Raw genomic sequence first — 72089 nt, 5'->3', positions numbered from 1 at the left:
AGAGTATTTCCCTCTTTTCCTGTGTTGATGAAATCATGTGCCTCTAGTGTATTTGCTTGTTGAGTACCAAAAATGTCTTTTCCTTGTTTGTTAATTTTGTAATGTTTGGAAATCCGACCATCTTATAACATTGTTCCTTCTCATGTCCTGTTTTCTTGTAGTACCTGCAATACATATCACTTTTCTTTGCTTGATATTGGCATGTTTGCCTATTCTTCATAGGTTTCCTCTAAGAGTTGTGAGAGTGCTAGGATATCCATTTGTGTTCAGTCATAAAAGCAAAAAAATCAGTAGTTATCTCATGGTTAGAATGTATCTCTCGCTGTGTTTCTTGGTGTAGTATGATAGAGTATGTTTGTGTTGTATTTAGTAAGGGCCTCACATCAAAATGTTTCCCCACACTGCAGTGTATGATTCATTGAGTCTCATCAAAAACTGTATCAACTTCTGATTTTTAAGAATTTTATGGTTATGCTCCTTAGCTCCACAAGTGCAGTCACAGGAATAGGTCATCAAAGTGTTTATCTCCTTATCTGATCCCAAATCCTCTGTAATTTAGTGAAGTAGGATACTACATCAATGGATCCTTGAGTGATCATGTTTAGCTTTCTTTGAAGCTGAAATAGCTTAGCTCCATCTGCCTGTCCATATCGCTCTCCATCTCATTCGATAGATCTACAATAGTTAATGAATAGATAACACTCTCAGCTATTTTTCAGCTTAAAGAGTTCAATAGCCAAGAGAAGATCATGCCATTACAACGAGTTCATTGAGCAAACATTGTTGAATCCTTTCTTGGTGGTTTGCAGGTTTCATTAATGAAAACTACTTTGTTTTTGGCTGACAAGGAGATCAAGACACCTCTCTTCCAGTTGCCATAATTGGTACCATCAAAGATGTTGTTTATGAGGCTCATTTCTATCGACTCACATGAAAATAGAAAGTAGGGATGAGAGATATCGATCTTGTTTGCATTATCCTTTATAGTCGTTGTTTCAGCCATAGCTTTTGTGTTTTAGGAAAAAAATATGGAAGAGTAGTGAGCTTAAAGCTCTGATACCATGAAAGAATTTAAGAGAAATAACATTCCATTAAAAATTATTTCTGTACAGTGCAAACTGATCCTATTTATACACCAGAAAAATTGCCAGCTCTATGTTATCCTAACAAACTCCAAACAAACTCAAACTATAGAAAACACAAAATAAAATGTATATACATGATATTATACTAAAATACCCCTTCCATACTTATTCTAGATTATATACACCTGGCAAGGCTATAAACGTGTTCAACATAAAGGAAAGGAATCAACTTCTATGTCTTCTTTGTATCACCTCTTCTTTAGACTTTAAGTCACATCTTTAGCTTTTTCTTCCTTTCTCTGCACATGGTGAACCACCGGAGACTCTGTCGGAGATAATTTAACAGCAACAAGTCTCGAATTTCGTGTTCTAGGTTTCAAATGAGGCCAAAGGTTGGGAGTCAAACCGGAAGACTCGAGCCTGATGAATTGAATGAGAGGATCATTATTCGGTCAAGTTGGGTTGGTCATGACCCAACCCATTTTTAGCGCATTTCAATCTAAGTAATTTTTGCGTTGGTTTCATTCGAACACATTTATTAACTCGCCCTATTTTAATTTGCTCAATTTCAGTTTAAATCCATTCATTTGACACCCCTAAGTCTTGGGTATTAAATCGTCTTTGTGAAAGGATGTTCTATTCAGCACAAATTCAAATTTAGTCTCGATATGAATATAGAACATCCGATGAAAAAAACAAAAACTCAATAGTGTGCATTCACTAATAACGATATATATCTTATATTTTTATTATAAAAATAGTTTAAAATATTTAAATATAATTATGCACTTCCTTATTATAATTTAAATAATTTTAATATAATAAAGTAAAATTAAATCACTCGTCACTTCAATTTAGGGTTTGTCCGGTAAGAAAGGAAAATGTTTTTCCCAAAAATAATTTTTCTTGAAAAATAATTGCATTTCTTATTTATTTTCTTATATTATATGCACATAAACAAAAAAATATTACTTCAAAATTATTTACACATAATTTAGACAAAAAACATGAAAGGTGAGTGGAGATAGGCCAGGATGAGTGAAGATGGATGTGTTGAAAGTGGAGAAGAGGCTATCGATACAAAATATAATTTTTAAAAATTATTTTTTCTTACTTCGACTAAAAAAAGTAATTTTTTCAGTTTTAAGAGACTTTATTTTTAAAAACTTTTAATAAATCAATTACTGGAAATAAGAAAATTATTTCAAATAATGTCAAAAGAAGCAAAGAGGGCACTTCACTTCACATCTCTCACTCTACTTTTTAGCAGCCAATGATAAAGTAGACTTGACCATAAATTTAAAGAAATTGGCCTCTCACTCATAGTTATGTCCCACTTTATAAATACATAGCCAATTATGTCCCTACAAACTAACATGCCTTAAATTTGGGTTATCTTATTGGTCATTGCTTGGAATAGCAACTTTGACAAGATAAAGACAACTTCATAATTCTCAACTACTTTTGATAATTTCTGAAATAAAGTTAGGGGAAAAGTTCTAATTCCTTCCAAAATAATAATTGTAGTAATTATTTTGTGCGGCTGCCTTTCTTATTAAATAAATTCTCATCTTAAATTGGGTGCAAGGACAATTTTTCCTCAGATAACTGCATTCTGTCTTGTCGAGTTGATCAAAAATAAAAAAGAAAATTTCGTAAGGACTTTTTTGTTATAATATTAATATAGTAAGTAATTATCAATATTATTTCTAATTAAAGATTGAGTTTGAATTCTGACAGAAAAAAACTAGGGATGCCTTCATTATTCTAGCCATTATTGTCACTAGAACGTCCCTGCAGCTGTTTTGAATTAGTCTTTTCCTTTTAGTTTTTTCAATCCCCGGGTGTTTGATATACGCATTTTAATTTTTATTAATTGTAATTTGTGTTACGTAAAGTTGATTAAAATGAGAACATTCTCTATCAAAACATTTTTTTATTCTCAGAATTATTTAAACCATATAAGGTATTAAAACTGCAATCTTCAATAGAAAGGATAATTTTTTTGTGAGATTTTAACACCTCTTGATATGGAGAAAATTTTGTTAGGAGCGTTATCTCCTTAATGGACCCTATAATGCACGATTCGAATTAGTCAGGGCTCCAATAAGGGCACCGGATAGTGAGTGGAAAACTAAGAAAAAAAAAAATAGTTTTTTTTTTTTTTGAAGACTTTTCCTTTTTTTTGTATATTAAAAAAAGAAAAAACTTAGGCAAAGCCGCAATCTTGGAGTGAAAGGAAGGAAAACAAAAGGGCCAATAGATCAGTGTATCTGGCGGCGGCTGCAAATTCATTTTTTAAAAATATTTATATTTATTTAGCTTAATAAATAGTACTTATAGAGTATTTTAAATTAGTTAATAAATTTTATTTATACACTTAACGTATAATTTTGTTTAATAGTACACTTAACTGTGTAATAAATATTCATATTACACTTTTTAATTTATAATTTAGAAAAAAATTGTGTATATTTTCAAGTTCCATTAGGTAAACAAGTTAAAACTTAACATATATTCATATTACACTTTTTAATTTATAATTTAGAAAAAAATTGTGTATATTTTCAAGTTCCATTAGGTAAACAAGTTAAAACTTAACATATAATACTTTTTTTTAATTATGTACGTTAGTCTCAGTAAGCAGCAAAACCTTAGAAATGATCTAATTGAATCTGATTTGTATAATTAGAGAAGATGAGATATATTTTATATTATTAAATTAACTACATAAAAATATTTGAGAACATGCACAAAAATATTTTTAAAATTTCAAATACAATGTCTAATAAAAGTATTTTATCGTGTGTTCATGAGAATTATTAAAATAACTTATATTTTAAATATTTAAATAAAATTTATTAATAAATTTAAGAGATTTTCTATTCTATTAATTAACCATACTCACTTTTTCCTATACGTCTCCTAAATGTTTTATTTATCGAGTGAAGGGTCAAGCAAATAAAACATAAGTTTAAGGCAACAAAACTCTTGAGACTTCCAAAGTTAAAAATAGTAATTACAAATAAGTATTGCAGTCAAACTAATATACACATTTGAATATAATTTTTTTCCTTTAAATTAAATCTTCGTACTTGAATTTACTATATGTATGACAGTAATGATGATTACCGTAAATATTTTGTATATAATATACTATTTCTTATAAAATATTATTACATCATATTTGATTATATTGTTATATAGAGGTAATTTTACAAAGAGTGTACCACTATAACAAACGACATTATTATTGTAAATAGAATATCGTTATAAAATAATAAAATATAATATAAAAAATTTATGCTAAAAATTAGATTGTTATAATAAAGTGTCTGAAAGTAACGTTATAGAAACTCTCACGGTATAACTTGTTTCTTTATAAACATAACGAGGTTTGGAAGAAAACAAATACTCGCTGAATAGATATCTGGAAAGTTCTAATATGTTCTAGAAATCAGATAAGAGGGGAATTTTTTTTTTTAAAAAAAAAAAAGACCTAAAGGAGTACAATCAAGTGAGCGACGTAGAGACTTGAAGAAATAATATCACTGGAATTGACCAAATCGTCCAAAGGAATAAAGATCGTAAAAACTTTCACCAACTTAAAAAAAAAATAAAAAAAAAAATGAAATGATTAATTTATTTAAAACCTTTTGATCATTTTTTATTCATCAATTGTACTTTGAATTTTTCTTCTATTTTCTAAAATAATCATGAAGTAGATAACTTTTAATTTAAAATTCGAAACACAGATTAAAATTGCAATAATCTCAAAGTTAAAGTTACATTTAATAAAATTTACAGCTCATATATTAAAGCTTTGATGTTTTCTTAAATCCGTGTTCAAACACCTGACTATTAGATTAAATTTGGATTGTTTGTTTGAAACATACGAGTTTAATTATTTGAATATTAAAGTTTAAAATACAAACTTGAAAATTTCAAATTTATATAATTTCTAAGTTGTTAGAAAAATCTTTCCTCTGCCCATCCCAACCCCACTTAACTTATCTAATGGGCCATTGACTGTGTAAAATTATCATTTTAGAAAAAATCATCTTGCCCAATTAAAAAGCTAAAAATTACACAAATACATTACTTATGTTTTCAATATTACAAAAAATCTTAACTCCCAAATTTCAATTATAGAGCTCTTAATTGTAACTTTTATAACAACAGTTTCATAATTACGAAAAAATAATTATATTTTGTATTTAAGTAAACTGTTGCTATACAGATACATATACAACAAGATTTATTGTCCTTGTTTTACTCAAATTAGTTGAGTTAAATAGGGAATAATTATTTCATCTAATTAAATTTTCATAAATTACTCTTATTTAAATTAGTAGATTTCTTTTCCAAATCAAACTCAAATATGAAAAATTATTATTTTCATGATCTTTAAAATTTTGAAATATCATTCTCTTATATTTTTAACTATTTTTTCTTGTTGGTTTTTTCATTTTTTTAAGCTTTTTTTTTATTTTAATTTCTTTCTCATTTTTTTCTTTTCACTTTATTTTCTTTCTTCTACTTCTCTCTTTTTTTCCTTTTTCGTTTTTTATTTATTTTTTTCTTTTTTCGTTTTCTTTTTTTCCTTTCTCATATTTTTTTTGTTTTATTCTTCTTCTTCTTTTTTTAAATTTTTTTCGCTTTTACTTTTACACTTCTATTCCTGATTTTTATTTCTCTTTCTTCTTCTTTTTTTCTTTTTCACTTTTGTTTTTGTTTCTTGTTTTTTCTTATTTTTTTTATTTTTTTTACTCTTCTATCTCTATATTTTATTTTTAAAAGACAAATATCTATATCATATATATATATATATATATATATATATATATATATAAAAAAAAAAAATATACAAAATAAATAGACATACAGATCTATTTATGTATTTACGATTAAAAACATACATATATAGCTACATGTGTATTTACGAAAATACATATCTGACTCACGTGTCTATATAAATATATAGGACACAAAATCTCTATAATAAAAATGATAATTATATACATATACATATAGATAATTAAAAAATACATGATACATATCTTAAACAGTAAAAAAAAAACAAATAAGTACATATGTTACGCTCTAAAATAACATAGTATGTACAGTTCAAAGACAAATTCAACACTGTATAAAATACATATAGCTCTGCATATGTATTTACAGAATACATACTTGATCCATATATATATTATTATTTTATATGAGTCACCTTTGTATTTTGCAAATACGTATGAAGATATATAATATAGTTATGTTTGTTACTGTTTAATATAAATATGATATGTATTTCGTAAATACATATCAGGGTCATATTTGTATTTTTTGTATAGTAATATACATATGGATCAGGCATGTATTCTGTAAATACATATGCAGAGTTATATATATTTTTTTGTAATGTAATATATATTATGTAAAAAAAAAACATATTCATACTATGATTTTGTATTATATTTTTGTGAAAAGTACATGTAATGTAAATTTATGTCATTATTTTGTTCTATAGATGTTGCGTGATCAGATATTCATGACAAGAGTATTTCCAAAGTTTGCACCACACATAGAATGTCACACAGTCAGTGATATTGAAGAACGTATTAAGGCGATGTTATCAAAGGAGCCGTACATGATTTTTTGTCATAAGAATATATGTGGTGACTACATGAACAAGAAGAAATATGTAGTTCAACCGCAATTAGACAGAAGTATTATGTCACAAATGTATTATAAATCTTTTGGGGTATGTGCATTTTTTGTATTTTATATATATAAATGCATATCTACATGTATTTTGTACGGTGTTGGATTTGTCTTTGAACTGTTCTATGTCATTCTAGATGGTAACATATGTAGTTATTTATATTTTTTTATTGTTTAAAATATGTATCATGTATTTTCTGATTACCTTTATGTATATGTATATAGTTGTCCTTTGTGTTGTAGAGATTTTGTGTCCTATAGGTTTATAGATACATATGAGTGAGATATGTATTTCTGTAAATGCATATGAAGATACATATGTATGTTTTGTACTGTAAATACATATCCAGCTTTGTATGATTATGTATTTTGTATGTTTTTTGAATATGTGTATGTGATATACATACTTGTCTTTTCAAAACAAAAGTTACAGATAGAAGAGTAAAAAAATGAAAAAAAAAATATAAAAAGAAAAAAAGGAAAAAAGAGAAGTTAAAAAGAAAAAAAGGAAGAAATAGAAATAGAAATGTAAAAAAAAAATAGAAAAAAAAAGAAGAAAACAAAAATAGAAAAAGAAAAAGAATATATGAGAAAGGAAAAAAACAAAAAACGAAAAAGGAAAAAAAGAGAAATAGAAGAGAGAAAATAAAGTGGAAAGAAAAAAGAAAAAGAAAAAAAATCAAAATAAAAAAATCAAATGATAAAAAAATAAGATGAAAAAGATTAATAAGAAAAAAAATGTAGAGATATAAGAGAGTGAAAGACATAATGATGTTTTATTTTAAAATTTTGAAGATCATGGAGATAATTATCTTCAAATATAAAAAAGAAAAAAACAAAATAAAATAATAAAATGTTAAAAAAAAAAAAGATGAAACAAAAAGGTAAAATATATAACTATATTTGGAGGAGGTGAAATAGTGAAGTGAAAATAGAAAAATGTAAAGTAACGAGAGTAAAACATGTACTTGTCTAGTTAATGAATAAAATAATATTATTCTTGCTATAAATTGTAATTTTACAAAAGTATCGTTATTTATTGTAATTATAATCTTAAATATGTTACTTTCTGTAATTTTTCCTTAAAAGAACCTCGATTAAACTAGATTTCTGAATTAGTGGGCTTTACTTGGATGTGTACCACCACACATTGTTTCTAGCTTAGCTATATTATTAGTGTAAATAATATAAATATCAACCCTTTTGGAAGTAATTACACTCTCTTCTATTTTTTGAATTACTTTACTCTCTCTTCTTATTAATATACATAACATAATCGACATATACATAACATTTTGTGTATATGTTGAGATTTTTCTAATATGTTTAGGGAGTTGAAATTTTTTGTAATATTGAAAACATAAATTGTGTGTTTATGTAATTTTTAGATATTATTACTGACGCATAGGTTTAATAATTTGTTGGAGATATTTAAAAGACATATTTTAACTAAGCTAGGTGTTTGGATACAATATCATGAATAAAGGATTGAAAATACAAATTGATGCAAGTACAATTATCTATTTGTCTATTCAACTTATTAACAATTATAGTATTGATTTTAGTTACAATTTTTTAATTAGTCTTCATTTTTAGAAGGGTAATACGACAAGGATCGGAGATAACAAGTGATGTATTGTGAAAATACGATACATTTGATAATAATTACACGAGCTTATGCTATTTCTTAAATACCTTGTGTGTCGTTTCTCATGTGTTTTAATTTATAGTTTTGTAGGATTTAAAAATTAAAATACTAAAAAGGCAAACAGATAAAGTACCTAAAGAAAGACGATGAGGAATGCATAATCAAAATATGTATGATGTTTAAATAGCTAGAGTTGTGGGATTAAGATGTTTACTATGTATTTGATGATTTTGATAGTATGCTTTGTTTTTAACTTTGGAGGCTGTAAACATTAAAAGAATGTTACTATATTCCTTCTTTGCTTGAGAAGAGAAGTTTGAGTTTGGTGAGGCCTAATTGAAATAAATTAATTATATTTTATAAACATTTGAAGATTTCAAAGAGCTTAAGAGCAAATTTTGACAAGCAAGATGAGAGACTTATGAAATTTAAGAAATTTGATACTTACGTTTTTTGGTTTTCCAAACAGGTCCTTTAACTGTTCTTAGTTTTACCTTATTTTAGAATGATGTGCATAGTTTAATGATAATATATATTTCTTTTAAATAAAAGTTACTTTAACGAGATACTTGCACAAGTTCAATAACAAATTAAGGAATTAACTCCATCATCTAGCTCAATCTTATCATTAGAACATAAATCTGATCAGCAACTAAAAGTATTTAATTAATATATTATAATCAAATAAGATTATTTGACTAAATTACACGATAAAAGATTAGAAGCACAAATCGATATGGTGATAACTATTTATTTGACTATTCTATTAATTTTAAAAATTAAAATCATGATCAACATAAAATTAGTCTTCATTTTAAAACAGATAATACGATAATAATCGGGATGACAAAAAATCATTTTAGTAGTAATATCAATTCCGGCAATAACCACCCCCCCCCCCCCCACAAAAAAAAAAAGAAAGAAAAATTATCCAAACAATAAATGAAAATAACAATAAAGAATACAATAAAAATAAATCAAAGTTAACCAATATGAATTGTGGTGTACTGATATAATTGTTCCACCTAGGGGTGGGCATTCGGTACTTCGGTTAGAGTTCGATTTTTTATTTCGATTTTTTTGATTTTTGGTTATGAAATTAAGTGTACCAAAAAACGAACCGCATTAGTTCGTTCGATTCGATTTATGTAAATTTCAATTTGATTCTATTTCGATTTAATAATTTTGATTTTTCGGTTTTGGGCCTATTTAATGAGCTAAATTATATTTGTAAATCGAACTAGTTTAACTTTCTTACATTAAGAAAAAAAAATAATATAAACTTATAAAGTCTTCTAGGTGACAAACGAGAATAATCATCTCCAATGCAAAAATCAGATGGAGGACTATATATTAACTTTCGGTTGCAAAAATCAATGCAAAAAGTAACTTTCGACTTCGGTTGTTGGATGTATTTGTATTTTGAGGCTTTGAGTTGTAGGCAATAGTGAGCTGTAGCTAAAGTGTAAATAGCTAATGAGCGTAGATATTATAAATATTATATGATAAATATATATTATATATATTAATATATATTATAATTTAAAAAGTATATTAAAAACATTGTTTTATTTCGATTTAAACTGAAAATCGAATTACGTCAACATAAAAGTCAAATCAAAATATTGAATTTATAGAAAAATAAATCAAAAGAACTCTTTGATCATAATTCTCCATATGAATGCTGCTTCGAACATGAAACTTGTGGTTAGTAGTAAAACACCGATTCACTCGTTGAGACCTAACCCCCTCGAGATTTTTTCTTACAAAGTTTTGCTATAGCATCTATGACCGCTTCTGGTTTAGGTAGGCAACCTTACAAATATACATCTACAGAAATTAGCTTGTCGACTCCCCGAATAGTACTATAAGAATCGTACTGAACATCCCACCTATAATTGCACAGGTTTCCATAACAATAACATATTTTGGTTCAGGCATTTGGGGGGTCATTTTCATTGTTACTGTTCCAGCCGTTAAAATTAGATCCATTTGTCATTTTGATACTAGTTCATAACGATCAAAGTCGAAGCGTGAATTTATTAGTGAAGCAAATTCAATGAAGCAACAGTTGGTACCATAGAGAATTCGAATTGAAAACCCAAAAAAATGAAATTAAAAAATCAAAATAATTCTATTTAGTTCAATATTTTGATTTTCATGCGCACCCCAAGTTTCACCTTTAATCAGATATTTCAGATTCGAATCATAAAAATAAAAAAAATTTTGTGAATAGAGTTACTCCCAAAATAAGTCTTGCAATACGTGTTTGTATTAATTGAGACACCAATATCAATGCCAAACACCTTGCAAAGGAAAAAAAGGACGAGGCTAAAATATAAAAAAGAAAATCTTACAATAAAGACAAAAACAGTTATTTTGCTGTTAGAGATTTTTTATTGGTAGCTGAAACTGAGTAGCCTATCCTGTAAATAAGTACCCATTAGGGGACAATATGGGAATTTCAAACTTTTCAACTCCACAAATGGACAAAAATAGTGGCTCATCCAGCAAATACTCACAACATCAAGGACAAAAACGTAAAATGGCAAGGAGCAACAAGACTCCGAAAATGTTATAATATTGGATGAGTGAAATAATTAAATACAGCATAAAATCGATAATGGAGATCTCTTTGTAAATGGCGGTGTCGACTAGTTCCCGAGTCCAACTCCTCCACTTGCTATTTCAATACGCGTTAACCAGCTAACTTGCGCAGTTTCGTCGGAGTGATTTTACGGTCACCGGACAGTGAAATAGACGCCCGCCGTTAATATTGACGACGATGATGAATGCTAATGGATTTAGCGGTGTGGAGAAAGAGTATATAAGGAAACATCATCTTCATCAGCCTAAGGAGAATCAATGCAGTTCGTTTTTAGTCAAGCACATTCGAGCACCTGTTCATCTTGTTCGTCTTCCTATTTCTCTTTTTTTGTTATATAATATATACTTTGTGTGGAGTTGTGAATGTATTTGCATTTTTGTTTTTGTGTAGATCGATTGATTTTATTTTCAGCTGTGTGTTAATCTTCTCGAGATTGATTATTTTTTTAGAAAATATCTTTAAGCTAAAACGTTAGATTCGTTATATTTTCCATTTTTGTGGATATAGTGACCAGTTTCCTGATTTGTATTGATCCGTGTTCTGTTTTCCCCTTTTTATGTAAAAAGAAAATACTCTATCCATAGCTATGTATGTGACACCGTTGGAATTTCGAGAGTGAATCAAGTTTTTCTTTTGACTGAAATTTTCTTATATATTTTTAGTATATTTTTAGTTGTCAATGATTGTGATTTTGACATAGTTTTCAAATGTATTATTTCAAATAAAAAAATTTTAAAGCTTCTTGTTCGAATTCACCGGCAAAACTTAGAAGTTTGATACTCGAAATATCAAAGGAGTACGACGTCACTAGGTTTTGATTTTGGGCCAGAACGGTGAGGTTCCTTCTTAGTTTTGTGTTTTGGTTGAATTTGTATAGAAGATGAAACCGAGGAAAGTTGAATTTGTTTCCTATTTTAGGTCAAGCAAAAATTGCTATCTTCTTTGAGTGCCAGTCTATTAGCTTTTTATCCAGTCTTGAAAGTGACTCTTACTACTCGTTTAGTTAGTTGTATCAGAAATAATCCTAACATAAAACTCTTCATCGCTAATGCAATGCTGTATAAGGTATAAAGTACGAACTCTCTCTCCATATATTGTACTTATCATGGAATGAGAATACATAAATTAGAATTATCAAGGATTAGTTCTATAGTATTTTGACATGACTTCTTTACTCCTGTTAATTCTTTTTTTCTTGAGCCAAGTGTCTATTGGAAACAACCTCTTACCTCCCAAGGTAGGGGTAAGGTATGCATATGCATATGTTGTTGTTGTTGTAGAATTAACAGGATTAGCTAAGTCTTGATTTGGCATCGCATGCTGCTTAATTAATTGTGTAATAAACTATGATCATCCACGGCAAAACATCTCATGTATTATCATCTTTCCATGGCAAACCTAATTTTGCATAACTAGGTCGTGAACCAAAAGATTCCTTGAAGAACTACCTAATGCAAGTGCTTATAGTGAATAGAGACAACAGGCTAAATGCATGGGCAATTGATATGGTCATTGATTATCCAAAAGGGGCAAATGACTCGTCTGCAGTTATAATTCTCCTAGTTAATTGCCTTGTGCTTTTTACTTTGACTGAATTTCTGGATCAAATCATATTACTGCAAGCAGAACAAAATTCATCTCTGGTAACATGAAGGAGACTTGCATTTTTTATATTTTGTGTTCAGCCAGTCCTAATGGCTGTTGGGTCTTCCTCTTCTTATCAGGTTTGGTCATTGGTTAGGCGGTTTGATCAGCCACAAAAGTACAAGCCCTTTGTTAGCAGGTGCATCGCGCAAGGAGATCTTGAGATTGGTAGTCTTAGGGAAGTTGATGTCAAGTCTGGCCTCCCTGCAACAACGAGTACCGAGAGATTGGAGCTTCTTGATGATGAAGAGCACATTTTGAGTGTCAGAATTATTGGCGGGGATCACAGACTTAGGGTATTAAACAATTCTCTCTTCTTTGGTTGTTTCTTTCTTTTTTCAATTATTCTTTCTGATTTTTAACAACTAGTTTCTCAATGGATGACCATTTCTATGGTAGAAGATTGCCTCCAAACTATAGTTAAATACCAAATTAAACTTCTAACTTGATTTATAATATACTTCTGATTTCTAATTTACAGTTTTTTTTTACACAAGGGTGTAGCCTAGTGGTCAACGAAGTGGGTTGAGAGCATGAGTTCTCAGGTTCAACCCCCCCCAAGCACAGACAAAAAATACTAGGTGATTCTTCCCATTTGTCCTAGCCTTGGTGGACAGAGTTACCTAATATCACTTGCTGGTGGGAGGTGGCAGGTATCCCGTGGATCTAGTCGAGGTGCGCTAAAGCTGGCTCGGACACCACGGTTATAAAAAAAATTACAGTTATTTTCAAATGCTTAGTCATATATAGGTACAGAGAAGCTCGAATCATCTGATATTGATATTTTTGCGCTACTGATTTTGCAAACTACTACTCCTCTTCCTTCTAAATAGCCTACTACTTGTCAGGGAAAAAGGGTATTGCAGGTTGGTATTCTAGGCAGGCATTTAAGCATGTTTCTCAACTATTAGATTAATTTGTTCTCTTTTAGATTGATGCTTTTTTGAATTAAGCTCTGGTGCTGGGAATTATCGTGAAGGGACTTTCTCTGATTGTACCATGTCATGTTTATACCATTTAATGACCCCTTTGACTTGTGTGTTGAGAACTGACGAGAATAGATCAGTTGTTAGGCACTTGAAGGGTAGATAAGTGTGTATCTTCTTGATGTAAGTCCTTTCATAGAGCCAACTGTATTTGTTCTTTGATTTAGCAAAAACGATTATGGTTTTCCATATATGCACCAAAAAGAACAAACACACTCTCTCTCTCTCTCTATATATGTACACACACAAAAAAAAAAAAACATTGTTGATATATTCAGGTTGTTTCTTGTGAAAATCTTGTACTTAGAGAAACGCTTTTTTTATTGGAATACGGATTATTGTAATTGAATGCTCTATGATTGTGATGTCATATCCTGCGAAGGCAAGCGTAATTATGTAATTGAATTTTTTTTGAAGAAATCACTAGGAATGATCTTCTTCTGACTAAGCAGGCTAAACATGATAGGTTAGTTTGCTCTTGCTGAGAGAGAGGAAGAGGGAGTGAGGGAGGGGGGGAAAGATACTTGTGGTTGCTTCCGACCTATGTATTGTTTTCACTGCATTCATTTAAATATTCTGCACTGTATTTTGCCCTTATCTCATTTTTTCTATTTAATCTTTTCCAGAACTACTCCTCAATCATATCTCTCCACCCCGAGGTGATCGATGGAAGACCTGGGACCTTAGTAATTGAATCATTTGTGGTGGACGTGCCCGAAGGAAACACCAAAGACGAGACGTGTTATTTTGTTGAAGCATTGATCAATTGCAACCTAAAATCACTTGCTGATGTTTCAGAGAGGCTTGCTGTGCAGGACAGGACAGAACCCATTGATCAGGTCTAAATGTTCTGAAGGTTATTTCACTAAGGATGAAGCTTCCTCAAGGCTGTTAATTCTCCTGAGGCTTTGGAGGCGGACTGTATGTGGCTGCTCTTTTATAATCCCCGGTGCTTCCCACTGGTGCTCTACCTTTTTCTTTTGCAGTGTATGCTTAGGGTTCAGTCATATTACTCGTTGTTTGTAGTGTCTCAGAACCACAGATTTTACAAGGATTTGTAGACACCCTGTAAATGGATGAAAAGACTAGCTTGTTTCGATTCTTAGAATTTTGATAACGGTATGCCACTTGTCTCAGTTTAGTGTTGTTCCAGGGTCTTGAGTTTGTAGCCTGTGTCTTTTCACTCGCATTTGTGGTCTCTATTTGCAGTAAACAATGGTGTGGGGTACAGGGAAAAACTCTATTTACTGAATAGAAGCATATTTTGAGGCTCCTACAGTCTATGAGCTAATGCTGTACAGACTAGTTATAGAGAAATGCTCTAGATCTGCAAACATTCTTATTTGTTTGTTGTTATTTATCATTGATATCATTGATCAGTCTTTTCCGAAACAGCCTCTCTACCTGACAAGGTAGGGGATAAGGTTTGCGTATACTCTACCCTCCTTAGATCTCACTTGTGAGATTGTATTGAGTATGTTGTTATTTATCCATTAATCACATGAAGACTCGTAACTGTTGTTAGCCAGTCATGTGACTCTGCAAGGTTCTTGCAATGAGCATGTTTATTGCGTTGAGTCTTTCTGGTCGCAAAGTTGCAAGCAGTGAAATTGCATGTAAGCTTGCGGTTAACGGCCATTTATGCTCATGCAAGCACCTGAAAAACCTTTGTGGGTTGCTTATGTATTATGTAACATGCAGTTAGTTAACTGTTGGTAATTGTTCTTCCTATTGCCCTGTTGATCGGTTATCATTCGTACTAGTCACCTATGCCATGGACTCCCAAGTGTATCCGGTTCATGTGCTTGCACTTGAAATCTTAATTCAAATAACAGAAACTTAAAGGTAAGTTCTACCTGGCTATGTTGTATGGAGCGGAGTGTTGGCTAGTTAAAAACTCTCACATTAAAAAGTTAAAAGGTGGCGGAGATGAGGATGTTGCGTTGGATGTGTGGTCATACCAGGAAAGATAAGGTGAGGAATGAGATTATTCGGGAGGTGAGAGTGACTACGGTGGAGGACAAGATGCGAGAAGTGAGGTTACGTTGGTTCGGGCACGTGATGAGGAAGGGATCTGATGCTCCAGTGCGGAGGTGTGAGCTATGGATGATTTTAGGCGGGGTAGGGGTAGGCCGAAGAAATATTGGAGGGAGATGATTGGCATGATATGGAGCAGTTACAGCTTACGAATGACATGACTCTTGATAGGAAGGTGTGAAGAATGCGGATTAGGGTAGAGGGTTAGGGGGTGAGAGGGCGTCGATCGCAGTAGGGGGCGTTTCTTATTTGTTTCTGAAGTTGCTTGCTCGTGGGTTGTGGGTTGTCTATAATTTCGAATATATAGTTTAGGAGTATCTTGTGGCATTAGTATCATCTTGTGGCTAGCGGGTCGAGGGTCTATCAGAAACCACCTCTCTACTTCTCCTGAGGTAGTGGTATGGTCTGCGTACACTCTACCCTTCCCAAACCCCACTAGGTGGGAATACACGGGATATGTTATTGTTAAAAGACGAGGAAAATGACTTTTGTAACGGAAGTAGAAAAAATATGTTTTAAGTGTCATTTGTCATTGATTGTGTCATCTCATCCTCCAGTACACCTCATCTTCACTCCCACCTTTGTTGCCCTCATCTTCACCACCCCAGACCGCAACCCCCACCTCCACTTTTCATAATATTTGTCTAGATTGTATATAAATGCTTTTCGGATGATATCTTTTGGCACAATAATTAACTTACTTATTTTTATGGAAAATAATTTTCAGGACACCCTAGATCTAAAGCTACTTTTCTCTAACTTTTAGTGTTAAAAATTGGCAGTAATTGTTAGCTATTCACATTTACCATAGAAAAAGAAAACAAATGACAGAGATGATTCCACAGTTCTTTTATTGATCAGGAGAAGAAGTGTTCAGCAATATCATCTGAACCCTTGAAAACAATACTACAACTATACAGTAAGGTGTAAATCATGAAAAATTCTCTGAATTTATTCTGGAATAATTCAAGAGAAAATACCATAAGGTCGTTATCAGCTGTTGATGTGGAATGCTTTGACGTATACAGTATACCAGAATTTGAAATTTATCGCAATCTTCGTATGATTCAACCATTAAGGCATCAGGTAAATGATGAGCAGAAGACGGATGGTTTCATATCATATTTGCAGAAATAAGCCTTGACCCTTTTTACTTTTTGATACAGTAGATTTGATGCTTAAAAATATACTGGACTGTATGGCACGCCAGAATTGAACTGCATCATGCATTTACCTTGATTGATCAAGATGCAAGGGTCATGCTTGGGCAGCTGTCGACTGTGCAGGCCAGTATGTCTCTATAGTCTCGTGATATCCTGAAGGAGTCGTAGACTTTACCATCACTGCTCTTTTTGTACTCGAACAACAGATTTGAATGATCAAATGCTGTCAACTTCACAAATCCATGGTCATAATCCCTGAAGATGCTCCATTTAGTTTGGATGGGGGTAAAATCCGAAAGGCTTGCTCCAGCTCCTCCAGCAGCAACATGTATAGTACCATTCAAGCCACCTTTATAAAAGCGCTTCTCGTTGTTTGTACAAATGTTCTGCAGTAAACAAGGAAGCGTCATCTTTACATCAGCCAAATAAACGAAAGTGGAACCATTTCATGTCAGAAATAATGTAAATATGATGCGTGGAAACATCCTAATATTTGTTGTCTGCTATACCGTACGGCCACTAACTGTCGAATGTTAGGTAAAATAACATCCTAATATTTGAGCTTCCGTTACAATGATTAAATTTGGAAGTTCCAGATGTACCTGGTAGATGGGACACGTCCTCTCATAGTTATGAACATGGCCGAATATGGCTATATCAACTTTATACTTTTGCCAGAGTTTTTGAAGGCTTTCCCTACCCATGGGCTCTGCAAAAGATCCTTCATCAGCATAAGAAGAATCTGAAGAATAGCCGAGTACCCGATGAGCAAGGAAGATCAGCCACGGTTGTTTTTGCCTGTCTACAGATGCCAGGCAGTGTTCAATGAAGTTATATTGCTCAGTTCCCTCCCTCCAGTCGTGTTCTGTATCAGCTATGCAGAACCGGAACATACCATAGTCGGTAGAATACCTGACAGAAGAAAACAAGAACATTGCAAAAAGTATATCAAAGAACTGTTGGACACAGAAGGATAACTAGTGGAGCGGCAGGTGAAATGACATTCTTCAAAAGATTATATTCCATGAATAGAAAAATGATTGGCAATCACAGATACAGTGAGGTTCATAGTCGAGTGATGATTATACGTTGGAAAAAGTACCTATAGAAATGAAATAATCAGATAGGAACAATCACCATACCAGAACTTATCCTTGTTTTCTGTGGGAACATAAAACATATTTTGAACTAAAACTCCACACTCTCCACCTGAATCCATGTTCCCATAAAATGATCCCGTACCGGGCCAGTCACGCTCATGGTTGCCACTGCAGAACGAAGTTAAGAATTTACCCAAAGCAAGCAGAAAATTCTTAAATGTTCAACAAGGTTCTACGTAGAACTGCAGCATACCTTGCAAGCATATAAGGTATAGTTGAAGCAATTGGCTCAATCTGAGAAGTAAACTGATCCCACTGTGAAATGTAGCCATTGGCATAACAGATATCGCCAATGTGGAATACAATGTCAATGTCCTTTAAATCATTAATAAGCTGATTGGTAGTGTTCAGCGCGCCAGGTTGAAATTGATTATATTCATTGGATCCATCAGCTTCATCCTGCAGTTTGGAAAGATGAAGCAGATCATTACATGATCAACCTGACCAAAATAGTTAACTTCAGAATGCGGTTTGATCTATGATTTTGTAAAGGAAAGCAGACACAGAATAGAAAAATATCACAAAAGTTGAAATTGGTCCTTGAACGAGGAAAATACTGTTCACAAAAACTATCATACTTGTCTAGTTTCCAATTTATTCCTAGGAATAAAGAACTACCAAACTGACATCTGCATTTTACTTATGTCACTATTAAACATTAGACTGACAGAACTAACCTCTTTTAACGTGAAGTACTGAGTAAGTTGAGCTAAAATAACTTCAATCAACTTGACATGGATCACTAGGTCAAAATTAAGCATGTCCCAGACTGAGATAAGATGGCCTTTGAGGATTTACTACTATCAATAGACGATTCATCATATGCAAACTAACCACAATTTTCTTTGTACTTCAAAATTGTTTGCTTATCAGTTGGTATAGTTAGCATGATCTTTTGATATTGAATATGCAACAGTGGAGATAAAAGGCAAATCTACTTGCCGAAATCATAGAATTTAATTGCTCTGGTGGTAATCTATTTTTAACAAAGGTGATTCAGATTCTTTTAAAACTTGAACCCAAGGCTACCAACTCAACTAATTGAAAATGACGGGCGCAGGAGAAAGAAACCTAAGAGAAGACACTCGTCTCTTGGGTCCCTTTATCCATGCAACACAGAAAACCATGCTCTTTTTGTCATCCCTGCAGCTTTCCAGATTTTCAATTGCATGCATAACTAGGAGCCTTCAAATTCTGTTTGAACTACATACAGATACCAAATGATCACAATTCTGTGCTTTTCCATATTCGTGCATTCAAGTAGCGCCATCACAAACGAGAATAATAACAACTATCGGCCTCAACTAGTTGAGCTGTCCACCTTGACTCCTAAAAAGCCAGTTGGATCAAATGTGGAGTTGCACCAAACTTGTCCCCTTCTATCAGTGCCAAACCAATTGACCAGTGCAACATATTGTCATTTTCCTTTCCCCTCATTCTCTTACCTTCCTCTGAAAGCAGTTTACACTTCACTATTTGCATTCTTATGCTACTCTGCTATTGATAAAAGCTTTTCCTGGCTCCCCTCCCCCATGAACTTGATAATCCATATGGAATGATAACAAAAGCTTCACAATTGGTAATCAAATAACATGAAGCAGCACAAAAAGAAAGAAAATTCATGATAATGCATGTCATAACCAAGGAATACAAATTAGTAATGAAAGCATATTATGAGCTTTCCAGATAATTAAATGCTATCAGGATCATGTGAAAGATAAATTTCAAGTCTAACTGAATCTGAAGAGACTACAAACCTTTCCCATGTCTCCAAAAATGACAACACGTTGTATAGAGTTTTGACCAGGATAAGGAGATGATTTAAACTGATACATCTGATTCCAGATATATGTGCCATTTAAGAATCTATGACCAAGCTTGTAGGTATACCTGCAAAGGCCAAGATGCAGCATGATCCGGAATTTCACCAACTAAAATAAAATATGACACTTCACGGTTCTATAAAAGGTACTAGGTCGAACTCGTCTATAAATATAATGAAGTTAATTTCATTTAAAAAGTACAACATCTTGACATTGAGTTTAGGAATGTTAAGTGGAAATTGTAACGGTCGCCCGCTGGTGATATTGTCCGCTCTAAGCCTAGGCCCGCACGGCTTTGAAACGCATCACTAGTTAGTCACATACACCAGCTCTTATGGACTCAGCGTCCTCATTGAGGTTCGCCCCATTGCATGGAATTTGCCTAGACTCAGCACTGAGATTTGGCCCGCCTTACCGGGATTTGCCTAAACTCAGTTGAACGTCCCAGTTTGCTAGCGATGTTGTCCGCTCGGGGCCTGGGCTCGCATGGTTTTAAAACGCGTCACTAGGGTGTAAGGACTGCTTACTAATATATCCAACATCTCTCTTGTGTTTTGCCTATGTGGGATTTTTATCCTAAGCTAGGTCTCACAGAAACCAATGCTTGCCTAATTGAAGAAGTACGCATGCCCAAAAACAATTCTCAATGTTCTATGGAAGTATGAACATCTATGCCAATCTGTATGAAGTTCTCGCACAAACAAGGGGAAAAAACATACTTTTCTTCCTTTTTCAAAAAAAAAAAAATCAAAATGAGGATAGAAAACATACAGTTTATTTGGCCACAATTCTTTTAGGAAACTGGTATGGATGAATCCAGGATCACGCCATCCAACAGTTCGTGCTGGTGCACCTGAAAGTGGCATCATATATGAGAAACGCCACTGTTGATCCACCATAACATTTGACACAATTAGACATCTTTTATAGCTTTGAATACCATCCAAAATTCTGCTAGCTTCCTAGATGTAAGAACCAAAAGACAGAACTCAGAAGTCTAAAGTTAGATCATGACATGTCAACTCTCATCCAAAAGCAACATTATCAAAACGAGTACACTGATTCTCGTGGGGTAATATCTTATGTTCCAAGTACATGTTTCTAGATTATTTTATGTACAATAAACATAGAAGGTGATCTACAGTGTGGAATTAGAATATATGTTCATCATACCTATGCTTTACCTTATGATATTCTTTTCATGTTGATGCTCTTACAAGAGTTACAACTTATCAGTTGGCTCTTTCCAATTAACTCCATTAAGCGGTTAGTCATGAATTAACCCGGTTCTACTCCTTAACGAAAAATATAATCAAATAAAAAGGAGTCCAACGCACCACACATGCTGCTACGGTCAAATGTCAATGTCCCAGCTGGACTACGGCTTTGTTGTCCTCCCTTCGGACCCCATTCCACGAAAGGCTCTGCTTCATTGATCCCATATCCACTTGTCCAAGTCACAGTCATCTGAAAGTTTAAAGAAGGTTATTTCCTTGACTTATTTGTGTGACTACATCCTAGTACACAAAAGCAATTTCCAATTCAATTAACATAACATAACCTGCCCAGGGAAAGTAAAAACAAATATTAAGCTGCTAAAAGCTTATTTTGACCTCTGTACGTAGGGAAAATGGACACTTACTTCATTCCATATCTTTCCTTGTGCTAAACGTGGGTATACTGGTGCATTTGGATTTGCAAAGGCAACTATGTTTGATACAGCCACCAGCTTTGGCTGTTGGATAAGGAGACAAATTAAGGTAAAATGAGATCAGTACAAAGTCACCTACTGGATATGTTAAATGAAAACAAAGCAAAAGCCTAAACAGTGGAAGAGGAATAGAAGCTAATCCACATACAGAAACAGACAGATGAAAGCAACATACTATAAAGTTGAAGATATTTATACAATGAACATAACCACAAACAAACATGCTTTGATATATAACTACTCTATTTAGGTTCCAAATTCCTGAAAGCTTTGAGTTTTGCAAAATTGAATTCAAAGAAAAAATGGATCAGAAAATTGTTTAACTTGTCTACAAAGGGAAGAAAATCAATATATCAGAGAAAGTTCGGTCCAGATAACAATTTGTAATTGATTGAGATTATTTAAAGCGCACGTTAGATATTCTTGAGGAGAAGAACAAAGTAGTGATGGCAAGTTACATAAACTTGCATTCAGTGCAAAAATACTCTGGACAGAATTGACAAGCATGAGAAAGCTATGAACATACACTGAAGATTCCACCAGAAAACAAGGCAAATGAAAAGTCTGATCTCTGGTTAATCAATTGAAGCTTTAATGATCCTTTCCCTGTGTCTTTGTAGTGAGGGCTAGAGTAACTGGCATATTGATACTGCACGGTAAAAATGCAAGTAGTGGGACAACCATGATTACTCTTTATCCTTTCACTCAAGAGAAACTTCTGGAACCAAATCTAATTAGACTGCGCAAAACACCAACCTTTATAGGCGCCGTACACAGAAATGGTGGAAACGTTCTGGGATTTTCAGGGAGGCAACTAGATTCACTAACCAAAAGAAATAGCACAGTTATATGTTGAATAACAAATTAAAGCCATCATATTTGACATGATTTTATCAAAACTTCACTAGTTATATTCTCAAAGGGATTCAGAATTTAGTTTTTTCAGTCAAATGTTTAGGTAGCAGTTCATTTAGGAAAAAAGAGACTGCATTTATGAACTTCTAGTTATAAGATACCACCAAAGAGATGGTTAAGAATGAGGAAAATGTGAAAGCTATTAGTAAGTAGGAAATCATACTGGTTAGTACCATAAAGAAGTAAAAGGATGCACTCCCAACTTTTTAATATTCACTTCGTATTGCCAACAATATCATTTATCACGACCATGCAATAGTTTGATTGAAGTGATAACTACATGATTTCTACCTGAAATTGCCAGGAGAAAATACCCCAATCCAATCATCGGTCAAGGGATTTGAAACGCTATACTCTAGAACAACCCATTCTTTGTTTTGCCCCTGCAATTTGAATGGAAATTTAAACTATGAATGGAGAGACTTTGTATCTTCTCATTCACAAATCTAGACCACATGGCATTGTTTATTAGAGACCATTAGAAAATTTAACTTATTCCCTTGCTCGACATACTTGCTTTATGGCATCAACTAGTTTTCCCTGAATGGTATACATGTGCCAGTAAGAAAAAGCTATTGGAGCTTACATTAACCCCGAGAACTGAAGGAGTAGCTTTAATAGAAGCATGACTGTCAAGGGCAAGAACAGTCTTATGAATTGCAATCCTTGAAAGAGGCTGCACCCCATGACATGTTACTCCTTGCAGGCTAACCAGAGTCAACATAACTGAAAGTAAAGCTACTAAAGTTCCCATTGCATCCACCGCAAAATCTGAAACCAAACAGTCTTGATTAGAACAGAAAATCAAGGACAAATTTAGCATCCATCAATGAAGATAAGATGTCTGTCAGAAACTAATAACATGAATAAAACAAGTATCAACTATCAACACCATTTACGCCTTTCATATAATCGAAAGTGAAACCAAGTATAACTCCCCCCTTGGACCCTAAAAAAGAAAATAAAAGATGCTAAGTACTTCAACTTTCCACTAATAAGAAAATGGACCTTGGGTCCAACTCAACCCCAAAAGCTAACTCAAGAGGTGAGTATCGTCCAAGACCATATAAAGGGACAAATGATACAAGCCCCAACCATTTTGGGACTCAAACCCCCTGCACGACTGGACATCAGAACCATAGACATTATAAGATGTGGTCCTAACATCAAGTAAACCATGAATAGGTTGGGCTTGGCTTGATATTTACAAAAAATAGGCAGCCCGACGCACTACAGCTTCCGCTATGTGCACAGTCCGGGGAAGGGCCCCACCACAAGAGTGTATTGTACGCAGCCTTAACTTGCATTTCTGTCAAAGGTTGTTTTCAAGGCTTGGCTCGATACTGTGATAAGGAAATAGACCTTGGCCCTAATTCTAACTACAAAAGTCCATATAAAGAGACGGATGATCTCAAACCCTGAAGGATGAGGGACTCAACAAGTTAGCATTCACCCCATCTCACTCCTTTAAAGATAAAAGACTGTCCTTTCATTAAAAAATTTAATTTTTGCTAGCACATCCAGTCCCAAATATAAAGGAGGAATAAGGTAGATTGATAGCCCAGTTTAAATTAGTCTAACTATAATAAATTCTTGGAATATTGAATTCCTTCACAACTAGTTTCGGATTGATGTGTAGCTAGATTGATTGATCTCAAAGAGAAAAAAAAACTGTTAGCTCAATTAGTCCAAAGTACACTTGTAACAAGGTGTAATTCCTTATGGGCCAAGCCTGCACAGCTTTTTGGGACTTATTACTTAGTAGCACACCAACAACAAATACATCACAGAACAATCAACATAGTGACAAACAGTTATGTATGTATCCAACAAAGCAAATAAATAGATCAAGAAGCCAAGAATCATTAAGTTCAAGTAGAAAGAAGAAGAGGTTACTGACCTGAAGCTACTTACAATTCAAGATAAAAATTTAAGTAGCATGTGGGAACAAATCCATAAAGCTCAATGTTTTTAGCAGCTTTACTAAGAGAGCAAGAAAGGCTTAAAATACAAGGAGAAGATTGAGGCATTACGTGTAAGCGACTGATAATGATTGACATTTAGTGATGCCAAGAATTCTGAGAAAAATGAGTCCATTGACCTCCCAAGTGACAAAAATGACCCTCTCAACTCTTTAATTAAAAAAATAAATAAATGGATCCATAATATTATTAAGTTAAAAAAATAAAATTTTTGAATAAATTGCATTAATTGTCTCAATCACTTTGCACATTGTTGTTAAATAACTTGACAAAGTTATCAAACAATTTCGCACAATTGTTGAACAACTTTACAATATTGTTCGACAACTTTGATAGTTGTAGAATTTTGCAAAGTTGTTGAACAACTATCAAAGTTATTTGACAACTGCATAAAATTGTTGAAACAAAGATATTTACTTGTTTGTTCCTTTTAATCTAAAGTCCCCTCCCAAGTTTTTAATTAAAAAGGGGATAAGTGGATTCCACAATGTCCCCAAGTTGAAAAAATAAAGTCACTTGAACGATTGAGACAGTTGTTCGACAACTGCATTAGTTATCTCAACAATTTCGCACAATTGTCGAACAATTTTAATAGTTATTGAGCAACTTCGCAAAGTTGTTGAACAACTATCAAAGTTGTTCTACAAACAACTTCGCAAAGTTGTTGGAACGAAAATATTTTTAAAAAAATTGAAAAAATATTCGTCCCTCTCACCTAATTTTTAAAATTTGAAGGACCTCACTTAATTGGGAAACTTGTTTGTCCCTTTTTAATCCAAAGTCCCTTATGAATCATTATTTTTACTCTCTCTATTTTAAAATAGTTGGCTCTTGTTCACTTCACACTCAAAAATATTTATTAGGATTTACCTTATCAAATTAATCTTATTAATTCAACAACATACCCATTGTATTCCCACAGAAAGGAATAGATAAAGTATATGTAGAATCACTACGTCAGATAAAATAGAGAGATTATTTTAGACCCCAGGTTCAGGATAAATAATAATATATCGAGTAAAAAATAAAAAAACAAACAACAAAATGAGATAGCAAATCATTAGATAATAAAAGAAATAAGACACCTACGGAGTAATGTTATGAACTATTTATTTGAAATCACAAACATCATCAAAACACCACGAACAAGAAACTAAAAGACATATGCATAACACTATGATAACAGACACAACTACAAATACAACACTCTTCCCCACTAGTAAGTACGCACTCCTATCCACTAACTCTATATCCTAATCAGCGTCCTCCACACTTTCCTTTCAAGTGTCATGTCCTTCATAAATTATAACTGCTTCATGCTATGCCTAATTACCTCCCTCCAATATTTTTTCAACCTAACTCTACCCCTCTTAAAATCATGCATAGCTCTCACTCCTCCGAACTGGGCATCTGTGCACATCCTCATTACATGCCCGAACCATCTCTACCTCACTTCTTGTATCTTATCTTCCACCAAAGTCACTTTCACTTTTTCTCGAATAATCTCATTTCTAGCTCTATCCCAAAGTCCACACATTCATCTCACTATCCACATCTCCGTCACCTTCAACTTTTGAATGTAGGAGTTCTAAACTAGCTAATACTCCGCTCTATAAACATAGTCGGTCGGACTATCACTCCGTAAAACTTATCTTTAAGCTTAAGAGGCACCTTCTTATCACACAAAACTCCCGAAGCGAGCCTTCATTTTAAGCACCCTGCATCAATACGGTGCATGACATCCTAGTCAATCTCTCAATTCCCCTGAATTATAAACTCAAGATACTTGAAACTATCTCTATTACAAATGGCATGAGAATCCAACTTCAGTACCACGTCAGCCTCATGGGTCAAATCACTGAACTTACACTCCAAGTACTTCGTCTTGATCATACTCAACCTAAATCATTTAAACTCTGTTAGAGTGGGTAAAAAAACCCATATTGATTGGGGAAAGGGTTGGTAGTTTACTTATATGGACTTGGGTAATTCATACCTTTTGAGTTAACTTTTGAGATTGAGTTAAGCCTAAGATCCATTCCTTACATGGTATCAGAGTCAGGTCCATCCCCGTTTGGGCTCCTGACCCACACGCTAGTTGGGTCCTGGACAGAAAGGGGGTGTTAGAGTGGCATTGCAACAAGTATACTAAATAATTAAATAATATTTTTTAATATCAAGTTATCAACATTTTTAATCATATTCTATTACATAAGGCTAAGGTCAATAATGTCTCAAAAGAGATAAAATAGTTTATAAGAAGATTATTAACAATTTTATATCTCAAAAAATTAAAAGAAATTACTATTTGGTAAGAATATTATTATGTTTTTTTTTAAGTAATAAGGCCCCTTGTTAAAAGTTGTCGTTAGGCCACCGATCTTATTGAGTCGCTCTTGCCTCCAACCTATAGAGTTGGGAGTAATAAGCCCCCATAAAATTTAACTGTGTAACTGAAATTTCAGGTATAGATGGGGAGAGGGGGTTAGATCATTTTCTCCTTATATTTATCTACAAATAGGTCTCACAGTTTTCAATATATTGTTATGGTCCAATTCTTTGTTAAATTATTATTTTATTTTATTTTTAAATGATAAAAATTAAAGAAAGCCATTTTTCTAATTTGAAAGTAAAGAGGCCTATCAGCCAAATTTTCTCTATAAAAATAAAATCAATTAGCCTCAGTTATCTTGCAATCTTGTTTGTCAAAAATTTGCTCGTTCGTTACCATGTCTGAAGTTATGTCGGCCATCAAATTCCCTAATTTTCTCAACATTAATATGCAAGATAAAACAACCATATGATAAACAAGATGTGGATACCGGAGAAGTTCATGTTTATAAAGAAAAAAAAATACATTATTTTTTTCTTAAACTATAACGGAAGTTGTTGAGACACACTCCAACTTAAAGGGGTTCCCATTACCCCCTCTAAACTAAATTATATTGTATTTTTGCCAACCTTAAGTGTTTACGTGTCGCACTTGTCTAGCAAAATAAAAGGCCATGATAGACACGGACATTTATTACACAAATGAACCCTACATTCCACTAACTCAACTCTTTATTTTTTCAAATCAAATATCTTTACCAAATCGAATTCTTTACCACGCTTTAAAATTGAATTTATTAAAATCAAATATCTTTATCAAAATTACTTTTTAAAAATTGAATTTAATTTACAGTGTTCGTTTTCACCCAAGTTGATTCTAAATCATATTTTTCGATTTATACTTAGTATGTAGGTTATAATTTGCACCAACTTTGATTTCTTCAAAAAAAAGTTCTAGGATTTTTTTGTTCTTAATCTTCAAAATCTAAGAGAAAAGATGAGTTCTTTATGATTTATATTATGTTTTGAGTTAGGATTTTAGTTATATTATAGTATATTGTGTTAGAATTAAATATTAAGTTGTAATTTTTTCAAAAAAAAAAAGTGGCGTTTGATGTTGTTTTGTTAATATGTTATTGTATTACGATTGATGTGTGATTTTACAATGAAGGTGTATTATTTGTGTTCCAATTTATGTTACCAAGCATATTTGGTTTGGGTTTGTTGTTATATTGATTTATGAACGATTTTTTTAGGATATGTTGATTTTTTTATTGAATTTTGCTACTATGTTGATTTCTGATCAGATTTTTGTTACTAATGTTGATTGTTGTCTGATTTTTATTACTATGTTAATTTATGCACCAGTTATGTTACTTATTCATGACCTACATATATTCATAAAGCTTACCAACATAGATTACCTTTTACACGTTGAGACAGTGATAAAATCTGAATCTTTTGTGCTATTATTATTACTTTTAAAACTATCCATAAAAGAATAAGAATAGACAATAACACAAAGTGATTGGATGGTATGTGTTTATCACTTTAATAGACAGTCCATTAGAATAAGACTTGAAAACTGTTATCAATTTAATAGACAATAAAAAAAATTTCACTTTTTCTTGAATTTATCAATATCTTGTGGTGAGTGAATTAGAATGAACATTAATTAATTTTTTGAGTCGTTTTGATTCTAATAATATTATTCTTTGCATGTAGGTATAAGTGTGTTTACGTATATAACTTTAAGATTGTATGATGATGGGTCCTTATTGTATGATGATGAAGATGCAAGATATGTGGGTGGTTTAATGAGTGAAAATTTAAATGTTGATGTGGATACTATTTCATATTTTTTAGATGAAGGATTATATTTGAGAACTAAGATATAGTCCTAACTGCAAATTTAATATAAGGTCACCTAATAGTTGTATTTTGAGAGACATAGATAATGATGATATTCTATTAATAATGTGTAAGTTTTTGCAAAATGGGACTATTTTAGATGTATATGTGCACATGGCTGAGGAGGAATCTTATGATGCTTGTTATAAAGTTGAGGGAATCACTGAAAACAGTGCTAGTAAAGAAGCAGGGAATAAAGAAGCAGGTGAACCTTCTTTAAATAATGTGGCTGGTGTAGCTTTAAATACTGCCTCAAACATTGCTTCCACATCAAATTCAATTGCCCCAAATATTGTTGATCCATCAGATTTAGCTGATCATCACATTAATTCATCAAATTTTAAAGATAGTGCCTATTCTGTAAAGGAACCTGATGGATCAAATGATGATAGTACAGAATTTTAAAATGAGAAAGCAATAAATTTACTTAGAGATGATAATTGTGAAAATAATGTCCATAAGAAGGTAAAAGATCTTAGGGTTAAGCAAAGTTCTTTTTTGAGGTGGAAAAGAAGAGAGAATTCCTGCAAATACTGAAGAAGTACCATGTGGTCAAACTGGGTCAGATTTAAAAGTTGATAAGACTATCATAGTGAAAAATAGTTCAAAAAAAAGTTAGGGGGTGATAGATCATATTATGTTAGTTATGATCATGCTATCTATGAAACTAATACAGATAATAGTTATTTTGACGAAGGAGATAACATGAGGTTGAAATTGTCTAGAAGCAGGAGAGAAAAATTAGTGACTGATAGTGTGAAGTATGATCCTAATTTTGATAAGGTTGTATGGTAGTTGGGTATGACTTTTGCAAGTGTAAAAGAGTTCAGAAAGGCGTTGACTAAGTATGTTATTCAAAACAGGGTTCAAATTCATAAGTATATCAATGAGCCAAATAGAGTTAGGGTGAGATGCAACAAGAAAAACTATAAGTGGTGATTGTATCCAATAACTTTGTTATTAGGACTTACCTTCCAGTACATATTTGTGATAGCGCCACCAGAAATTACTTGTGCAACACAAAATTCTTGGTTAAGGTTATGAAAGAGGATGTAATTGAACAACCTAATATAAGAGTTTTCAAATTACAACAGTTAATCAAAAAGAAGTTTAAGGTGCATATAGGTAAGACCACAGCTAGGAGAGTAAGAGCTAGAATTTTGAATGAGATTATGGGTGATCATATTGTAGAGTATGAAAGAATTCTTGACTATAAAGATGAGTTGTTAAGATCTAATCTTGGGAGAACTTGTGTGGTTAATTTTGGTGAAGCTAATGAACTTGGTAGGCCACTGTTTGAGGTATTCTACATTTGTTTTAAAGCAGTCAAGATGTCATTCAGGTTATGTAGAAAATTCATAGGTTTGGATGGTTGTTTCTTATAGGGAGTCTGTAGGGGTCAATTACTGATTGATTTGGTCAAGAATGAAAACAATCAAATGCTTCCACTTGCTTAGGTTGTAGTGGTAAAAGAGAACAAAAACACTTGAAGTTGATTTTTTCAATCTTGTAAGAAGACCTGGGATTAAGAGATGGAACATGATTTACTATTATGTCAAACATGCAAAAGGTATTTCTCTGTTAACAAAGTTTTTAAATTTCTGTTTTTATTTCATTCGAAAAAAAATATTCTATTTGTATATGCTTTTGATTTTATCAATAACACTTATGCTTTTAGGGACTTGATTTATCTATTAAGGAGTTGTTTTCAGGTTGTGAGGAAAGAAGATATGCTAGGCATATCCTAGCAAATTGGTCAAAGGATTGTAGGGGTCTTAAAAAAAATGACATTTTAAAAGTGTACTAGAAGCACTTTTGCAGTTGAATTCAAGAAAAATTTGGATGAATTGCCTACTCTTGGTAAGAAAATTGTTGTTAATCTACTTTACTATGATAAAAGTATTGGTGCAAGGTTTATTTTAATTGTCAAGTCAAGTGAGATTCTATAAATAAAAACATTTGTAAGAGTTTAATTCTTGAATTTTAGCAGCAAGGCGTAAGAGTATTATTAGTATGCTTGAAGAGATAAATAAGAGTTAAGGTCATGACTTGACTAGTCAGGTTAAGTAAATTTTCAAAAACTTGGGTCACTAATTTCTCTCTAATACCAATTAGAGTTTTAAAGGATAATATTGATAAGACAATGAACTGTATCATTGAGTTCAATGAAGTAAAAAGATTTGAAGTTATGGATGGATATAAACAACACACTGTGTGTTTGAGGAAAAAAAAGTCAAGTTATAGATCTTGGATGTTGAAGGGGATACCATGCCCACATGCCTTAGCTGTCATGTTAGCAGTATGACCCACTTGATTTCATTGATCCATGCTACTCTAAAAAGAGATACATATCCACTTACATTTCATGCACCTATGAATAACATACCAATGTGACCTGTGTCTAGAAACCCTTTTGTTGCTCCACTAGTGATTAAAGAACTGTCAGGTAGGCCAAACATATTGAGAAGGAAAAAAGTTGGTGAAATTAAGAAGTCTAGAAAAATGCGTAGAATTAAAGTTATTATGATATGTAGTCAATGTCATGTTAAGGGTCACAACAAAAGAGGTTATCCTATGCTAAGAATTGATGGAGATGGGGCTACTCCAAAGGCAGCAAGTGTTACAGAACCATCAATCTCAATAGAGGAAAGGAATAGATCAAAGGTAATTTATCTAACTATTTATTCTACGTTGTTTAAACCATGTAAATATGTATCTTATCTTTTGAATGTTAGAAACAAACAAATAATGATGTTGAACCTACTGCAAAGAGAGGAGAGAGACCTAGAAAAGCACAAGTTCCATATGTACCACCACCTTATAACAGAAGACCAAGTGCATCTGTTGCTACAGTTTTTGCACCACTATCAACAAATGATGGTGCTTCTGCTAGACCAAGAACAACACATGATAATCATGGTGCTACTGATTTTACATCACCACCAAATTCTAGAGGAAAAGAAACGCCTGCTAACCCTTCTACAATATCAGAAATTCCTTTAAGGAGTGTTGGAATGTTATCAAGAATTAAAAGTGCCAGAGCAAAGGGTAGATAAAATGGTAATGTAGTAAGAGGTGCTCCTCATCCACTTGAAAGTTGGTTTACATGTTCTCAAGGTAGTACAACACATGATGCTACAAATGTTGCATCAAGAGAGAATGTTATTGCTGCTGCAGGAAGGAAAAGGGTGTTGGAAACACAACTCAATATAAAAAATCAAGATTGACTGAAATAGATGTGTTTCAAGCTGAAAATAGCTTCAAAATCATTAATGTAAGTGATACATTCATAATGCTTGTGTTCTTTTCTTATAATGATTTAAACTTAAACTGCCCATTTGTTTATAGCCTGAGCTGTCAAGTAGGAGAATAGTATCCACTGAACCTAAGAAAATAATGAAATCAGCAGTTGTAACTGGAGATATTGGGTTCAAACTTTCAAGTGGATTGAAGTGGAAAGGCAAGCAAACAATCCCAACAAGAAGACTCCAATAGATAAAAGATCAATCAAGGCCTTCAAATAATGTGCAACCATGCATACCTCATCGTGTTCACAACCCCGAGACCCCTAAAAATTATAATTTTGTGTTGATTATTGATTTGGTTTCACTTAGATACTATATTTTTTGTATGAAATAATGAATCTACTGTTTTGATGCCACAAAGATACTTGATGTTTTAGTATTAGTATTTTTGGGATTGAGCTGTTAAACTACTATTTTTTAGACTCGTGAATTTATCTTGTGTAAATGATACTGAAATTCAATTGATTGAATGTAGTGTTAGTGTTTTGTTTTGGTTCTCTTTTAAAATTGCAACTTGTGTGTTGTTGTTCCTTTTCGATTATTATTTTGTTTCTCTTTTAAAATTGCAACTTGTGTGTTGTTGCTTCTTTTTAGTTATTGTTTTGGTTCTATTTTAAAATTGAAACTTATATGTTGTTGCTTCATTTCAATTATTGACACCAAAATACACAAAAAGCTTTATGTAGTTTAACATATCAAATTATAATTTCATTCCTACACAAAATGCTTGCATTTACACAAAAATTCACTATAAAATCAAATTGAAGTCACGTTACCACAAAATAATGATCTATTACACACTACGGTAGCTTAGCATAACAAATTATAGTTTCATTCCGACACAAAATGAGTCTCTACTACATACTATGACAACTTATTGAATTATTTTTCATGTTATCAACTTGGATAAGGAAACTAACAAACACAACACCTACACATATGATCAATACAACAAATGAATTTTCGAGTAAAATGATATGAACATCTTTTCTTCTTTTTCATCTTCATTCTCTTGTCTTTCAAATCACCCTTGACATTCTCTTTTAATTTATCTATAACATTCTCATTTACTTCATTATCCACATTTGAATAAGTAGAATTGACGTCGAGACTTTAAAATTTAGTTTGCAGATTTTCACGCTAATCTTTTTGTTTTGACTCCTCGATGTCGACTGAATTCATATTGCTGGGATTATCACACTGCATCTTCAAGTTTTCAAGCTTATTTAATTGCATCCTAACATGCTCATAATTTTTTTCTAGCTCATTAATCTTGTTCACCAATCTTGAAAGAATAAATTTTGATCTTTCGCCAACTCGTTTCAAATCTCTCCATTATAAATACTTGTAATTCGTAGCCTGCAAATTAAGAACATAAAAATTATATATCTACACAAACATCAACATTAATCATTTAAGAGAGAATAAACACAAACCTTATAACGAGTACAGGTTCAAAATCTTCTATCAAAATTGTGATATGACCAAAACGTCTGTATTTTCAACAAAATCTCATATTTGCATCGCACTTCAACATTGATCATTGGATCATTTTCATTCATACACAATTTATTCAACTCGTATTTCATCATTTCTAACCCTAACATTTTAGAAAAATAAAGTTTTAAAATTAGAACTTTTGAATAAATTGAAGATATTAGACAATAATTACCTTTGACTTCTCGAATCAAGGAGAAATTTGAAGAAGAATCAAAATTTGAGCTTAGAATCAAGGAGAAATACCCGTTTTGAATCAAGCTATTTCATTAATGGAGTTATTATTTTGGATGAAGAAGAATAGGGCTTAAATAAGAAATTTATTATTTAACTTTGTCAAGATAGTTGGCGCTTTTCTATTGATTAAAGATACATAAATTATATTTTCACGCGTCTTTAGTATGTTAATTCATGCAGTGTGTCACGTAGGCACTTAAGATTAACAAAAATACGATATAATTTAGTTCGGGAGAGTGGGGCAGGGGGGGGGGGGTAATAGGACCCTCTTTAAGTTAGGGTGTGTCTCAACAACTTTCGTTATAGTTCAAGGGTGAAACAGTGTATTTTCTCTAAAAAAAATTAGTTGCGAGACGCCCGTGCAAGGCACCGCCCAATAATATGAAACCGATTAGTAGAAATATTCTTTTAAAAGTATAATGTTAGTCTTTTAATAGTATTTGTAAATAGAAATAATATTTTCTTTGTCCCAATTTATGTGGCACCCGTCAAATTTTGTGATTTAATCAAGTCTTTTTTCGATCACAATTTTTGTTATATATCCTTTAAATAGTTTGAATTGTCAATTATTATGACTTGTTGTATTTTGTACGTAATTTTCAAATATGTAGATGTTATTTAAAAAAAAGTTAAAAATTTATGTCCAAATTTCAAGTGAAAATAAAATTATTTAACTTTGAAGTTTGAAATGTGTCACATAGATTAAAACAAGAAAATTATGTTACTTTTTCAATATTAATTTACGTGACACAAATAAAATCTTGAGAGTCGAACAATTTTTGTAACTGTAATTTTTTTAATTATTAATTACTATGATTTAGAGTAATTTTTACATTATCTTAAAATATATAAATTATTTGAAGAATTTTTTTTACTATTGACTCTTTTTTTCAAATGAAAATATAAGTTATGGAGTGCCATAACTCCATAATATTCGCAAATAAATGAAAAGTGAAAAATGCAACATTTAATGAGCCAAATTTTCACAAGTGTGCAAAATTCAATGGGCCGATAAACACACAACTAAGTTTAAAACACTAAGATCCCGTTTCGGAGTTGAAGTTGAAGTTGGAGTTGGATTGTGTTTGGCTATGAACATAAATTGGAGTTGCTTTTGAAATTTTGTGAGAGAAATAGGAGTGAAAAAAGTGAAAACAAGCTTTACTTGTTTCACTTTTCCAAATACAATTCCAAATTGTTTTTGAAATTCTCATGGACAAAACACACATTGTTTTCACTTTTTCATTAAAATGAAATAATTTTTCGGAGAAAAAGTAAAAACTTTTCATGGCCAAACGGCTACTAAAAAAAGCTAAGTTCAAAAGACCAAAAAAAATTATTGTGGTTGAGGCTCAATCGCAAGACCTCATGCATGTAATATCGGACGTTGGACCACTAGGCCAAAATAACTAATACATTGAAGAAGCACACAACTGAAGCCACACATGCTGACGCCCAATTGTGCGCTTCTCTCTTTCCGTTTCCCTCTTATTAGTAAGCAGTTTCTCTCAATTTATTTTCAATTTGATTATTGATTAAAGATTATTCATTTTTAGGATACCTTCTTCATTTTAATTAATCTTGTATGAACAACATTTTTCAACTTATGAGGAGAAAATTCTCTTTTTAACAATTCTTGTTCTCCGTAATAATCATTTTAATTTTGTTTATAAATTTCCTCTCAATAAAAAATACTTGACTTTGGCTCTAATGAGAGTTGAACTTCAACCAACATATGTTCAAGTGTTTATTTGATATAACCCAACTTTTTAAGGTTATAAAATAATATTGAGTATATATATCAAATATAAGGCAAAGTTATCTATGTGTCTAATTTATATTTTTTGGTAATAAATTATGAATTATTATCATTAATTGATAAAAACGATTACAAATTAGAGAGTATCCATGAATCGTGATCCTTTTTCAGGAAAGTTGCTAGTATTCAGCGAGCCTCCGACAAAAAAAGAACTCAACTAATTACATACAACATGTATTAGATATGCACATCTTTTACCTCTTTTTGTGTGCTTTTAAATATGTCTAGTCTCTCAGTAACTATAAATTTAACTCGTTGCATTATAAATTCTACATTTACAGTTGATTCTATGAATATTTTTTCAGTTCGTATAATCCAAATTTGATATATAACGCTCCATAGATTGCCATCATTCCTTTTTAAAGTTGCTCCAATGTTTTCATTGCATCTTTTGTATTGCTTCATGCACATTGTTCTGGTTCACTGTACTCTCAAGCCAATTTTATATTGATTCCTAGATTTCCTTAGTCCTTTTACATAGACAAAGTAGGTGGTTAGCATTTCAATACTGTTGCTGTTACACATCTCGCATAAAAAATTGACATAAGATGTACCCTACGAGCACCTATCTATCTTTGGTAAGTAACCTGTCTAAAACAATTGGTCATAAAATAAATCAATATTTAGACATATTGAGACTATTCTAAATCAGTGTGGAATAATTCACTTTAGACACAACTGATAACATTGATGGAAAGCCCTTAGACATAGAGTAACTCCCATGGGCAACCAAACAATAATGTTTGGCGAGCTACCAATTGATTATTTTAGGTTTCAACTTATAGGGTTGTTTCATGTATCTACTGTTAAATAATCCTTTTTTCTTATTTTGTGACAAACAATTGTGATATATTTATCGCATGATACATAAATTATATGAGCATTCAAATATAATTTAATTATTAATGAATTAGATCCTTCAAATTATAGAAGCACATCATGTATATGCTTTCACAAATAATATATGATACTAAACAAGAGATAATTAAACTATTAAAAAGTTTTATTCGTTTGAGAAACGTTATCAAATACCAATCATGATTTAAATTTTGTATATGACAAAATTTAAAATATTCAAATTCAACTGTCGAATCTGAAGAAAAAACTCTAATCTTGTCAGTTATGATTAATTGATATCTTAGTTTCTCATTTATAAGCAAATAGTAACATGAGAAGGCAGAGAATAAAATTTGATGAACGCAAATCATAATACAATCATCAACGCATAAATAAGATATAAATTATACTCCTATTTTAAAATTTATTTATTTTGATTCATAATACGAAAGTTAAATAGATCAATGATAGTATGAATTAAGACATAAATTTATTTTTTCTTCTTGATATATTTTTCACTCAATAATTGATATTTATATTGAGTCCGATTAATTCAAATCGTGCACTGTAAATTTTTGATTAAAGATAACTAGTCTCACCATTTCACCATAATTGATTACTTATACCAATAATTATTTTTAGAGAAAAGACAATGTTCCCCATGCCTGCCCCCCCTCCCCCAAACTTGTCCGTTCAACTTACTTTAGCACTTAAACTTAACTTTCGTTTATATACCTCTTAACATCTTTAAAGTGTATAGAATACAACCCCTACGGCTGACGTGGCCAAAAAGAAAAAATCGCGTGAATTTTTTTTATCTAATTGTTTATAAGATGATATAGATATGCTCATACTATGTTGAATATGCAACTTAAAAATATAAGACGAATGGCTTTACATAGCAGGAATTTACATTATCAATCGGGACATTTTTAGAAAATATACAGACCAACATAAAAGGGCCCACTTTATATATATATATATAAGAAAAAACAAGAACCCAATTTCATCTTCTTCTTCGTAACAATCCCCTTCCCCACCCCTAACACTCCGTTTCTTTATTTTTTTATACCCCCATCCCGTTTCTTCGTCTTCTTCATACCCCCTTCCTACCAAGTCCCAATTGATCCAAAATTTAATCTTTCAACAATCAAAAAGGATTCAAGATTGATGAACAAGTTTGGTTCTTGGCCAAAAATTTCATGTCATGCGAATACCATCAATGCTATTTTTGAATTTGGGACTATTTGTGCCATTTCTGTTGACATATTTGAGTAAAAGATTGAGAATTTGAGAGTTTTAAAATTTTGAGTTTTAATTAATGTGAAGGAATATGAATTTGAAATTTTATGTATTGATGTATTTTTGTGATCAACTCATGATTTTTGTGTTTTGAAATTTTGGATTGAGAATGACTCTGTTTGGAATTTTGTCTTCCCTAATTTACCATTCACTTTAAATTAATTTACAACTCATGATCAAGTTATTTATCAATTTCTTGTTAAATTCGAATCAAGTTATTGGTGTTAATGGTGAAATAATGATGTTAATGGTGAAATAATAGTGTTAATGGTGAAATAATGATATTAATGGTGAAAAAGAAATAAAAGGAGAAGGAGGAATGGGGGTTGGGGTTGGGGGAGCTGTTGAAGAAGAAGGAGAAGGAGGAACGAGGGGGATGGGATAGGCTGTTGAAGAAAAAGAAGGAGGAGGAAAGGGGTGGGTTTATATATATATATATATATATATATATATAAATAATATGTGTGTTGGATTACTTTTTTCAAAAAAATTATAATTTCTTACGTGACAATGACATGACACTGATGTGGCACTGATTTGACAATGACGTGAGGCGTGTGTACTTCACTCTTCACGGTGAGAGTGGTATAATTTTTTTAGGGTGGTAAAAAATTTACTTTAAAGTTATTAAGGAGTAAATAAACAGAAGTTAAGTTTAAGTGGTAAAGTAAGTTGTCTTTACATCCATTCATATATTAAAGGGAAAAGGATCAAATATGCCCCTAAACTTTGCGAAAAAGTTCAAATATGCCCTCTGTTATAAGTTTGGTCCAAATATGCCCTCGCTGTTAAAGTTTTGGTTCAAATATGTCCTCGCTGTTAAAGTTTTGGAGCAAATATACCCCTTAAACGTTAAGTGATTTGCTAAAAATTCGCAAGTCCCTTTTAAAAAAAAAAAATTAATGTCCACATAAGCAAATAATTGCCACATCACAAAAAATAAATTCACCCTCCTCTTTTATACCCTGACCCAACCCAAGATCCGATCCAAGACCCTTTTTAATCACCATAATACCCTAACCCATTTCACCCTATCTTTTACGTACGCAAAGCAGCTTGGGTCGTTGATCAATGGAGTATTCGATGAAATTTAGTAGAATCATTGCTTTCACTAATCACTAATGTCGTGTGAAATTTACTAATAGGACGACTGAAAAAGAAGAAATGAGCAAGCTTTTTCTTCAAAATTAATCACATCCGTGTAGCCTGAGTTGCTCACTTGATTGTGTTTTATAAGCATATGGGTTTGTGATGGCCAAACGCTTGATTTTTTTTTCTCTTCTCCCTTTATGTGAGGTTCATATTTGTAATCTTACCGATAGAAAGATGCATTCTTTTCTTTGCATCTAGAAATTTGATTTGTCTGTTTTTGTTTGGTTAGCACTATTTCAAAATCACTTACCATTTAAAGAGTATGCAGTGGTGGCTCCATTGAGTTGATTTTGTATATCCCGTTATTTTCTTTCACGAAGATACGTCGTGATGACCAATAGAAGAATATATATGGTGAAACGCAATAAGCTGCTTTGCGTACGTAGAAGATATAGTGAAATGGGTTAGGGTATTACAGTGATTAAAAAGGATTTTGGGTCGGATCTTGGGTCGGGTCGGATATAAAAGAGGAGGGTGAATTTATTTTTGTAATATGACAATTATTTGCTTATATGGACATTAAAAATTAAAAAGAAAAAGAAAAAAGGGACTTGCACATTTTCAACAAATCACTTAATGTTCAAAGAGGTATATTTGCTCAAAACTTTAACAACAAGGGTATATTTGGACCAAAACTTTAACAGCGAGGGCATATATGGACCAAACTTGTAACGGAGGAAATATTTGGACATTTTCACAAAGTTTAGGAGCATATTTGGCCCTATTCCCTATATTAAATAGAACATTTGAACCGTCATTAATCATACTTGCTCATTTGTTTGCACTTATTGGAGGTCTGAATCTTAATGGTTCAGACTTCAGATCATTAAGTGCATTTGTTTTTTATTAATATTTTAGCTCTTAATAGGTCTGAATAGATCTTAATTATTTAGATTTAGAATCAAGTTTTAATAGATCTGAAGAGGTATTCTGGTATTGGATAATATTCACTGACACTCTATTCATAATCATCAGTCACCAGCTCTGCCACCGCCATCATTGTCAACCGCCACCAACCACCTCCACCATCACAACCACCATCGACAACAAATATCGCTACCAACCACTATTGTCAACCGCTACCACACCTACTACCTTTATTATTTTAATTATATTTAACGTCACTACTACCGTCAATACCACCACCATCATCGATCACTATCGGCCAATCCCTAATATCGACCAACTCATCTATCACAATTAGCACTGCCGCTAACTACCACTAATACATCACAACCTCCACATATTTTTCGATGGCCACCACCATTGTCACTAGTAACGTCACCTCTATCATCACCTCAATCACTATCGTCGCTATAATTTATCTCTACTAACAACCATCTCCACCGTCACAACTAACAATATCTCTAACTAGCACCAACACATCATCAACCATCATTCGTTCATTTTACAGCTATCACAATCAACACCCCCAACTACTAACATCAAGCAATGTCACATCACAACCACTACCACCACTATCAACCGCCATTATCATAACAGTCACTACAATACCAAACATCACAACTATTACCACCAATACTACTAATCACTAACATCAATCATCGTCATCGCAATCATCATTATAAACCATCTCCATTATCACTATCAAACATAAATATTTTTTTTCAATCAAATAATAATTTAGTTGCATTAAATTACATATTTTTCTAATATATAATTAATTTTTTATTTAAATTATATATTTTATTTTATTATATATATAAATAATTTTTTTATATACTTAAAAATTAAAAAATAAACAATCTTAATTATTGAATTTTCAGATCTTTACACAATATCTTAATAATTCCGATGTGCATTCAGATCCATCCACATATCTTAATCTTTAAAAAAACAAAAACAAATGCAGCCTTAGCTTACCCTCAGCTTACCATCATTAGTTGAAGAGCAAAATATATTCATCTAGCCACCAAAGTTGTGCGGTACATCTACTCGGCGTCGTTTCCAGCAAAGTTGTGCGGTGAAACCCTAATCTCCGCCTGACATATACAGGTACAATCTTCATTCTAATTCTAAATCCTATGGTTTGTTCTCGTTGTGCCCTAATCTCTCGTTGTTCGTTAAGTTTAATTTTCAACATTTTGACGGCGACGCTGCTTTCAATTCTCATACTCAATCCTTGCTGTTGTTTTTGCCCCTTGGAGAAATACAATTAACTTTTTTTTTTTTTTTTTATATATATTTGATAAGCTTTAGTTGAGGGATTGTACGAACCCTCAGCGTTCGTTTGGTATGAGGGATAAAGGATTGATTTTAGGATGAGTGTATCCCATGATTGCTTTAGATGACTTATCCCGAATTGTGGTGTATTCTTATCCCATATTGAGGCTGGGATAACTTGTTCCCCAACCAAACTAGCTCTCAGTTTTGGACACGGGGTCTGTGTTGGTTCACCATAGATTTGATGTCTTTTTAGCTGAACAAATATTAGTGGTTCTAGGAAATTAGGCCTTTTTCGATCAGTGGTGGAGCCAGGATTTTCACTAAAGGGATTTAAAATCTAAAAAGTATACATACAAACTAGCTGAAGGGGTCAACATCTATTGTATATATATAAAAAAGAACTCTAACCATGTATAGATAGTATAATTTTCCTCCGAAGGGCGTAGGGGGTTCGGATGAGCCCCCTGGACTGGACTAAAGGTGGCTCTGCCCCTGTTTCCGCTACGTTGCTTAACATTTGTGGATAAGTTAATAGTTTTGTCTGTTGGTGGAAATTGGATGCTTGCGGTTCTTCATTTAAGTATTTTATTTTTGGTGGAGATGGTGACGCTATTATAATGTGGATTCTTTTAATATTATTGTGTTACGAGTTTGAAGACTTGACTTTTAGTTTAGCAAGAGCGCTTGTCATGTTCTAATTAGAGAATTTTTGGTTTGAATGCGTAAAATGCTATGTTATCTAATAATCTCTTTCTTTATTGGTGTCTCGTCGTTAAGCTTGGTGTGTGATAAGGAAATAGTTAACTGGTTGAGTGGGTTACTGTTACTTGATATACATATACCTCCATTAGAAAGCTTAGTACAAGGGACGTTCCTATTATGAAAGATAATACATGGCAATGGTTGCTTGCACCAAGTGAAATAAGTCTTGTATTTAAGTGGGGCAGGATAAGAGGTGCGGGACCATCATTTTTGAAAGGAGTTTTGAAGGTTGCTGTTGGCCCAAGGGTCAACTCCAAGCAAATTTCTCGGTCAACAAAAAAGAAAAAGAATCGCACATGGCTGCACTTATTCTAAAATCTGAATTATATTCCCTCTATCTACAAAATTATGTTCCATACGTTGCACAATTGCTTTTTATTTAGCAGCATGCTTATTTGATTCACTAGTTTACATTTTGAGCAATGCGCTTTTGAGTACTGCGACCTTTTAGCTCATGTAGTCTATATACTGCTTATAATCCAATCTATCTCTTAGCTTTGAGAGCTGGACGAGTGTTAAATATTCGTCAAATGCCATTTTAATATCTGTTATTCTGTTTAAAGCTTGATTTTGTAGTTCCGATGGCATCTGCTTCTAGCCAGCCTCAGTTTCGATACACACAGCCCCCATCAAAGGTTCTCCATTTGAGAAACTTACCATGGGAGTGCACAGAGGAGGAGCTGATCGAATTGGGAAAACCTTTTGGTAGAGTTGTGAATACCAAGTGTAATGTAGGAGCAAACCGAAATCAAGCATTTATAGAGTTCGTAAGTGGCTATATTCACCTCTATTTCACCTCTGTCTTTCATAGTATATCTGTTTTTCTAGTGAAACTGTACATCCTTCAAAACTTGAGTTTCTTACATCTGCTTTGTTAATATGTGTAGGCAGAATTAAATCAAGCTATTGCAATGATATCGTACTATGCCTCTTCCTCTGAGCCAGCTCAGGTACGGGGGAAAACCGTCTACCTACAATATTCAAATAGGCAAGAGATAGTGAACAACAAAACTACAGCAGATGTAGCCGGAAATGTACTGTTGGTTACAATTGAAGGGAATGATGCTCGCCTTGTCAGCATTGATGTTTTACACTTGGTAAGGATTAAAGTGCTTCCCATTTACTTTGGTGGAGAGGGAATCTTATTGGTGGAAAGGTTTTGTGTAGTTTTGGTAATTAGGTTGGAGTATTTCATGCTTTCTTGAGCATTCTTAACATGAAATTGAATGGATCAGCAGGATAATTTCCAGGATATATCTTCAATGGCAGCTTATTGCATCGGGAGAAAGAGCGCATGCGTGTTTGTCTCTTTTCTCTTTTTCTTAACTCTGGCTCCTTCTTCCCTTCTCCTCATCTAACTTTCCTGACTTTCTTGGAGTGTCAGATGTTTCTTATTCCTCTAAAATCTTCACCCTTTCTTAGCATGTGCATAATGGAGATGCTATTTTTTTCGTTTTCCAAGGCAAACTTGTTGCATGTGCATCCGGCAACTTTTCCTTTGCTTATAGTAATAATGTCTTTTGGTTAAAATATTTCTGAAGTTTAGGATCCAACCCAATTAGGCCAAACACAAAGTCAGATAATCATTTATGAGTCAGGCATTTGGTTATCTAAGCTCCCCCTCTGAGACTTACTTGTCTTAAAATTTTTGAACTTTTTATTTCAATGGCTTAAGAAATGATCTCCTTCCTCATGTTTTAGTGTTTTTAAGATGTTATATGAGTGACCTGTTGCTGGTGGGAGGTGGCAGGTATTCTGTGGAATTAGTTGAGTTGCGCACAAGCTAGCCAGGGCCCCACGGTTATAAAAAAAAAAAAAATGTTATATGAGTGGAAGTTTGGTTTTCTAAAATACAGCTTCATGGAATGGAGCTTGCCCCGTTAGGGGCCAAGAGCTTACAAACTTGAGGTGACTTATGGCTGCCGTGAACTTCTCTGATGATGAGATTTGTTTGATAAGTTCATCTTTGTAATGACGTTGAACCTCTTTATTAACAGATGCGGAAGTTAACTTTCTCAAAAAAAGTTAATTTTGTTTCGTGTGGAATACTACTTTTGCTTGAGATCTGTGTTAGTTTAAATGCTTTAAATCTTTCCACTAGATCAAGGGTTCGAGATTTGTATCAATGCTTCTTGGTGAATTTTTGGAGTGTAAGAGTGCCTGACCTAAATTTATGGACCTCAGAGAACTGTCACAGGTTGAAAAAAAAAGAGAACTGTCTGAGAATCTTCTAAATTCAGAGAATTTTCTCATGTTCAGATCGTTTTGCTTGCATCACATATTCATGTTCTGCTAGTTTTGCTGGTATAATGTGCAGTAAATGACAGACAGGAGAGATGGTTGTCTTTCTAACTTCCTTCTGTCTCTGTCCTTCACATTTTTGGAACTTCTTTAGGTCAACTGATGGAGAATACTCCTTGACTAGATTTTTTCTTTTGCAGTAGAGAGTATGATTGATAATAATTTAAAGTAGAAATGTTGTTTGTGCTATTTGTTTCTAATGTGTTAGAGGCTTACTTGAGAGAAGCATGTTAGGAATTTCTTCTTAGTGTGTTATTTCTCCTAATTTATATTTTTAACATTGGATAGATTTATTTCTGAAATTCTCTTATTCTTTCAGGTATTTTCTGCTTTTGGGTTCGTGCACAAGATAACAACATTTGAGAAGACTGCAGGATTCCAGGTATTTATGCTTCAGAAGATGGATTTATGCAAATTTGATCAGTGTCAATAGGCTTGTTGACCTTCTAATTAGCTGACAAGTCCTCGCCTCCTTGAACCCTCTTCAGGCTCTGGTGCAATTTACTGATGCAGAAACTGCTACTTCAGCAAAGGATGCCCTGGATGGAAGAAGCATTCCCAGGTGATTTTGGATTTATATTTCAGTTGGTTATGGATTGTTTTTGTAGATGTACTGAACACACATGGGCTGGACATCTTTGAGGAGCATTTTAAAAACAATTTACTGAAGGGGTGCACATGCTCCGAGCTTAGCTGTTCCATATACAGTTTATATTGACATTTGAGTCACCTTCTTCTTGTGCTCATGTCCATTCCAGCCACGTGGTTAATGAGCCCATCAAATTCTGCTTTCTAAATGCTGCTACAGAATATGTTTATAACTAGGAGTCTAGGACTGGTAAGCTTATTTGCTTATTGTGTTAGGAACTGTGATCCTGGTAAAAAGTGCTGGTCAGAAAGGATGATTGTTTGGTTTTCTGGTGTAATTTAGTTGGCCAAAGTTGAGGTGGTTGAGTACTGTCTTTGGTTTCGGAGATATAGTTTTTAATAGTATCCTTGTGGCTCTAGTATTATCTTGTGGTTAGCGTTGTTAGTTTATTTTGCCTGTACAAGTTTAGATGCATTTATGTTTTGTGTTTGCTATACTGTTATTGGTTTTAAGCCGGGGGTCTATCGGAAACAGCCTCTCTACTTCACCTGAGGTAGTGGTATGGTCTGCGTACACTCTACCCTCCCCAGACCCCACTAGATGGGAATACACTGGCTATGTTGTTGTTGTTGAAAGTTGAGGTGGTTGGCTGGCTGTTTAAATTATACATTGTCTGGGCTATTGATGGAATTCTATGAGTTAGTGAGGGGAAAAAAATATATCTACATTTTTATACCAAACCCAATGGTTTACTGGAGTAGTTATTACTAGCTACTACATATTGTTCTTGCAGGACAGTTGACTGATCTTTTTCTTTTCTCGTGTATCAGCTACTTGATTCCGGAACTGGGACCATGTAGCCTTAAAATCACATATTCTGCCCATACAGATCTGAGTGTGAAGTTTCAGAGTCATCGTAGCAGGTAAAAATGATCTCCATCTCTCTCTCTATCTCACATACATGCACTTTTTTTTTTTGGGATAAAAGTAGTAACCTTATTGAGATGGGGAAAAAAGCTCCCCTATAAAGTGGCACGCCAAAAAATAGAGAATCCAAAAAAATATGATTTTCCATAAAAGATACCTTATCTTCTATAAAAACATACACACTCATAAGCGATGGCTTATTTTTCTTGTTTTGAAAATGCTTTTCTTGAGCCAAGGGTCTTATAGAAACAGCCTCTTTACCTTGCCAAGATAGGGGTAAGGTCTGCCTACACCACACCCTCCCTAGACCCCAACACTGGTTATGTTGTTGTCGTATTGAAAGTTGGTTGTACAGAATGCTTTTGCGCAATCTTTATCTTAGTCAATTACATCTTCAATATGGTTTTAATTTGTTTGTGTTAATTATTGCTTGCCACTCTTTCAATCTTATATCTTGTTTATGGTCTTGATTCAGGGACTATACCAATTCTCTCCTTCCTGTCGCTTCCTCAGCCATAGATGCAAGTGGTCAGGTAATGAATCAGTCGAAGCTCTAAAACTGCAGACTCATTTGCACATCGAGGATTTGCTAGGACTGTTAGATCCTAGTCTTTCAGTTCCTTGTTGCTGCCATTGTGGCTTTCTGTTGGATTACTTTAAGATACTGCCCTTTCATACGGCAAAGTATTTAGATCACCGTGAATGTGTATCCCGAACTAATGTAGGATTGAGGCATAAGTTATTGATCATTGGTGTGTGTGTAGAATTTGAGAAGGAAGAAAAGGCTTCTTTGTATTTCGGTGTATCTTTACATCCTAAGAGAAGCAGTATTTATATGATGAGCCCCATAACTAAATAAGGCAAGAGAATCAATTACAATAAAAGAAATATTATGTTCTTCTATAATTCTTCTAGGAAATAAAACATCCACAATAAAGCTAATCTATAAACAAAATCAGCATCATTCATGTCAATACGCGTATTTTTCATGTTTCTGTGGTTTGAGATATGTTCTTGCGGGCACCAATAAAAAAAGAAGAAGATATGTCCTGACAGACAAGCTGATCATGTGCAGTTTATCTTTCTTTAAAGTTTCTTCCATATGTGTTGCAGTTCAGTTTGGGTTTGGATGGGAAGAAATTGGAACCTGAGAGTAATGTTCTTCTTGCTTCCATTGAGAACATGCAGTATGCAGTTACCTTGGATGTCCTACACACGGTAACACTCTTCTCCAGTTGCAGAAAGCTTTTGTAGTTTTTTTCATAACCTGTCTTTTGAGTTGTTTTGTTGGTTCTCATTTTCCTTCATATATTCTTAGGTTTTCTCAGCTTTTGGTCCTGTACTGAAGATTGCTATGTTTGATAAGAATGGAGGGCTTCAGGCTCTGATACAATATCCAGGTAAGATGGAAGTGTTGCCAATAATTTGCTAAGTGTTAGTTCTTGCGCTTGCACATAACGTGCTTGCCCCAATGTGTCAAAGCATTTGGCAAAGTGACCAAACACTGTTCTCAGCTTCTTGACATTATATTATGTTGTGATTTTTATATGGCATTCTGTATTCTAGCAGGGAATGTTTCTAGTGAATATTTTATTGGGTAAAAATACTTGCTGCCCGACTCTGGATCATGACCCTGCAAGTATTATTTGCTGTTCTTGGACAAAGAGGAACTGCAGATATTTTGATGGAATTTCAATTCCAAACCACTCCATAGATGCTAGGTCTCTTACTCTTTTTAGCTGGAACAAAGCTAACCCCTGTAAATAGCTTGGTTCAGCTTTTGGATTCTAGTAGCTCTCTATCTCTGATCCTAGAATAGGCCTGATGTACTAGAGTTAACTTTTCATTTTTTTTTTCTGTTCCCTTTTATGGTTCAGAATCTTCTTGCTGCATTTTGATAGACCACAACTTCATTAAAGAGAAATACTTCTTGCTGTTCTCTCTTATTTGTTGGGTGTCCTCTCAAGTGACTTGGTAAACGAGATAGTTGGTATATTAGTCGAAGAAATGTTTTGCTGGTATATTAGTCAAAGAAATGTTTTGAACTCGTCCACCCTAGGGAGCAGTGGTTTCCTCTTGTGAATTGGTCAGCTTGTACAAACTTTGAAGTAGTGGATTTGAGTTGGTTATTCTGTACTAAGATGCTTGTGAGTTGAACTAAGCTATAGATTTGTTGAATCTACAGATGTGCGCACAGCTGCTGCTGCGAAGGAAGCTTTGGAAGGACATTCCATATATCAAGGTGGATATTGCATGCTTCACATCTCTTACTCTCGACACACTGATCTTAGTATAAAGGTAAAAACAGCTTTGTAGAGAGCTTTATTTATTTTGAGATACTAATTTGTGATGGGAACTCTGTAATTTAGTGTCCCATCTCTCTTTTGCTCAGTACCTATACTTCCCAGCTTCCCGAGCATTCTTTTCCTGCTGGGGAACAAGTTACTGCCCAAATTGATGGTCATCTTTAACTGATTTCAGATTAATAATGATCGCGGCAGAGATTACACAATGCCAATTACTCCAATGTTGAATTCTCAACCTTCAGTCTTGGGGCAGCAGCCGCCTCTGATAGGAGGTCCAGGTGTTCATCCATATGGTGCCCCTTCGCAGTACACTCCAGCTGCAGGTGTAGCTCCGCCCCAGCATCCTGCCGTCTGGAACACGGCGCCCGCCACTGCAACTCCATCAATGCCGATGCAGATGCATAGTCACCCTTACATGCCACCTGCTAGTGTGCCTTCTCAGATGGGTTCCGGTGTGATGCCAATGCATGGACAGAATGTCATACCACAATCTACTCCGATGCCTCCTTATCCTCCACAGTATCACTAGTGCGCGACAAGTTTTGCATAGTTGGGTCCTTAATTTTGCTTGCAGAGAGGTGTTAGCCAAAAATGTTACAAATCTTTTGGTCCTAACTTGCATATCTTGGTTGTTTTTGTCCGTCTTTCCTGTCCTTTTTTCCTCTAGGGGGTCATTGTATGGTTTCATAACTGCTTTTAGGCTCGTGTTGTACACTATTTTTCATCGTCTTTCATCGTTATGAATTATAATGGAGCCAAAGGCTTTCATTTCATGCTTGCCTTGTGATAAACTTATACGCTCGCCTGCTATCTTTCCCCCACTCTTTTTCGAAAACGATGAGTAAAACAAGAGCCAACATCTTATGTTTGTTTCAAACTTTCGCAAACTTAGTTTGGTTGGAATTTTTTTTTAGTTGTTTTCTTTAGTGTGTTCGTTTGGGTGTTTTCGAAAGAAGCGAAAGGTAAACAATTTCTCTAATGGTTTTGAAAGTCCAAAATTCTGCAAAAGCTAAAGCACAACAAATGAACTTCCGAGAGAAAGGTAAAAAGAACAGAATTTGGGTTCTTAAATCGGGTTTAATACATTGTAATCCAGAAAGATATAAGATGAGAAAAAACTAAAACTTTGCTCCTTAAAAACAGGGGCTTGGCCGTTGGGATATGAAAATGACCAATTTTCAGTTGCCATACTGAAAATCTCAAAAGTGTACGTCCTATCTTTTTCAAAGAAAATAAGTGAAATTATAGAGGCCACAAGAAGAAGAGCGCCAATTTGAGTATAGATAAGGTTTTCTTGTTTGCTCTATAATCCCAAGAAAGAAAGTAACCCAATCCCTTCAACTCTCTAATTCACAACAAAGGGAGAGAGGAGAAGTGTGGTGTTGTTACTCTACAAGAAGCCACAAAGCCAATAAAAATCCTCTCTTTTGCAAGTAAAGAATCTTGGATTGTGTTCAAGGCAAAGTATCTCTTCTTCTTCTTCTTCTTCTTTAAACCCTAAACATCTAATCCAAAGGGGAGGTGAAAAAAGCCATGAGCACTCTTCAAGCTTCTCTTATCTTCAAGCCTTTACCTTCTCTCTTCCATTTTTCTTGTTCCTCCTACAATCATGTCCGTTGTTTATCCACAACTGCATCATCTACTCGTTTTTGCCGCCACAACTTACGCCTTCATTGTACATTGAATCCTGATTTCGCCGCCGTATCCAATAATAATGACAATGAACCTCATAAATTCAATGAACCCTCCGTTTTCGATACGAGTTCCGTTGACTCCAATGGTGGAGTAGCAGCAGTGAGTAGTGCTACTACTGAAAATGAACTGGGTCACGTGGAATCATCTGTGGAGAATGAGGACCTGAAGAAGAAGCTGCCTATAGTGGTTTTCTTAATGGGTTTATTTGCGAAGGTGAAAAAAGGGTTTGAGAATGTTTTGTTGTCTGATTGGTTTAGCTGGTGGCCGTTTTGGCAGCAAGAGAAGCGTTTGGAAAGATTGATGGCGGAAGCTGATGCGAATCCAAAGGATGCTGCTTTGCAAAGCGCTTTGCTTGCTGAACTCAACAAGCACAGGTAAATTTTAGTCTTTATCTTACTTCTCTCATGTATGGAATTCTCTAGGGGAGGTGGAATGACAAGGATACTATGTTTTCGCAGTCTTTGCTCGTCTTTCAACTACGATAATACTCCTTTCGTTCACTTTTACTTGTCATGTTTCGCTTCTAGAAAGTCAAACTGCATGAACTTTGACCGAATGTGTATTTTCACCATATTTATACAAGAAGGATTCGAACTTATAGTAATTTAATATCTAAAATTTAAAATATTGGATTAATCTAATTCAATTTAGCTCTGAAAATTAGTCAAATTGACTACTGCGAAGCGAAACATGACAAGTAAAAGTGAACGGAGGGAGTCCTGTGCAGAAAAATATAAAGCTGTTTAATGTGGTCATTGTCCTCATGGATGCTTTTGATTAGTCTGTCTATTTTCAACTCTTGCTATTTTAATCAAACTAGGAGAACCATGTTTGAGGTGCCTAGCTAAACAAGAATGCAGCCTGTCAGTTCCTGTGAATTACTGTTTTGGAGTCTTTCACCTGATCACTTCGGGTTACTTTTGTTTCATTTTTTAATGTTTGTCTATGAGTTACCTTACCTACACGAATTTATTTTTAGAGAGTATTCACTGTTCTCTTTATCTTCTTAACCTTAGCCCTGAGTCTGTCATTCGGCGCTTTGAGCAGAGAGCTCACGCGGTAGACAGTAGAGGAGTTGCAGAATATATGCGAGCTCTTGTGGCTACAAATGCTATTGCTGAGTATCTACCTGATGAGCAATCTGGAAAGCCTTCAAGTCTTCCTTCACTGGTAATTGTTGATCATGTAATACCTTCCATTTTGTGTCTATTGGCAATGCCACCTGTAGGTAACAAACCATTTTAATGTTTGACACTAAATAATGAATGTTCCGGGTTCCTGATTGTCCCAATCAGTCTTAATTCCTTCTATCTCCAAACTCTAAGTGCTTCTATTTTCTGGAGTGAAGGAAATCATTCTGAACACTGGATGTCCTGTTTACTCCTGTAATTTGTACTGCACTTTTCTCTTGATTTGGCATTCATTTTTGATTATTAATGGAATCAAAATATAGTTGCAAGAGTTGAAGCAACGGGCATCAGGGGACATGGATGAACCCTTTCTCAATCCTGGCATTTCCGAGAAGCAGCCATTACATGTTGTGATGGTAAGATACTATCAGCCCTGCAGTTTTGTTGACACAATGAGTCTAATGTTCATCTTAAGCATCATATCTAAAACTAGTGTCACTATCACAATGAGTCTAATGTTCATCTTAAGCATCATATCTAAAACTAGTGTCACTAACAGTTAAAAACATGAGACCATGGCTATTGGTGCTTCGATTGACTCTGCTAATAATTGCTTTGTCCATTTGTTGTGTCATGCTTTTGTGCATGCATGTCGTTGTTTACCCAGGATTCGTATTCTCGCTTGTAGGTTGATCCTAAAGTTTCAAACAGATCATCACGTTTTGCACAAGAGTTTCTCTCAACTATCATATTCACTATTGCCGTTGGCTTGGTCTGGTAAGTTAATCTTCTTGAATTTACTGTTCTGCATGTACAAAACTGAGGCCTAGTAATTTCTCTAGATATAGTCTTGCACTTTTCTTTATATTTTCTGGGTGTTTGTTTGTGGCAGGGAGGAGTGGGGTTGGGTGGGGTGGGGGTGGGGGATGGGAGGTGGTGCAGTGGTTATTTTATGTGATTGCTACTGTGATAGTTAGCATATTAACTGATTTGTTTCTATCGTTATCTTAGTTTTCACTCTCTTTCCTTGTTTTAGGTAACTTCTCCCGTCTTTAGTTGGCAGTAATTTACTCTTATCCTTCTTTATTTTACTAAGAAAAGAACACATTCATTTTGTCAGGATAATGGGGGCTGCTGCACTTCAGAAATATATTGGCGGCTTAGGTGGGATAGGAGCTTCAGGTGTTGGTTCAAGCTCCTCCTATGCCCCGAAAGAGTTGAATAAAGAAGTAACGCCAGAGAAGGTTTGTTTTCTTTCTGGAGATATTACATGAAGGTGTCTTCTGCACCAATCTCATGATGTGCAATGTGAATTAAAGAATCTGGAACCTAACTTTATTCTATTTTCCTTCTTAATTCTTGTCATAGTATGAAATATCTAGTTTGTTTGTCTTCCTCGTTTTCGCATTAAAAAAAGGAGCAATGTTCCTAGGAATCAGTGTTATCAAAGCGCGTTTAAGCCCTGAAGCGAGGCTCAAAACGTGTTTAGCGCTTCCCCTCACTTAATGTGCACTTCACTGTCGTCTTCAAGCTAAGGCATACTTTTCCTTGCCAATGATTGAGTCTCTTTTGAAGAGGCGACACTAAACAAATGATATTTCACTTTGTCATAATTGTTTTCCAATTTCTTTGTTCATATATTTGTCATTCATGCTTATAATTATTAGTCTTTGACTAAACATAAATATTTGGTACTTTTTCTCTCTTTGTGCCTTTTTTCATTGAAGTCCACACTTTTACTTGCGTTTTGCGCTTTTAGCCCCAACATACATTAGAGCTTTTTTGCGCTTTTCGCTTTTGATAGCACTGCTGGGAATTCCATTCAGAAATTTAGGAGTCACAAAATTTGGAGGATTCAGGCGTCTCATTTGTAATTTTCTTTGTTCTTGCGTTATCATACATCCACCAGTGAATAATAGAGACTAAACTGGAAAGGGGAAGTAGGAACAGCCTCAAGTGTCTCTATTATCCCATGCTATTCCTATGTAACGTACTTCCATATCAATTTTATATTTTATAAATATAAATATTGATGCATCATAGGTCTTTGTTGCTTGGTTTTCTCTTAATCTTCCAGCTGTTCAGGAGTAACTCTTTGAGTATCAGCTCACATGAACTAATAACAACTTCTAAAAGTCGTACACCGTTCTCTCTTTGTGTATCAAGATCCAACCCTGTAGAAATGATGCTTCTTATCCTTGAGGCTCACCGATTTGAATGTTTTCTTGATAGACAAATACTAATAGTCCTCGTTTTGTGATTTTTACGCAGTTCAACTTTAGATTAACATGTTGGTGCTTGAGAAAGATGATGGATGGACTTGAACAACCACACTTATGCTCTAGTGCTAGTCAATACTATAGTTTGCATTTTTTCTTCCATGGATAGTCTAATAGTGATTAGGAAAAGTATGACTTCTCTTGTTTGTGGATCTTGCAGCAGTTATTTTAATCTGTTTTTCTTTTGGCTGCAGAATGTCAAAACGTTTAAGGATGTCAAAGGTTGTGATGATGCTAAGCAAGAGCTTGAGGAGGTTGTTGAGTACCTAAAAAATCCTTCTAAGTTCACACGGCTTGGAGGGAAGTTGCCGAAGGTTTGTGCTTGTTATGCTCGTTTATCCAGGGTTTTAATTGTCAGTGTTCTTCCTTTTATGTAAGTACCCCTATCCTTTTCCTGACTGAATGATTTTCTTGTTTTTAGGGAATTCTTTTGACTGGAGCACCTGGAACAGGAAAAACTCTCCTCGCCAAGGTAAGCTGGATTACATTTTACACTGAAGTAGTTGTCCACATTGGATTTCCATGTGTAGGATACCAGTGCTCTTTGTTATATCTCCAGATGCATTGCGCACTTCCAACTATAATCAAATTCAGATGAAATTTCTCCTTGTTAGTTGTGAGTTGTGAGTCTTCTAATCGAGTATTTCTTCTCTCTTTACTTTTCCTAAATTTTTTTGGTGATGTAAGATTTGGTATTCCTTTTTCTTTTGATATAGAAAAACAATTGAAAATTTGTTATTTCTTCTGTTCTTGAATAATTTCATAAGTGTCAGCGTTGCTCCTTTTTTACTTAGTTAAAGATTTCTCTTCTATTATCTTGTTCTCTTCGTTGGGCAAAGTTCTTTTATTATGCATTCTTCCTGCATTCAGAAAATGGCCTTGTGCTTTCTTATTCGTATATGTTAGCATAAGCATATGTATTTATGCTAATCCTGCTTAATTATCTTGATTTGAAGGCTATTGCTGGAGAAGCAGGGGTGCCTTTCTTTTATAAGGCAGGCTCTGAATTTGAAGAAATGTATGTCGACTACTTTCTCCTATTACTTTCTCTACCTCATGTCCAGGTCATGCTTGTATCCAATATGTGAGAAAATTATGATTTGTGGTCTCCTCTGACTTTCTAGGAGAAGCTCAGAGAATTACCTCTCAGTTTCTTCTCAATAATAGCAAGTCACTTGGTGCTTAGAGAATTACCTCACTCCGTTTTTGTCCATTATATGTACACATCTGCAGTATTTTGCTTCCTCATATAGGGAATTGAATGATCTCTCATCGATCTCAAGCTTTGTCATGTTAGCTGTTAACTGGGAAGAGAGGATTGGTAATGTTGCACAAGCCTATGCTTGTCAAGGTGTCTAAATTTGGATAATGTAGGCCTCAATAGCAATAGTAGGGCAGATTTTTTTCCTGGACACCTGACAAGTAGGATTTTATTGATCTATTTCAGCTCTAAGATGGTACTAAGGGGTTGTTTGGTAGAAGGGATAAGAAAAATAATCCCGGGATAAAGTTTGGAATTAACTTTATTCCATGTTTGGTATAAGGTGCGTATTGCTTAATCCTGGGACTATTTTACCCCACCATTTGTACTAAAATGGTGGGATTAATCCCATGGGGAGGGGGATAAAATAATCCCATGGGATATCCCACCTCATGGGATATCCTTACTTATCAAATGGAGTGTACCAAACGACCCCCAAGTGTTTTTACATAATTACAGTTAGCAAAGTCTGTCCAAATCTACATACTTGTGAAGTTGAGGAAGTCCTGAAAAGTGGGTTTTCAGTACTATCTAAGTGCTGATTTAGATATAAACGTTACCAGCTTTAGAAAAAAAAAGTAAGTCCTGAAAAGTTTCCACTTCATGCATGTTACCATTTTCTAAAGATACTGCAGCTTTTCCCTAAAAATTTGTGAATTCTTTCCTTCCAAGTTTCCTACAAAATGCATGAGGGAATGGTGCTCAGGCAGCTTTAGTTTCCTTGTCAAGTATTTACAGCAAAAAAGTTTCCTTGTCAAGTCTGCTCCTGATCCAGCATTCTAACAGCTCCATGGTTAACTTTGGCACGGCCCACTTTACTTACAAGAAGGGCAGAACTGTACCAGAGTCTACTGTGAAGTTGCAATGCAAAAATAGGTGATTAACATCTGCAAAATTCTTTTCACATAAGGGGTATCAGGGACAACTGAGCATGCAGTAAATTAGCTGCGTCAAGCATGCTTCAGCTGCTACAGCCAACTGAAGCAAGCAACATTGTTTGGAGGCTTTAACTTACTATATGTTCTTCCATGGTCAGAGAAATTGATGACTGTGTTCTGTGGGATAGTCACTTGCAACCTGATTTTTCGATGGAAGTCCATCCTTCTAAGAACCTACTGTCTTGTTTTTATGCACACGTGTTTATTTTGTTTCTTATTGATTTTTGGCAAACTATCGTTACTTTAAAGATCTTACGCTTGGTTACGTAACGACCTAATTAACTTGGCTGTGAAAATTTTACATTCTTTTAGGTTTGTGGGAGTTGGTGCTCGGCGTGTGAGATCTTTGTTTCAAGCTGCTAAGAAGAAGGTTTGATTGATTATACATACATCACTTACTTATTGTGGTTTATAAGGAAAGTTGCTTACATATCAGAGCAAAATTATGTGAAATGTACCAGGTAAACACTGGACAGCAAAGTTCCAGTTAATGCTTAGCTATGCTTGAAAACCTCACTTTAACTTAAGTGGTTCAGTTGTGAAGCAATATGTTCTTGGTGTGCATAGAGATCAGTCTTGCATTTATCATAAAGTATGCATGGCCCTATATTAATCTCTCTGTAAACCGAAGGTATGGGAGAAAAATTAATGTTTTTCCTTATCATTTTCCAAAAAAAAAAAAAAAAAAGTTTATTCCATGAACTAGCAAGCATATATACATGTACATAGAATCCTGTAGATCTGTTATTGGTCCCTATAATGAATGTATGTGACTACATTCATTCCTTAACACTGAAATAAACTTTTGTTCGAGTTACATAGTACCAGAACTGGGTGGAGATCACTCATAATTGGTTATGAGAGTCTCCCTTCAGATTTATGAAGCTGCAGTCACTTTAATACTACCCTCTGTCATCATTTAGACGTACTTCCAATTTGAGCTGTCCATATAACAATGTGCCTTCATCAACGGGCAAAAGGACTTTTCACCTTTCTTAATCCAAGAGTTTGGAGTGAACAAACGATTTCAACTAATTAGAGAGGAGGTTGTGGGGTAACTCCTATTTCAATATTAGACCTTGCTGTACAGGGAAAATAACTTTCTTGTTTGCGTAAAATTAACTAAGCTTGACAAGTGGAATGATGCCTAGCATCTGCCTTGACTTTTGTTGTCGTTAAACTTGCTATTTCCGTCTGAAATGCAAAATAAAAAGAACGCCCAGTTTTGGTATAATTGTGAAAACCTAATGGGAAGTTGGAAGTCCCCTTTCTGCTTCATGTTACTGTATCTATTATGTGAGATAATTTTCTTTGTCTTCTCCTTGTACTTGTACTCGAAAAAGGAAAGGATTTGATGTCTGTTTCCCTTTTCTGAAGGAACTCAATCAGTTCCTGGAACTGCTTTCTAATTTTCATGTGTTTGATTCCCTTTTAGGCTCCATGCATCATATTTATTGATGAAATTGATGCTGTTGGATCAACTCGAAAGCAGTGGGAAGGCCATACTAAGAAAACATTGCATCAGTTACTTGTTGAGATGGATGGTTTTGAGCAAAATGAGGTAAATGTCTTGACGTTAAAGTATCTAAATCATGAATACCTCACTTGAATTTGAAACTGAAGTGTACTTTTGACTCATTATACAGGGAATAATATTGATGGCTGCGACCAACTTGCCCGATATTCTTGATCCTGCCTTGACAAGGCCGGGTAGATTTGATAGGCATGTAAGTGTGTTGGGGCTTTTCCATCCCGTTCGGCTGCTTTTCTACTTCCATACATTTGTGGGGTTTTCTAGGCATAAATTTGGGCACTGAAGTAGTTCTCTCAATCCTTGAAAAAAGTGTTTTTCTCCAATCTGATTAACACAACTATTTTGATGGCACAAATCGGAGAGTTTTTTTTCGGTAACAAGTATACCGGTTACTTATGATGAATTTATCTACAGGAGAGTTGTGAGACGCTATCCTACCGTGTTGAGTTTTAATAAAAGAAACTTAAAGAATAAACAGAGGAAGCTAAGAGAAATATACTGGCTGTGCAGTTAACGGGAACTATTTTATTTAGCTTTGCATTTTATAATACTTGCAGTAACAAAAATCAATAAAGAAATGATCATAATCCTAGCCTAGAATATCTCCATAGTATTATATCTTCAACCAACTAATTACTACTACAAAATAAGAATAGCTAGCTAACAGAACTATTAGCTAGGGTTTATTCAAAAAAACTGAAGCAGTAAAAAAAAGTTTGTCCAAAACAATAATTGTAACATGCTGGTTTAAATTTTTCAAATTCACATAACTTTTTACGCCAATAAAGCTATGCCTTAAGTTTGGGTGTCCATTAACAAGCCCAGAAATTACATTTGGAAATTGGAACAAGAGCAAATCTCAGGGAGCATTTTTGGTTGTGAAATTGTACAGTATATACTTAATTTAGAGTTTATACATTTTTTTGTTCTGAGATGTCAAAGTCCGAATTTTGTCGAACGACTTCCTTTCCTGATCCTTTTGAAAACACATTATAAGTGATTGACTTTGAGGAATATTTAATTGTATTTATCATCAGGCTGTTAACATCGAAACAACTTTTTCTAGATTGTGGTTCCCAACCCAGATGTACGGGGTCGTCAAGAGATCTTAGAGCTTTATTTGCAAGACAAACCAGTCAGTGATGATGTCAATGTGAATGCGATTGCTCGTGGAACACCAGGATTCAATGGAGCAGGCACGTGCAATTCTCATTTTATTTGATGTTCATTTCCTTTTGAGTTTTCCATATATTATGAATCTTCTTATCCTAAAATTGATGTCTACTGAGATGGTGTATTACCTTCTGCAAGATTGAAATCGATGATCCTCATTACGTGGATTATATCTATCACTTCGTAAATAGTTGGAAAAGAAGATTGAGTTTGGGAAGTTGGTTGTATCAAAATAACTCTGGAAGTGTGAAAGCAAAGCTAATGGATGTGGGATGCAAAAAAGTAAATATTATGCAAGTTCATGGGCCAATATACATGAATAAGAGCCTAATTTATAACTATTTTGAGAGATCACTGGACTAGATTACATTTGGAACCAATTGTACTCGTGTCCATTATTTTGTGCATAGTCCTTCCCTTGCGCTAGCATCGTTTTATGAACTTCTTTTGACAATTTACATTTGGTTAATGTTGGAGTTTTCTCCTAGCTTAGATACATCATGTGACTGTTACTGACAGATGGGATAGTGGTGTTATTGATACATCATTTCATTGTTATTAATTGTCATGTTCCTAGGGATTTGGGTGGATTATAATATTGGGATTGGGCATTTGACTGAAGTGAATATTTGTTACTGAAGTGAATGTTGCTGTTAGTTTGTTTACTTTTTGGGGTAAGATGGGATTATAATTTTGATTTTTGATAACAATTTCTTTTATTTATCATAGTATCAATTGAGTCGCCAGATAAAAAGTAAAGTTAATAAAAGTTGAATCGTTAAAAACAGAGAGGGCTTTGATGGGGGTTGGGCTGGGTGGTAAGGAGTGAGGTTAACAATTTATCACTTGCCCACTGCCTAAGTGAAAAAGCGAGCCTTCATATTTGTTTTGTGAAAGAATATGAGCATTCAACTTAAAACATTGAGGCTATGGATGGAGTAGTCCAGGACCATTATAAATCTCTTTGGAAACTCTTGCATAACTACGAGGGACAAGTTTGAATTGAAAAAGGATAAATGTATTCTCGAATACTCTCGTGTGTAAACCTATTCTAGGATTTGGATTTAGAAATTGAAATTTCTTTTGTGGGAAAAGATCGAAAAGTAGACGGGGAAGTAGAGATAAGCTCAGCAAGCTGAAGAGTGAGCTTGGAGTTTAGGTAGACATAGAGTAGACTCAACGGACTGAAGACTTGGCCTAATGTGTGTGGGGAGAGAGAGATTTGTAGTAAATAGAGATAGAAAGCGGCATTGCAGAGTGAGGAGTGAGCCTGTAGCAAAATTAGGGGTTTATGGCTATATTGAGAGGGAGAACTCCTATTGAGAAAATATTAGGTAGAGAGAAACGGGCTTGACAAAGTTTGGCCAAGATACCACATGAAAGAATATGAAAATTCACACCAAAATCTTAATGCAATGGGTGGAGTAGATAAGAACCATTATAAGTCCTTTGGAATCCCTTTGGCAACCATTGTGGGACTGATATATATTTTAACTACCTTCATCATGTGTTAACTCAATTCTTGAAATTGCACGTGGATAAATGATTATTTTGCCTTCTTTAGCTTTTATTATTTGCCTTTGTTGGGTAGAAGATGAAGTGGCTCCACAAGGGCATGGCTGAAGTAGATAAAAGAAAAGAGAGAGAGTAGACTAACCAAGCTGAGGAGTAGGCCTGGAGTTAACATAAGTAGTAGATTCGATAGGCTAAAGAGTGGGTTTGGAGCTGAGTTAATGGCTCAATGCAGATTTTAGAGAAAGAGCCGTAAGAATGATAGGAAAGTTAAACCAAAAGCAATTGTGAGAATGAGCTTACCAAAGTTTGATTCTGATATCATGTGAAAATCAAAAGACAGAAATACTGAATACCTGATATAATGACATACAAGAAACCCTATTATAGGTGTCAAATCCAAGACTCATATGATATTTGTTCCATGTGGGACATTATTTAACTAATGACATGACTCTTGTAACACGACATCTAAATACTAAACTTACATTCTAACACATTTTTTAGGAACTGTTGATGTGAGTGATCATAACCTGGCTCTTTTCTCAATTGGTGGCATGAATATATTATTAATCGTTTCTGTTTGGAACAGATTTGGCAAACCTGGTAAATATTGCTGCCATTAAGGCTGCTGTTGAAGGTGCTGAGAAGCTAAATGCATCACAGTTGGAGTTTGCAAAAGATAGAATAATAATGGGAACAGAACGCAAAACCATGTTCCTTTCAGAAGACTCAAAGAAGGTATTCGGTTCTACTATGAAAAATATGTTCATGTTTGTATCCTGTAACTTGCTCTTGTAAGTTTGAGTTGATTTGACATCAGGTATTGGCTTAAGGTAATCTATATACATGTTTGATTTTACATGTTTATGAACAGGCAAGATTCTTTAGAATACAAAAACTTATTGGGCCTCAACATCAAGTTATATATTTTGTGAATGCTGTGCAGAATCTAGGTTTACCTCTTTTATAGTTAATAAAAGGACTCTCTGAATGTTTTCATATTGGACAAACGCCCTTGTTTTTCCTGTCCTTGTTCTGTGGTGGACATGTTACAATATCCAGACATACTATCACCATAATGGTAAATATCTGTCTTTTTCAGCTAACTGCATATCATGAGAGTGGCCATGCAATTGTTGCCTTGAATACTGAAGGCGCACATCCTATACATAAAGCTACGATCCTGCCGCGGGGGTCTGCTTTGGGAATGGTTACACAGCTTCCTTCAAATGATGAGACATCAATCAGCAGAAAACAGTTGTTAGCACGGCTTGATGTTTGTATGGGAGGAAGAGTAGCTGAGGAGCTGGTCTTTGGCCCAGACAATGTAACTACTGGGGCTAGTAGCGACCTTAACACAGCTACAGAACTTGCTCAATACATGGTACAATTTTGCTACATAGTAACATCTATTATAGTGAAAGAAATGGCCAATATACGCAATAAAAATACTTCTTCCGTCTTCCCTTGTTGTTTCTCTATGATAGTAACCAGAAGTAAAGAACTGTAGAAATAGAACAAAGAAGATAATTTTACTGGCAATAGTTTGTGCAATAATCTAAAACACAATTACACCAATAAAGTTGTCTACTTGTCTGTATGGAGAGGACAAGACTCCAGAACATAGTAGTTTTGATTCTGAACTACATACCTGAATAACTAATTGTAATTACGTATTCGTAGACCATAAACTACAAAGGAATAATAACTGCTCGACTAACTGCTGGAACAAATCCAGAAAACAGTTACTAGACAGCTGCTGTAGATGTGTTTATCCAAATCACTTCAATTCTTTTTCCTTTTGTCTATATTTTCTTCTGAAGTATGTCTTGACAGGTGGGTTGGTATCACTTTAGCTCACTAAACAAAAATTATTTTTCAGTCACCTTTAACGGTTTAAAAGTATATTGATCATCATGTATTACAATTATTAGCTATGAGAAGGAGTTGTTTCCCTGTTTATTTTTCGCTTATCAACAATTACATGCCTATATATTTCAACTTATGCATGTAGACTAAAATATGATATTCTTACTGGCTGCATGATCTCATTTAAGTTGCTGATTTGGCTTTTAGCTGCATTTATATGCCAGAATTTGTTGTGTCAGAATTTGCTATCCCAGAATTTCTTGTTTTTCATCAACATTATCTGGGAGACTTTATGTGTTGGAAAAAGTGATTATCGGGGTAGTGCTAATTCCATTTTTGGGAAGAAAAGATTGACCATGTGAAACTCAAATGATCAGAAATATAAACTAAATCTGTGCGACTCAAGGTTATGCACTTGAGCCGAGGGTCTTTACTCTTTCGGAAACAACCTCTCTACCTCCCCGAGGTAGTTGTAAAGTCTGCATACATTTATCCTCCCCAAACCTCACTTGTGGGATTTTACTGGGTATGTTGTTGTTGTTGTTAGACCGTCCTCCAGTTTCTCTCAACCCAAAGTACCTAGAAAATAGGATCACATTTAGTTCCTTTTCCTCCATCTACTACTATATTGATAAGTAAAATTAACATACCTATAGCCTAAGCATAACCCAACATGGTGTTAATTTGAAAAGAAAGCAAACATAGCCTCCTGATGTCTATGTTGTGAGAGTTTTTGGGTCTAGACATAGGTTGCAAACAATTAAGGTTTTACCCACATGAGACGCAGCTTCCCCACAGGTAAAAGCTGCCATGAGAGGGTTTCTCGCCAGACCTGCCTCTTAGGAAGAGTAAAAAGAGCCGGTTCTTCATTCTTTGTCTGTGTAATTTATTTATTAAGCTATGACTACAACAACAACAACAACAACAACATCATACCCAGTGTAGTCCCACAAAGTGTGGGGTCTGGGGAAACAGTAGAATGTACGGTAGAATGTATGCAGACTAAATTTATATGGTGGAGCCAGCTTAGGCTAAGGGTGGTCCGGTGCACACCCTTCGGCGGAAAATTATGTGGTGTACAGAGATCAAATGTTTGCTATTATGAGTGTATATTTAATTTTGCACACCCTTAATATAATTGTGAAGAAAATTTGCATACACTTCACCAAATTCCTGGGTCGGCCACGCTTATTAAACTGTGAATGATGTTATTAAATTTGTCAGAATGAAGCTTTCTGTTACGAGTGTGTGACAGCACCAGTTTTTTCTGTAGGTATCATCCTGTGGGATGAGTGATGCAATTGGACCTGTTCACATCAAAGAGCGGCCAAGTGCTGAAATGCAATCACGTATAGATGCTGAGGTATTTGCTTAGCCTGATTTTTTAACAACTTTTCGTAACAAGCGACCTGATTAAAAATTCTAATTCATAGTAATCTAGTTTTTTCTTTTTTGTTGATAAGTTATAAGTTTGTTCTTCTGATGCACAGGTGGTCAAACTTCTACGAGAAGCATATGATCGGGTAAAGGCCCTCCTAAAGAAGGTTTGTATTACTTATCTTAATGATCATAGAACTATACTACCTTCCATCCTTACAGTTGTCTTCTCGCTCAGTAGTTGATAGTATCCTTGGAAGTCCAAGTAGATACATAGTTCAAATACTTCTTAAGGGGGGACCCTAACAAGACAGGATCGGGACCAGAGTTGGTCAAATGTTCGATGATACTAATGAGACATTTTTTGTTATTTTGAGATGCCACAAGTGATTGACATACTTCTGGAATAACAATTCACCACTACAAGAGAAAACAGAAAAAGAAAATTCGACTAAGACTCGTTTGTTGAAAGTTATCTAGAATATTATGTGCGTACGTAAAACATTCTGAGATGTCTTAAGAAATTTGCTTTGCATGAATTTGATAGAGCAAGTAGACATCCGGTAAAGAAATAGGTAAAACGAAAAATTATACAAAGTACGGGTTGCTATAGTTTCAGAATAAGCTGCAGACTGCTAATTCCTTATAACCTTCCGATTCTAAGTTGGTACATAATTCCCGACACGTTGCAGGAGTTACTTTTTATTAGTCATGACCAAATATATTTACAGTTGATTGAATCAAGAATTTAGTCTTTAGGAGATTTTTTGCAATTAGAATTGTAGATATATGGAGAGCATCCCTAGTGGCTGGTGTTGTGCCTTGTTTATTTGAGAACGAAAGCAACAACAGTGTTAAAGTAGCAAACCCCCCCACCAACATACACGCACGTCCTCTTTACATTCTGTTGTTTTGATCGTGAATTTATTGCTCAATCCTATCTGTGATTTTTTTTAATGACAGCATGAGAAGGCTCTGCACACACTGGCAAATGCACTTCTAGAGTATGAAACGCTGAGTTCAGAAGAAATAAGGCGGATTCTTCTCCCTTTCTCTGAAGAACGGCTCTCTGAACAACAGCAGCAGCAGCAGCCTCAGGACGAAGAAGCACTCGCATTGGCTTAGGTAATGGCTTGCTCTTCCATCTCAGCTGGTGGAGGGAGGCTATTATGTACAGTATATACGGAGCACTAGTTTTCATTATTTCATTTACAGGCCTTCACAAAATTTTTCTTTCCCTCTTTTGTTGTAACATATTTGGTAGGACTTCCATTCCCTGGCATTGACAAAACAGGTAGCTTCACTAGTGTTGTACGCCTCGGTAGGTCTTTCAGGTTTTCTTTTCATTTTCCTTGCCAGCCTTTTTGAAATTTAAATACCCTGTATTGGGCAAAATTTTGCATGTAAACTTGGGAATTGTATATCTATTTACTGGGTATAAGGATATCCTACTTTAACACCATACTCGGATCTTTTTATTAAAATTCTGCTTCTTTCAGTGCAATGTCACCTGCACAATGTAACTTTGAGTTAATAACTCAAATGCTCACTCAGCTTATAACTTTCTGAAAAGTCACTCAATTTAGAGTTCTTCTCTTAAAAAGTCACTTAACTTTCATTTTTACTTTAAAAGTCATTTAATTACGAATATTTTACTTACAAGGTTACTAAACCTATTTAATTTATTTTTAGTTAAAATTTGCTAACATGAATTTTTATTTAAAACCAAAATTCTTAAAAAAAATAAAAATCATTTGAACCATATCATTACATATTCTCATGTTTACTTTATAGTTAACACTCGGAAATTTTAACAACAACAACAACAACAAACCCAGTGTATTCCCACTTAGTGGGGTCTGGGGGGGTAAGATGTACGCAGTCCATACCTCTACCTCTGATGAAGTAGAAAGGCTGTTTCCGAAAGACCCCCCGGCTCAAGTCACGAGATATCACACAAACACATAGTACAGCACAGAAGCAGATGACATAACATAGATACGGCACCCATAAGGAATATAAAACAGAGTAAAGCAGGAATGCAGGAATATAAAGCAGAGGAAAGCACACAGATTCGTAATAAACATGGAACACGGAACACGAAACACTGAATACGGAATCATAACAGGAATACACCCCCACCAATTAATTCCCTACACTAGCGACCCGAACTGGCCCTAATCCTCTGCCGTAATTCGCATATTCCAGACCTTCCTATCTAGGGTCATGTCCTCGGTGAGCTGTAACTGTTCCATGTCCCGCCTAATCACCTCACCCCAGTACTTCTTCGGTCTACCCCTACCCCGTCTAAAACCATCCAACGCTAGCCTCTCACACCTACGGACCGGGGCATCCATGCCCCTCATCTTCACGTGTCCGAACCATCTCAATCATGCTTCCCGCATCTTACACTCCACTGAAGTCACACCAACCTTCTCCCGGATAGTCTCATTCCGAACTCTATCCCCTCGGGTCAGTCCACACATCCAGCGCAACATCCGCATTTCTGCCACCTTCATTCTTTGGATGTGGGAGTTCTTAACTGGCCAACACTCCGCTCCATACAGCAAGGCCGGACGGACTACCACCCTATAGAATTTGCCTTTAAGCTTGGGCGGCACCTTCTTATCACACAGCACCCCCGATGCGAGTTTCCACTTCATCCATCCCGCCCCAATACGGTGCGAGACATCCTCGTCAATCTCACCGTTACTCTGGATCACGGACCCGAGATACTTGAACTTATCCCTCTTCCCTACCTCCTGTGCTTCTAGCCTCACTACTACCTCATTCTCCCGCCTCACGTCATTAAACTTACATTCCACATACTCTTTCTTGGTTCTGCTCACCCTGAACCCTTTAGACTCCAGAGTTTGCCTCCACAACTCTAATTTGTCATTCACACCCCCTCGAGTCTCATCTATCAGGACTACATCGTCTGCAAAAAGCATACACCACGGCACCTCCCCTTGGATACGCCGCGTCAACACATCCATTACTAACGCAAACAAAAAGGGACTAAGAGTAGATCCCTGATGCAATCCTGTCAGGACAGTGAAATGCTCTGAGTCTCCTCCCGCCGTCCTCACCTGGGTTTTCGCTCCCTCATACATATCCTTAGTTACTCTGATATATGCCTGCGGTACTCCACTCACCTCCAAGCATCTCCAAAGCACTTCCCTGGGGACTTTGTCGTACGCCTTTTCCAGGTCGATGAACACCATGTGCAGATCCTTCTTCCTCTCCCTATACTGCTCCACCAACCTCCGTACCAGGTGGATTGCCTCCGTCGTCGAGAGGCCGGGCATAAATCCGAACTGGTTTTTCGAAATAGACACTATCCGTCTCAGCCTCATCTCGACCACTCTCTCCCAGATCTTCATAGAGTGACTCAGTAACTTAATCCCCCTATAGTTATTGCAATACTGAATGTCCCCCTTATTCTTATAGAGGGGGATCATGGTACTCCACCTCCACGCCTCGGGCATCTTTGCCGTCCTGAAAATTTCATTGAACAATGCAGTCAACCACCTTACACCAGCCTCTCCAACGAACTTCCAAAACTCCACCGGTATCTCATCCGGCCCCGTCGCCCTACCCCTTCGCATCCTGCGGACTGCCTGTCTAACCTCGTCTACCTTAAAACGTCTACAAATTGTTTACATCAACCCACTTATAATGTTAATATTATTTTTTAAGATTTTCAGAATCATATTCATTTAGCTAATTAGATTTAATTAATTTCCAATGTGATACTTCTTTATGGAATTAATTTTTCAATCATAATGCAATTTTTTGTATCACCACTTGTATAATATATAGATGCATCAAATAAATACAATAAACTTTATTCCTAATAAGTTGATAAAAGGAAAATTATAAATTTTAAATTAAAGCGATATAATATAACCCATTAGCAAATGTTATTAAACATTAGTAACATATAATATATACACTGTGAGGTAAAATTAGCAGTAAAAATTGTACAATCAAATGATTATGATTTTAGTAACATTGGTCGGTTCGGTTTTACATATTACCGGTTCGATTTATCGATTTTCGAGTTTTAAATATGCTAAACCAATAACTAAATCAATAAGATATTTTTTATCGATTTTCGGTTTATCGGTTTTTAGTCCTTAACGATTCGATTTTTGATTTAACCGATAAGAAAATACTCATAAAATAGAAATAATAGTAACTAACATGAAAACTAATCGAATCTTAGTTGCAAACAAAAATCCTACATAATGTGTTTTAATTTACAACAATCTTCAAGTTTGAACTAAATGTTGTTAGGAGAAATTAAGAGTTTGTATAATTGAAATAATATGTTTGTTAATTTGTAGAGATTAAAGAGAAATTAAGAGACATACCTAATAAGTCATATATATATATTCTTATTGGGTTACCTGTTTACCCAATAACCCAATAAGAAAAAATCGAGCCGAACCAATAACCCAGTAATTTTTTTATAAAACCATTAAAAAATCGTTAACCCAATAACAATAACCAATAACATTTTTATCGGTTCGGTTTATCGGTCGGTTCAGTTTTTGAACAACCCTATGATCTGTATAACTATATAATATATGTACTTTAGAGTATAATCATTGGACAAGAAAATTGCGAAACATAGTTGTAATATTAAAATTCTAAGAAATAAAAAAGATATTCATTTAAACCATTTAAATGAATTTTGGATATAGGCGGGTCATTAAATTAATTATTTAAAATATTTTTTTTCTTAATTTTTTTTAAAATATAAATTACATGTTAGCAAATTTTAATGAGAAAAATCAATTAAATAGTTTGAGTGACTTTGTAAGTAAGACATTCATAGTAGAGTAACTTTTGGAGTAAAAACTAAAGTTGAGTGACTTTTAGAGTAAAAACCAAAGTTGAGCGACTTTCTGAGAAAATAACTCATAGTTGGGGCTTTGAGCTAAAAGTGACAAAAGAGTTTGGAAATGAGGTGTAGGTGACATAAGTCTTAATAATTGAGTGGAGGTGACAATTACTTTATTATGGATTAAGAAAATTGGGTAAGTTTGAGAATAGCCCACAAGTTTTTAAATTTATACTTTGATCCAAATATTTATCTAATATAACGGGAAACAGAGGAAAAAAAGTGCGTTTCTCTCTCTTCTCATCCATTATTATTTTCTCTCTTAGAGATTTTTGTTGTTCATTGTTGCTGTTGCTTTATTCATCATCTTCTGCTTCATTATCATCATCTTCTACTTCATTATCATCTTTATCTTCTTCTTGTTGACCATTGTTGTTGTTGTTACCGCTACTGTTGCTATTTGACCAATTTCTTAGGTCAAATTTTATTTCGTACATTACTTTGCACTTTGGCATTACTTCATAGGAGACTTTGGTAAGTCAAATTATGATTTTTAGTTAAATTTGTCAACTGGGTAACTGCTATTGTGCTATTTTTTCAACAATAGATAGCATGCGAACATGAATGCAATATAAGAGCCATCTGTTTAAACAGATCAATCATCTGTTGTGACAAAAGAGAGATCTGTTTCAACGGAAGACTCATATGTTGGATTCATGTTTATGGTTCTATAGTGCCTTAACATGAATCGAACAGATGGGTCATCTGTTGCAACATATGGCCTATCTGTTGCAACAGATTAGTTATCTGGTGCAATATGATAAATATCTGTTGCAATAGATTAGTAACTTGTTGAAATAGAACCTGAACTCGATTCCAACAGACGTGTCATCTGTTGAAATAGGGTAAATATCCGTTGCAACAGATTAGTAACCTGTTCCAACAGAATCTGAACTCGATTCCAACAAACAATAAATATCTGTTGCAACATATTAGTAACCTTTTGCGATAGAACCTGACCTCGATTCCAACAGACGCGTCGTCTGTGCAACAGGTAAGTTATCTGTCGCAACAAGTTAATTGTCTATTATAATATGTCACTCATCTGTTGGAATCAGCTTTAAAGGTGCCTTAGTACTGCAACATCTATCTCAACAGGCGCTTCATCTATTACAACAGATGATTCACCTGTTACAACAGATGACTTATCTGTTGAAATCAGCTTCAAGAGCGTAACATGAATCCTAACAAGTAAGTAATCTGTTACAACTGATCACTTACCTGTTGCAATAGATTACACATCTATTGGGATTCATGTATGACACTATGAAATCACTATTAACTTTTTTTAACAAATGACTTTATTTAGGTACCACTAATGGAGGGATCAATAACAATAGTGGTGGATTGTCATGGTCAATGGATCGAGAAGAGCAATCGATATGTATGGCATTGGAAGGAGGGTGAAATACTATAGATGATAACTATGACAGTTTAAAGTGATGTTTTGTATGATGACTTTGTGAACTTAATAATCAACTATTGTGGACTGAATTGTCAACCAAAAGAACTCGTCATCAGCTATATGCACAACTCCTTTGAAAATCAAAGGGTACTACCTTTTAAGATAACTGATTAGGTTCAGTTGTGTGCTTATCTTAGTGATTTATCCAGGCTGGTGTTAAGGATGTACGTGGTTGAAAAGATGAGAGAGAATGAGAACCAGAACGTAGAAGAAGAAGAACAACAAGACATCTTTGATGATAGGTTGGATGATCTAGACATGGATATTCTAGATGATGATCAAACACCTACGCCCGTTGATGCGACCAATATAGTGGACAGTTCTTATCGATCGACACAGTCTGGCAATCTTCAAGACGATGAGACCGGCTTTTTCAATGGAATGTCATTCAAGGACAAGAAAGAACTATCTACTACTTTGTTTATTTCTTGCTTGAAAAAAGATTTCAGAATAAAGAAGGTGATATATTCAAGCAATATCTTTATCTATAAATGTGCTAATCCGAATTGTAAGTGGTGGTTGAGAGCGGTGAAGTACGTAAGTTCTGAAAGATTCTTCATTAATAAACATGAAAAGTATCACACATGTGTTTCGGAGCACATCTCAGGCCAAAATCCTCACGCCACGGCAAAGGTCCTCGGTGAATATTTCAAGAATAGTTTCCCCGATGGAAAAGGCCCTTCTACAAGGGTTATGGTCAATCAACTCCTTACAGAATTGGGTATCATGATTAGTTATTGGAAGATATATACGACCATGGGGATTGTCAAGGACTTGGTTAGGGGGCACACGAGCATGGGTATGCATTCCTGGATGCCTACTGTTACATGATTGAGTCCACAAATCCCGAAAGTCAGAAGACATTGCATGTTGATGTAAACGAAAGGTTCAAGTACTTTTTGTATCCTATGGTACTTGGATTCAAGGTTTTCGACATTTGAGAAAAGGCATAGTCGTTGACGATACCTTCTTGAGGAGCAGGTATAATGTAGTTCTGATAGCGGCAGTGGTGCAGGATGCAGAGAATCATATCTTTTCTGTCGCTTTTTTGTAGCGGACAAGGAATGTGATGCCTCTTATGAATTTTTTTTAAACAACTGCGAAGATGCATCGAAGATACCGAAGAGTTGTATTTTATTTTGGATAGGCATCTAAGTACTAAAGATGGGTTCACTTTTTTTCACTTCAGCTTACTTTGATTGTTGCATCAGGCATCTTGGAGAGAACATTCGGACCAACTATCACAATGAAAAGGTCGTGACCCTTTTTTATAGAGCAGCTAAAGCATATAGTAGAGAGGAGTTTTTAGACCATTTCAATCAAATAGTGGATGTGCACCTCAAGGTAGCAGAACATCTCGTACGTGTCGGTTTCAAGAGATGGAGCCGGGCATTCTATCTGGTAGATAGGTACATTCTTATGAATTTAATGTCTTGTTTGAGTTACAAGTTTAGTATAATGTCTTCTTTTGTATAGGTACAATATTATGACATCAAACATAGCTGAATCGGTGAATTCATTGTTTGGCGTTGAAAGAGAATTTTTCATCAAGGTTCTGTTTGAAATAATAAACAAGAAGTATGGCCAATTTTTTAACGGAAGGTGTGTGTAGTTTGGGGGCCCAAGAAGAACCCATTTGTTCTAGAAATCAAAAAAATAATATCAACGAACATCCTTTTGGGGAATAGGTTATTATCTCATCAAATTAGAGATTACAAATTCAGTATCACCGATCATGGTGATGTTGCCATGGTCGATCTTCAAACAAGATCTTGTACATGCAGAGTTTTTGAATTGGACAAAATACCCTATCCACATGCTATGGCAGCGCTTCGAGCTCAATAAGGTGTAAAATATGGACCTAAAATTTATGAGCACTCCTCTCCATATTATTCGGTGAAAAAATATAAAATGGCATATAATGGGCATATTACTCCGGTGCCTCCCGAAGAATCTAGGGTTGTTCCTACAGAGCTTTTGGGGAGATTAATACCTCCTCCATATATTGACCCAAGCACTATCAAACTGGGAAGAAAGCCATATAAGAGGAGGCGTGGAGTCAGAGAATCATTTTCATCAAGAAGAATCAAGTGCTCTGTATGTAAGCGCGCTGGCCACAAAAGAACTACATGTCCAGATCGTAATCCACCATGATCGTTGTAATTGCAAAAACTTGTGTTGTTATTTATTGTAGATTTTTATATATTTAAATTATTGTTGTGAACGTAATGTTATCATTTATTATATATAAAATATCTTTTTAAATAACTTGTGCATCAATAAAAAGAGGCAAAACATGAACTAAATAATACAACAGACCACAATTATTTTTAATAGATTACCCATTTGTGGAAACAAATGGACATTAGCTGGAAGAATACAATAGTTCCATCAAACTGGAATGTTTTCCTCCAACAGATGGATAATCTGCTTACAGAAACCCAATCGATCTGTTCCAACAGATGGTCCATCTGTTGAAAGAACTCAAATGCCAAAATTGTTATTACTTCTGGATTCAAAATTGCTCTTTACGGCTCCAACAGTCGACATGTTAACATGTTTAGAAGAAGGAATAGACAGAATGAAAATTAAAAAGCCAAAGTCGACCAACAATAATTTTTTCATTAAACAAAAAACAAAATACATTAGGTATAGATCCGATATAGAATTAAAAAAAAACACATTCTAATTATTATTATTATCAGCAACAACATTATTATTGCCAGCCGGCCAATCTTCGACCGGCAGAAGCAAGGCCCTCCTAAGCTTGCGAATCTCCATGATCATCCAAGCTCCCATGGTGGACAACTCCCACCGCAGGTCGTGAACCTGTGACTCAAGTTCTTGGATAATGTCTTGTAGAATTACAATGTCCCAATTTGTATCAGCCATATCTAGAACACGTATGAATTGACACAAAAAAGTAAATACAAAAGTAAAGAAGAGAGTCCAAATGTAATACAATGTATACTACGAACTGGTAGATTTACACAGAAAA

General features: G+C 34.4%; 4 protein-coding genes across 8 annotated transcripts; 3 read left to right on the top strand and 1 right to left on the bottom strand.

Moving 5' to 3' along the window:
• The first annotated feature begins 11021 nt into the window (after window positions 1–11021).
• LOC107863146 (abscisic acid receptor PYL8) lies at window positions 11022–14968 on the top strand. The gene is made up of 3 exons (XM_016708948.2): window positions 11022–11365; window positions 12787–13002; window positions 14319–14968. Exons 1-3 carry the CDS (start codon window positions 11240–11242, stop codon window positions 14535–14537), a joined length of 561 nt encoding a protein of 186 aa, XP_016564434.1. The 5' UTR covers window positions 11022–11239; the 3' UTR covers window positions 14538–14968.
• Window positions 14969–16554: 1586 nt separating this feature from the next.
• Window positions 16555–24607, bottom strand: LOC107863147 (probable inactive purple acid phosphatase 1). 2 transcript variants are annotated; one of them, XM_047409417.1, is made up of 13 exons: window positions 24402–24607; window positions 23088–23272; window positions 22793–22884; window positions 22343–22409; window positions 22113–22235; window positions 21518–21610; window positions 21213–21342; window positions 20647–20728; window positions 19810–19942; window positions 18246–18451; window positions 18035–18160; window positions 17495–17804; window positions 16555–17278 (listed from the first exon to the last, which is right to left on the bottom strand). In XM_047409417.1, the coding sequence occupies exons 2-13, from the start codon at window positions 23253–23255 to the stop codon at window positions 16973–16975; spliced, it is 1836 nt and encodes a 611-aa protein (XP_047265373.1). In that variant the 5' UTR covers window positions 23256–23272; window positions 24402–24607; the 3' UTR covers window positions 16555–16972. The 2 variants fall into 2 exon arrangements, with proteins under 2 accessions (XP_047265373.1, XP_047265374.1); XM_047409418.1 differs by lacking the exons at window positions 22113–22235; window positions 22343–22409; window positions 22793–22884 and having other exon boundaries at window positions 24402–24560.
• A 16102-nt stretch (window positions 24608–40709) lies between these two features.
• LOC107863148 (polypyrimidine tract-binding protein homolog 2) lies at window positions 40710–48719 on the top strand. Of its 4 annotated transcripts, none has more exons than XM_016708950.2 (11): window positions 40710–40890; window positions 42387–42590; window positions 42711–42920; window positions 44444–44506; window positions 44613–44686; window positions 45544–45636; window positions 46116–46173; window positions 46754–46858; window positions 46959–47040; window positions 47826–47938; window positions 48122–48719. In XM_016708950.2, the coding sequence occupies exons 2-11, from the start codon at window positions 42405–42407 to the stop codon at window positions 48473–48475; spliced, it is 1338 nt and encodes a 445-aa protein (XP_016564436.1). In that variant the 5' UTR covers window positions 40710–40890; window positions 42387–42404; the 3' UTR covers window positions 48476–48719. The 4 variants fall into 4 exon arrangements, with proteins under 4 accessions (XP_016564436.1, XP_016564437.1, XP_047265371.1 ...); XM_016708951.2 differs by having other exon boundaries at window positions 40744–40890; window positions 42400–42590; XM_047409415.1 differs by lacking the exon at window positions 40710–40890 and adding an exon at window positions 43062–43123 and having other exon boundaries at window positions 42400–42590.
• Window positions 48720–49024: 305 nt separating this feature from the next.
• On the top strand, window positions 49025–64179 carry LOC107863150 (ATP-dependent zinc metalloprotease FTSH 11, chloroplastic/mitochondrial). Its single transcript, XM_016708952.2, has 17 exons — window positions 49025–50015; window positions 50658–50811; window positions 51095–51187; window positions 51460–51548; window positions 51892–52015; window positions 53245–53364; window positions 53472–53522; window positions 54007–54068; window positions 55562–55619; window positions 56685–56810; window positions 56896–56976; window positions 57850–57979; window positions 60061–60209; window positions 60574–60855; window positions 62614–62703; window positions 62831–62884; window positions 63681–64179. The coding sequence occupies exons 1-17, from the start codon at window positions 49480–49482 to the stop codon at window positions 63840–63842; spliced, it is 2361 nt and encodes a 786-aa protein (XP_016564438.1). The 5' UTR covers window positions 49025–49479; the 3' UTR covers window positions 63843–64179.
• The last annotated feature ends 7910 nt before the right edge of the window (window positions 64180–72089 follow it).

The sequence above is a fragment of the Capsicum annuum genome, chromosome 3 (assembly GCF_002878395.1).
Source record: "Capsicum annuum cultivar UCD-10X-F1 chromosome 3, UCD10Xv1.1, whole genome shotgun sequence".
NCBI lineage: Eukaryota > Viridiplantae > Streptophyta > Magnoliopsida > Solanales > Solanaceae > Capsicum > Capsicum annuum.
This window is presented reverse-complemented; position numbering and strand designations above follow the sequence as displayed.

Bases quoted from the DNA above. Each gene is read 5' to 3' on its own strand.
- LOC107863150 (XM_016708952.2), top strand. From the start codon at position 49,480: ATGAGCACTCTTCAAGCTTCTCTTATCTTCAAGCCTTTACCTTCTCTC. The intron at 50,016-50,657 runs GTAAATTTTAGT...TCTTAACCTTAG, and splicing joins GCTGAACTCAACAAGCACAG to CCCTGAGTCTGTCATTCGGC. The intron at 62,885-63,680 runs GTTTGTATTACT...TTTTAATGACAG, and splicing joins TAAAGGCCCTCCTAAAGAAG to CATGAGAAGGCTCTGCACAC.
- LOC107863147 (XM_047409417.1), bottom strand. From the start codon at position 23,255: ATGGGAACTTTAGTAGCTTTACTTTCAGTTATGTTGACTCTGGTTAGC. The intron at 21,343-21,517 runs GTAAGTGTCCAT...TTAAACTTTCAG, and splicing joins AAGGAAAGATATGGAATGAA to ATGACTGTGACTTGGACAAG. The intron at 17,279-17,494 runs GTACATCTGGAA...TGTTTACTGCAG, and splicing joins GGACGTGTCCCATCTACCAG to AACATTTGTACAAACAACGA.
- LOC107863146 (XM_016708948.2), top strand. From the start codon at position 11,240: ATGATGAATGCTAATGGATTTAGCGGTGTGGAGAAAGAGTATATAAGG. The intron at 11,366-12,786 runs GTTCGTCTTCCT...TCTTCTTATCAG, and splicing joins TTCGAGCACCTGTTCATCTT to GTTTGGTCATTGGTTAGGCG. The intron at 13,003-14,318 runs GTATTAAACAAT...AATCTTTTCCAG, and splicing joins GCGGGGATCACAGACTTAGG to AACTACTCCTCAATCATATC.
- LOC107863148 (XM_016708950.2), top strand. From the start codon at position 42,405: ATGGCATCTGCTTCTAGCCAGCCTCAGTTTCGATACACACAGCCCCCA. The intron at 42,591-42,710 runs GTAAGTGGCTAT...TAATATGTGTAG, and splicing joins ATCAAGCATTTATAGAGTTC to GCAGAATTAAATCAAGCTAT. The intron at 47,939-48,121 runs GTAAAAACAGCT...AACTGATTTCAG, and splicing joins ACACTGATCTTAGTATAAAG to ATTAATAATGATCGCGGCAG.